The sequence below is a fragment of the Monodelphis domestica genome, chromosome 4, assembly GCF_027887165.1.
Source record: "Monodelphis domestica isolate mMonDom1 chromosome 4, mMonDom1.pri, whole genome shotgun sequence".
NCBI classification, from domain to species: Eukaryota; Metazoa; Chordata; class Mammalia; order Didelphimorphia; family Didelphidae; genus Monodelphis; species Monodelphis domestica.
Genome location: NC_077230.1, coordinates 161,235,529 through 161,307,617, shown reverse-complemented (window position 1 = coordinate 161,307,617; position 72,089 = coordinate 161,235,529). Strand labels below are relative to the sequence as shown.

At 38.4% G+C, this 72,089-nt stretch overlaps 1 protein-coding gene across 5 annotated transcripts; it reads left to right on the top strand.

The window, feature by feature from the left end:
• Positions 1-12,609: 12,609 nt before the first annotated feature.
• On the top strand, positions 12,610-21,784 carry NR4A2 (nuclear receptor subfamily 4 group A member 2). 5 transcript variants are annotated; one of them, XR_001629942.2, is made up of 8 exons: positions 12,610-13,409; positions 15,234-15,356; positions 15,879-16,744; positions 17,554-17,683; positions 18,113-18,276; positions 19,304-19,506; positions 20,017-20,074; positions 20,227-20,298. XR_001629942.2 is itself a non-coding variant. In XM_016433639.2 (8 exons), exons 3-8 carry the CDS (start codon positions 15,881-15,883, stop codon positions 20,481-20,483), a joined length of 1,722 nt encoding a protein of 573 aa, XP_016289125.1. In that variant the 5' UTR covers positions 12,629-13,409; positions 15,234-15,356; positions 15,879-15,880; the 3' UTR covers positions 20,484-21,784. The 5 variants fall into 5 exon arrangements, 4 of the variants coding, with proteins under 4 accessions (XP_016289125.1, XP_007494246.1, XP_007494247.1 ...); XM_016433639.2 differs by having other exon boundaries at positions 12,629-13,409; positions 18,113-18,201; positions 19,896-20,074; positions 20,227-21,784; XM_007494184.3 differs by having other exon boundaries at positions 12,629-13,409; positions 15,760-16,744; positions 19,896-20,074; positions 20,227-21,784.
• The last annotated feature ends 50,305 nt before the right edge of the window (positions 21,785-72,089 follow it).

Here is a 72,089-nt window from a genome sequence, read left to right as displayed (position 1 = left end):
CATTTTAAAATGCCTATTATGTGTCAGGCACTACTAGAGATACAAAGAAAGGTAAAAAACAAAACAATACAAAACAAAAAAAAAACATTCCCTGATCTCAAGGACATCACAATGTAATGAGGGAGACAACATGCAGACAACCATGTACAGACAAGAGAGACAAAGAGAGAACCAGGTTGAGAGTATATAAGCTAGAGAGAAGAGAGAATCAAAGAGAAGAGGGTGCCTGTAATATCAAATCACTCCATCAACATTTATTAAAATCCCAGTTGTGTGATCCTGGGCAAATCACTTAATGCCCATTGCCAGCCCTTACCACTCTTCTTCTTTGGAACCAATACACAGTATTGATTCTTAGATGGAAGGTAAGGGCTTAAAAAGAATAACAACCAAAGAAAAATTTATTAAATGCCTACTATGTGCCAACCATTGAGGCTGCAGAGAGGTCAAGAAGGATAAGCTAATGAGTAAAAACCATTAGATTGGGCAGTTATGAGGTTAAGAAGCCATTATTTTTCTTAGAAATTCAGCCCCATGATATTGAGCAAGTCTAAGACTCAGAAAAAAACAAAAGAAAACAAAATGGGACATGAAAAATAGTAGTTGCATGTAACAATAGTGTGGCCTTCAGGAAAAAAATATACTTGAAAGTTATCAGTAGATTTCTAATAAGGTTTGTTGAATTGAATATTGAATTGAAATGAAACATGCTTGGGGGTTTAGGGAAGTAAAAGGCAATGATGAAAAAGCAAGTATATTCATTAGCTTTTTGAGTTTTTATGAATGTCTAAGGTAAAGGCTTTTCGGTTCCAAATTCTTTCTATATTATGTCGTCACATCTCTGGAGACAGTGTCAGAATCAGACAAGAATTAGCATTGGCTCATCATTGTGAGACAATCAGAAGTCTCTAATGAAAATGACTTGGAGTAACTTGTTTATTGCTAGACAATTAAGTGTCTGTTATTTGGAAAACTCATACTGGAAACAGGTTGAAAACAATAGAAGAAATAGTTTTAAAACATAACAAAATACAACCATGTATAACTTTTAAAAATACTTGTAGAAATGTTTATTATCTATGGTCCTATAGATGGACCTTAAAACGTCAGTTATTTCTCTCATTTGATAGTTGTAAATTGTCTCATTGAATTAATTCCTTTCTGGAGAATCTGTGGAGCAAAATGAATTCTTAGGGGGTTTAAGATCTCTAAATTCAATGTATCTCTTTTACCTATTTGATATTTGAGTCTACATCAATTTGCTGAAAATTACTATATTCTTTTCAAAGGGATTGAGGCATAAGGAATATCTCTTTAACCCATTTAACCCACCATATTATTTCTTTTTTTTAATCCTTACTTTCTGTCTTAGAATCAATACTGTATATTGGTTCCAAGGCAGAAGAGTGGTAAGGGCTAGGCAATGGGGGTCAAGTGACTTCCCAGGGTCACACAGCTGGGAAGTGTCTGAGGCCAAATGTGAACCCAGGACTGCCCCTCTCTAGGCCTGGTTCTCAATCCACTGAGCCACCCAGCTGCCCCCCATATTCTTCTATATGCCTCTCAGACACTTCTTTCTAATCTCTGAAATTTTATCAGTATTTGAAAATATTTCTAGAACTACTTGTCAGGGATGTTTTAAAATAAACTCTTGTTCAGGTATTTATTGCACTAGATAACCTCTGATGTCCCTTTTCAATTCTGTTTTTTTTTTTTTTGAGGGGAGCCAAAAAGGAGCAGGACGGAAGGCATGTTCTTTGGCTTATATAGGTAAATGGTGAAGCAAAGGTAAAATCTCATGGGTGTCATGATGAGAACGCCTTGTGTTTTTGGAAAGGTGACACAGAATTTCCACAGGAGCCAGTGTCAGGCAATTTTCTTATTCAGGTTTTTGTGGACATTAGGAGTGAGGAGCTCAGAAAAGTCCTTCAAAGAACATGAAGAGAGAAGGCCATGTTTGAGAAGTGTCTATAAGATACAGAACCACATATTTAAAGCTGCAGGGGCTCTCAGGGGACAACTAGTCCAAACCATTTCTTTTATAGGTGAAGAAACTGAGGCCCACAAAAGTTGTAACTTGTCCAATGTCACATTGTCAGTATATGATAGATCTGGAATTTGAACCCAAATCCACTGACTCCAAGTAAAGTAGTTTTTTCACTCTCCTCAGAAGGATTCTTCTTTTTTTTGTTATTTTTGTTTTTCTTTTCTTTCTTTTTTTTTTTTAAAGATAAACCTAAATTGTCATGTAGCAGAATTATCAAACATACTGAGCTGAAACTGAGATTTAGGAGGCTATAACCTTTTTGCATGTGAGGCGGATCCCTTTGTCAGGTAGGGGAAGCCTAAGGATTGGATCTCAGAATAACCTTTAAAAAAATGAATGGAAGAAAAGGTCAAATTTCAGTTGGAAGTTAGCAAAATTAAAGACATATAGCACCTAAAATCTATTCAGAGACCAAGATTAAGAACACTGGGTTTAGTAATCCTTGGTTTTCCGTGGGACCTTTCCCTATCCACTTCTCACACTATCCAAAGTAATGTCCTTTTGGTATCTCCTCCAACTTCCAAGTTTGGGTGCCCCTACTGCATTCCCACTACATTTCCAAAACTTTGAAATATGCTAAATGGAAAAAAAAATCAAGATTTTATGTGTGCGTGTTTTAAACTGAAATGTAATAAACAATCTTCCTCCCTCTCCCCTCCCCTCCCAAATCTGATATGGGTTTGATTTTTGGCAGAAACATCCGAAGCTTTGCAAAAATAAACTATTTGGGATGGGAACCCACGGAAGGCTCTCAAGCCTCGCCCCCGCCTCCTGGCCCCTCCAGGTCAGGCCCCTGTTAGCTCCAGCATGGAGGGCGGGGTTCCCTGTATTTGCCGAGCCCCGGAATGGAATGAAGTCGGGGTAGTTTGTTCCTTTAGTGGTGTGGGGAGGGGGAACACCGGGGGCGGAGGGGGGAGGAAGGGTTGGAGCAGGGTAGCAAGTTTATTGTTTCCGTTCACCCTCCCTGCCCCTCCTCCTCCTCCTCTTCAACTCTAAGCGTCAATGGAAAAAAAAAAACGGCGCGCGCCGGGCCCGGACTATTTATAACCACCACCGCCGCCGCGGCGCGCACGTCACGGAGCCTCGCGCCGCTGACGGGGCCGCTGACGCTCTTGGCTGGTGAGGCCGGAGCTGCTGCGGGGCTGCGCGCTGGGCGGCGGCGGCGGCGGCGGCGGCGGCTACAATGGGGCTTCTGTGTGTGTGTGTGCAGCTGCAGCCGCCGCTGCCTCCCGCGGGGACCCAGGGAGGGAAAGTAGGAGGAACAGCGCCCCCCCCCCCAATTCCCTTCCCTAAGCCTGCCAAGACCCTCCCCACCTCCTTCTCCAAAAGTAACGGGCGGGGAAGCGAGCGGCCGCACGCCTCCTGCCCGTCCTACCCTGGCCTTTTTTTTCTTTTTCGTCTTTGTTTCCTTCCGGTTTGTTTTAAAATAAGCCCCCTCTTCTCCCCTAGAACTCCATCCCATCCCACCTCTCATTGTTATCTTCACTTTTCCCTCACTTTCCGCTCGCCTTGCTCCGCTCACTCCCATTACAGAGAAGAGAGAAGGGGAATCCCGGCCTACTTTCATTTCCGGATGGGGGCGACCTCTTTGTGCGAACCAGGGAGCGTGACCCGCACATCTGGTGCACATCTGGGGATGCGGCTGCGAGAGGGAACGCGGCGGCGGGGGCAACATCGGCGGAGAAGACTACAGAGCATCAGGGCGGGTGGGAGGCCCTGGCAGGTAATGTATCTGAGGGGGTGGGATGGGGGTGGTGGGAAGAGTATCTGGGTATCGTAGACGGTGGGGGCAGCCTCCATTTCCCACCTTCCCATCCCAGCTCTTCCCCCCTACCCCTTGGAAACCGCCATTCACCACTATGTGAAGAAAGAAACTTCTCTTACACGACTGAATCGAGTTCACCTCCTGAGAGGAAAAGATTAATGCATATCCTCCTCCTGCTGCTCTCCTACCCCCCTCCCCCGTCCACTCCTTCCCCTCCTCCACCTTGTCGTTCCCCTCCCCCCCAAGCATGTGGAAGATGCAGCCACTTTCTATCCCTTGTTAAGGTTGTCTGAGCCCCCCTGCAGGAGGAGGGGCTTGAGAGGACTTTAGGGACTCTCCTGAAGCGGAGACCAGCTCTGAACAATCCTGTTGAGCCGGCAGGAGGGGGAGCTTTTTTGGTGTCTGCACACATGGCAGGCAGGCAGGGGACTTGCTGTGCCTTCTAGGAAATTGCAATCGATTTGTAAAGCAGTTTCGCTAATTGGGAGTTCAAAATTAAACTTTAATAAAGCGTTTGTCTCGTCTTCTCTAATTGTGAAAGCTTCCATTCGTCCTGGTAGGCAGACTATATGTCTGGAGTTAATGGCGTTAAGCAAGGTTCTCTCTCTTCTCTCCCTCCCACCCCCAGTACAATTCCGTCAGTAGTCTTCTGCACAGCTGGATTTCCGTTGGGTGCAGATGTTGCTAATGGCAGCTTAAGCACGGATGGGCAGATAACATACGGAATGCAACATGTTGCCATATGGTCCCTTTAGCCTTTCACCTCCAAGAGTATCAATCAAATATATTCCAGGAGAAATGTAATGATTCTCTGAGCGGCAAGATGAATTGCTTGGTACGATTTATATCCCTTGACCCGATACTTTATAACAACAGAACTATAGGATCTCAGTTTTTGTAGTGTAAATCTACTAAAAATATTGTAACATCTATTTAAATCTGAAGATCCTGACAGATGTCAGATCTTTCTGATTGTGAAATATGTCCTGGGGACCCCTCTTCCAGCATCACACAACACCTGGGGATGATGCAGACTTCACAAAAACTGTTACCTTAGAAACTTCCAGTGAAACCGCCAAATACCATACAGAGGTGCACTGAGAAACATGAACACAGATTCTAGCAATTCTTACAGTAGCACAGAGTAAGATACTTAACATTGTGAGGACTAGAGGGAAAGTAAAAACCAGGAATACTTAAGAACAACATAATTCTGATTATAAAGTTAAAGCCATACCAATAGAAGTGTTATTTCAGAGTACTTTAAAATCATTCCCTAGTTATGTAATATAGCTTTTTCTGGTAGTTTAGATTTTTATGACTGTTGTGGCATGGTAATATCTTTTTTGTTTTCAGAAATTAAAATTGTTGAAAAGTAACAACCCCTACAGAAATATGTACACATAGTACATTCAGATTATACAAGTACTTTAAAATGTGCCTTCATGTAATATACCTGTAAATTACTAACTTCAAACCATGTCATATACTAGTGGTTTGCTTTACCCTAGGATCTGTGAAGCTTGTTGAGTCCATTTTTCAATCCCTCATGGAAGGATTACTTTGCAGACTTATTTGTAAATATTCCAATGACCTAGTATAATCACCATGAACTTCAAAATATGTATTAAAAGTGAAGGCAGACCTTAGCTGAAGGAAATAGTAAAGTATTTAAAAAAACCCCAAACTACATGCAATTTATACATTTTGATGTATCAAGTTTTATTTGTTGTTTCTGCTAGGAAAAAAGTTCACTGGTCAGTGCAATTTTATTTTATTTTTAAATTTCTGTCTTACAATAACACTAAACTTTTTAAGTTGATGTGGACTATTGGAATTTTGCATTCTCTATGGAGTGTTTCAGAAAATCTGAATACATATACTTTCAAAGTTTATAATGATATGAAAAGCTATTTTTATCTTTTTTCCTATAGCCCAGTAATCTAATATGCTACAACTCAAATTAATTTTTCAAACTTTGAATATAAGGACCTTTTGTGGAATCATGTGAAAGTAAAATTTAAATGAATAAAAATAGAAAAAAATCACAAATGATGCAATTTTTAAAAAAAGAGAAATTAAAGGGCTAATATCCCCTTCTAATATTGCATTGTATTAAGATGGTGGCAGTAAAAAGATTTTTTAAAACTTTTTGTTACAGTAAACATAGACAAATAATCTTTTTTTAATGACATGCCAAAAAACCCCTTCATATTTGATTTCTGAATAGTAGCAAGTGTTAGAGTTATTTTATTTTAATCAATTATATAGAACTCTTCAAAAGCTGTTATTGCCATAAAAATATATTGAAATCTATTGTTAAGCCCAGTATTTATTAATGTACAATTCTATTCAAAATGTAGGCAGAGGATTCCTTCCTGTTGTGTGCTTCACTTCAAAATGTAGGTCTATCAGTAAATAACAACTCAAACCTAACTGCAAACCTGGTTGCTTTTTTTTCTAGTTACGTACAACATTGCATAAATATCATGAGTAATTTCAGGTCTTGGGTAGAAGGTGTGAAGCTTTCTACAGAGATAAACCAACAGTTATATGTGTGACATGTTACCATATACATACAATACCCAGAGCTAATCATATGTAGGCAACAACTTCCTTGTTTTTAGTTTTTAAAATAAAGATCATAATTTCTATTCATTTTAAATAAAGTATTTGTCTTTTTGACCCCAACAGAGGAAAAGAACGGTAGTTATTCTCTGTCATCTCATCTGGGAGGAAATCACATTCCATCTCTTAATAGCTTTTACTCTACATCTTTCTGTACAGCAACTCCCCTCATATTGGTTTCTGAGAATCAGTTTGGATATAGGGGCATTTTGAACACTGATTTATGACAGTCAATAAGTTTGTTACCTATATTTGTGTGTTGCCCATTTCTATTACCTTGCAGGTTTTTTTTTAAGATCTGGGAGGTTTACTTCATCTGGAAGGCAGGAAGATCTGAAAAAATTTTAGCACAATTTGGATTTCTCACTCTATAATTCATTATTTTAATTACAGTGCAGCCATAGCTATTTGCTTCTTTTGTCTCATCCTAATATGTATTATGTATTTATCATATATTCTATCTATATACACATACACATATTCTATAGTATAAATCTGATTTATGTTTTCTCTTACGATCTAATAATAGGTAGCAAGCTATTGACATAGACATAGGCCTCTATTGAAACTATTTTAATTTTCATGGGAATGGAGAAAGTGTCCCTGGGACTGGTAATAGAATGATAGTTGTACTGATCTTTTTTTTTTTTTGTTTCTGAACCTGAAATATCTTGTCATTGTGTGAATTAGCTAAAAAGCTATTCTCATTGTTTTTACAGCATTTGATTTTATTCTTCAAGAATAAGAACCACTGTTAATAATATTTCACCTGTTTCACCTGTCAAGCAGCAAGCTGCTCTATTTGCAATTTTCTGTTTATCTTGTTAGTGTGATTACCATATAAAATCACATAAAAATTCTACCTTGCTTTTAAATACTTTAACTTAAGATTGACAGTGACTTGTTTAATTAAACATGTGCTTTATTTCGATGTTCCTGTATTTAGAAATTGAAATATAGTATTTCACTACCTTATGAGATTGTGTTTGCATTTATTTAATTTAGAGTTCTTTTTAAAAGCATGTAGCCTTGAATGTTTGTTCTACATTTTTTTTCCACATCATTACTCTGGTACTGCTTGATGTAACTTGATTAGCTCCCTCCCCAGTCATGATTGGTAATTAAAATAGGCATTAAAATTAGTCACTTAGCAATTTTGCTGTTCAATTGGCAATTAAATTACTTAATTGCAATTAAAGTCCTAATTTTAATTGGCAAAATGATAGATGTAGATTTAAGATAATATGTATAAATACTTTAATAAGTGTCTATATAAGGATTACTTAATTACTCAACTTCAAGTTTATGCTGTTAACTTTAGAACTTTTAAGTGAGCAATGAAATTTATATTACATCTATTCAAAGGATATGGTAATTAGATTTATTACTTATCACTATAAGGGTCTTTGCTATATAAGTTACTTTTGTAGCGTGAAAATTGTAGGCTTCCTAATCACAGAATTATGATGAGGAAAAGCATATATACATACCCTTCGTCATAGTAACATCATTTTATCACATTTTTATATTAAATTGCAGGATTTTCCTCCTAAATAGGCCATAGAAGGAGACTCAAAAAGTGATTATTATATCGTGTTAGATTGGATTAGAAATTAAACATGAATTTAACATGCAAACACTGTTGCAAAATGTATTTATTTCACCTTTCTAGAGGAATGCTCTATAGTACAGACAGAATTTTAAACATCATTAGTTACTTCCAGAATTTCAGGTCATTCTGAAATATTTTTGGCATATAGGGGCTCATTTGTGAGAGCATTATATAGCCTTAAAAAACAACAACCCTTTCCCTGTAATGAGGCAATTGTTCACTGAATATTAACAAAGAAATCTGAAAGCAAGGTCACTATTTTGGGGTTAAAAGAATTCTTAAATTTAAAACTGTTGAAACTCTTAAATTTTACTTTGTGCTTGCTGTGTGTGCTTATGTGTATTTGTATCATCCAAATGATGTAATTTTCTGACAAAGTATTTTTAAATGAGATGAAAAGATTTTTCATTGCATTTTCAATTTTATAATCATAGTCTTAAAAATAGGTCTAGAAGATAATTTTTTTTTCACCACAGTCTCTTTCTCTATAGAGATATCTGGGTTGCAAATCAAAATAAAACTTTTTTTTTTAATTTTAAAGGAAAATTTTTAAGTAGAAGTGGGCTGGAAAGTATTTTAGACTTTAAAAAATATAAAAGTCATCAAAGCAGCTGCATTGTTCTGAATAGGAAAGGAATAGAATATACAACTGGATTGTGTGCTCTCTTCAGATGAAATGGCAGAGAAGCAGTCTTAAAAGGGTAAATGTCTCCCTCCTCATCCCTACAAAGCCTGTTCAGAGTCTGAAAGTCCATTTTGTCCTATTCCCAATATAAAGCTCATAACATTGGTACCTAATTGTCAATATTCACTTTAAAGTACACATCATATTTGAAATTGACAACTGGGAAAGATGCTTTACAGTTCATTTTTTCTTGTGACATAACAGTTTCATTTTCCAGTAACAGTCCCCACTTACCACCCCCAGGTCTGTTCTGTTAAGATGTTTTATATACTAGTGTACATATGTTGTATTTGGGAATCATATAGAAATCCCAAAGGACTCCTTTAGCATGCATTGAAAAAAAAGTCTTTTGGAATTTAGTTCAGGTTTGCTTTCTGGGTTAAAGAAAGGCCTGTATTTTATCAAATTCAATGTTTAAACTCCATAAAATAAATTTAAAATGCATAAAATAAAAATACATTTTATCTGCAATTAAGTGTATATATGATTTATACTCTCCTTAAAATAAAAATTTCTTGTTTATATTTTATGCCATATTGAATATTGAAGATAATATATTCATATATTTTTATTTTCTGAAAAGTATTCTTTGAAAAGGTAGTAGTAATTTTGTCATGTTTTTCTAATCAATTTCTAAAGAAATCTAGTTCACTTAAAAAAGAATTCATTTTCATTTATTTTAATCTGAATTCTTTGACATAGCTATATTTAAGTACACAGATTTTGAGTGACTAGATGAATCTCTTATTTTTATTTGGCAATTTAAAGGTAAGTTTGATACTGCATTCAGAAAATCTCAACATTGTCATTTTTAATTGAGTCATATAATACTTTGTGATGTTTATGTTCAACAATCCTGAAGGGTTGCAGTAATTTAAATGCAGAAGTTCAGTTCCATTTAGCCTAAAGCATCGTTTTAACATTTTCTAAAAGGTTGTTCAATCCTGCATTTTGACTCCATTATATATGTGTAATTAAACCTCTACACACAAAAGCATTCTTATGTACCAGCAAATACACCCACAGGAATCCTCTTCTAAACTGTAATTTATTTAAACATGTAATCATAGGATTTTAAAACATGCTTTCATTTTTCCAAACTGTATGCCAATTTGAACTGCTTGATGATAAAATGAGTTTATTACCAGCTAGCATTTACCAAATACACAGTGAGTTAGCATGAGCATGATGGGGAAATTCACTGTAAATCCAATTCCATGTGTAGCAGACCCTACACCTCCAAAATAAAGAGGGGGACTGATATATAGGTGTTTATAAATTTCAGTTTTTGAGCAGCACAGAAATGATGTATATCAGTGCCTGGTATAAACCCTTAAAACAGTTAGCTTCTAATGCTTTAATTAAAAAAAAAAAACACCAACACACACACACATACACATTTGTGGAGTCGGGCCCCCTACCGACAGGATCAACCAATTACAGAGTTTGTCGATTCTGATCGGACTTTTCCTTATCAATTCAGTACTCGTATGTATCTGCTGGGGAACAGATTTAAGTTTGTTACAGACTTTCAGCGCCAGCACTGATTGTAGTTTGAATGGGCTTAGTGTGTTGGAACCCGTCCTTCGAGAGCAATATGGAGCCCCAGCAAAGTACTGCTAGGCCAACCAGCCAGATTAATTGTGTGTGTGTGTGTGTGTGTGTGTTTAAATAAACTTTTGTTTAACTTTACTGCAGCTTTCTTAAATTGTGTTCTTAATAAGTGCCTACTGGAAAATACAGAGATTTGAAGACGGTAACCAAAAGTTAAGAATAGAAGAAAACTGCACCCAATCTTTTAAAAAATCATCATCATAAAAGATGCTCTGCAAATACACTTTACTCGGCCAAAGGCTCAGTCATCAGGAAGTCAGAAACAACAGGATGAAGTTTAATAATTTTGGATCCAGTTGTTTAAATTTCTTGGACAATGACATAATGGACTCCGTGCAGCTTTGGGGCTATCTATAAAATTCAGTTCCCTAACCGAAGACTTTCACTCCTTTGGAGTGGAGGGGGCAATCTCGGGTTCTAAACTCATCCCGGAGTGTTTCGTAATGGTGATGGAGGAAAGCAAAGCCTATTCATTTGGAAATGCGAGTGAGTGGTCAGTGTGTCTGCAACCTTAAAATACTCCCAGTCTTCGTTTTCCTAAGGCTAGATTAAAAAAAAAAATAATTTGCCACAAAGTCTCCGACGTGGCCGCGCTAGAGTTTCCGACGGCCTTAAAATAGCTGGTGCTAGCCCTGCCCACAGCCGGGATCAATGAGAGTTCCCCTCCTCACCCCGCCCTGCCCCCTTGCACCAGGGGAAAGGGAGTTGGGGAGCACTCCGCTGGCTCTGCCGCTGCTGCTATTTTTGGCCGCGCCCGATTCGGTGCGTCAATGACTGCGCCCCTGCGTCACGGCCACCCCTCCCCCCTCCTATCTCCCTCCCTCCCAAACTCTCACTTTTTCCCTTTCGTTCGCATTGAGTCTCTCCAGCCCACGAGGTGGCTGACGCTACTAAGCTCATGCTAATGAGCTATTCTTCCCCATTTTACCCCTATACCCCTCCTCCTCACTACAGCCGCCACCGCTCCCCCTCACTCCCCCTCCCCGCCTTATTTTTTCTCGCGCCAGCTAGGGCACAGCGGTGCAGCGGCCGCCGCCGCAGCAGCAGCCACAGCATCTGGGGAAGCTTAAGGTGGTCACGTAGGTTTCCCCTGGGCCGAGGGGTAGCAGTGCCAGAGGCTTTCCCAGGGCTGCACACAGTGCACGGGACGGAAACTCACAGCCCCGGAGAGAGTGGGGAGGGGGAGGGAAGGGTGAAAAAGTAAAGCTTGGTGTGTAGTTCAGGGCTCTGTAGAGGAAACCCAGGCTAAATCCTGAAAGAGTTTTCTTCTAATAAGGAAGATACTAATAACACCTAGCGATGGGGGAGGGTACAAATGGGTGCAAACCCGAACCTTGCTGCTCGAGAAAGGAATGGGAGCTGAAAGCGGTTGTTTCGAGGGAAGAGTGGATAGAGACACTAGATAGTATTAAAATTTACTCGCAGAACCCGCGCTAAATGATTTAGGCCAGGGTATCCCATTCCAGTTTGGGACAAGCGAACCTCCACACGTAAAGCTCAGTGGGCTTTGGGAAGCGAATCGCTATGCTTCTCTTCTCTTGGAAACGCCAGCGTTTCCTTTACTAGAAAGCATTTTGCGTGCTTCCCTCCCTAGAGTAAGGTGCTGCCTCTATCCTCAGCCCCAGTCCTACGGATTAGCATGCAAAGCAGAGCTAGGGCTGTGACAGCTTTCTGGTGTTGCTCTAGGAGCAGTAACTCGCTGAACCCCATACACATCGACATGCATACTCTCAGGAGGAACTCATATTGATTATACCTAGGCTTTCTAAGGAAGATTGTGTGCAGGTTACTTTTTTAAATTTAACTTATTTTGAGGAGGGTGTCATTTTTCACGCCACCCAGTTCAGGAGCAATGCAAGATTTTCTTGAGGGTTCTGTGTATCTAGAGAAATGTAGTTTTAAAAAATTACTTGGAGAGAGTGCAGCTATGAAGTTGGAAAGAACTGATCCGAAATGGAAACAAAATCACCTTTCTTTAGAGAATGCACACCTGTTGCGTGAAACAACTGTATTGTCAGGAGGGGGGGAGCGATATTTTTCATATAGATTTTGGTTTTAAAATAAGAGAAGATTTAGTCCAGTGCCCAACTTGTATCCCTTTCCCATACCACGTCTTCCCTCCTAAACGTGGATATGAGAGAAGGCATCACAAAAAAATACGGACTTTTTTTCTTTTTCAAGTGGAAAGTATTGGGGGGGGGGGAGGGAAGCACCAAGAAAGGGAAACCCCGATTTAGCAGTCTAGTGCAATAAGCTTCTGTGCATGGTTCAGCGCCTGGGGATGAGAACAGAGGTGTGGAGGATGTGGGAGTGGTATGGGGGGAGGGGGAGTTAGAACAATGAACGTACATATCACCCAACATCGAGCGCCTACAGGTGCGGGTTCTCTGGCACACGCAACTCCTCTCAGCCATCCTTTTTAATCTCCCACTTCCACTCCCATCCCAAATTAGATTTTGTTGGTACTCACACATCTGGGCTGCCAAAACTATCTGTGAATTGGGGAGTTTTGGAGAAGGTGGGGCGACACCGGCTTTAGGGGCAAGGGTGGGTAGGTTACACCTATTTCGGAAAAAAAAAAGAAAAGGAAGAAATGAAAAGAAAAAAAGCCCAACTCGGCTAACAAGGTGAACCCAGAACGGTTCCCACCTTAAAATCTGCCCTGCTTGTGACGTCAGGTCGGAAATTTACCAAAGCGAGAGCTGGCCAACTGTATGGGGAGAAACAGCCCCAAGGAGCTGGGATTGGGCCGCCTGCACTGACGTGTGCTGACGCTTGGAGACTTTAGGTGCATGTTGGCTGTGGAATACGGAGCCCACATAAACAAAGGCACATTGGAGGGAAGGGCCAGTCTGTCCGGCTGCTCTCACTCTGCTACATTGAGTACCGCACTTCCCCAGCAGCGCTTGTAACTAGCAACTTCTCTGGACCGATTGTTTTTTTCCCCTTTCACCGATCTAACCCACCCCCTCCCCTATCCCCCCGCCACCCCACCTCCCAAAGGAAACTGCACTTCAACACAGTTGAATGAATGAAAAGAGACGTGGAGAACCATTAAGTAAGTCAGTCTCTCTCTCTCTCTCTCTCTCTCTCTCTCTCTCTCTCTCTCTCTCTCTCTCTCTCTCTCTCTCACTCGCTCTCGCTCTCTCGCTCTGTCTCGCTCTCTCTTTTGGGTATGTGTATGGGGTCTGAATTGTGCGTTCTGGAAAAAAGGAGTGAAGGGAAAGGAGTTCCGGAAGGTGGTGAAAGGGAAGTTTTGTGAATTGCTCCAGAAGGCGTTTTTCCTAACTATACGTCTGCTGCTAGAGACAGTACATTCTGGGTAGCGGCTTGTAGTCTGCTAATTGGGAAACGCGGAAGGAATACTTTTTACAATCTTGGGAGCTTCTGTCTTCTCAACTTCGACTTTGAAATTTCTACTCAGTCTTCCTCCGTGGCGTTTTTCCTTAGAGCAGATGTGATTTGGTCGTTTGGACACTGAATCTCAAAGGTCGTGTGTGTAGCAAGGCTTGAATGCTCCGGGATAAGTGACAGGAGGAAAACTTACAGTTTATGTGTTGCTTGGGAACTGTATCACCATGGTTAGCAGACATGCTGGTGTTTAGAAGGCTGCTGTTTCAGTGTGGGAGCTGTTGTTACAGTGTCCTCTTACTTAGTTTCCCCGGATTTCTGCATTCTGACATATGTCGTTCATGAATGAGAGAGAGAGAAGGAAAGAGAGGAGAGGATAGAAAGAAGGGAGAGCAAGAGAAGAAGGGGGAGGAGAGGGAGAGAGATTAAGATCATCTCCCAGAGTGAATGTGCAAATCTGGTGTTAACAAAGATAACTGGCATTACCTTTTGATTGGGGTGTGTGTGGGGGCAATTGCCAGTCCCCTACCCAAATCTAGTCTCTTGGCCTTCTAGTTGTGAAATATGAAGTTAGAATCAAGATAGCTAAAACTGAACAGGAGTAGATATTTAGCTTTATTTTTTCATTGACATACTTGTACTTTCAGATGCCTTCAAAATGGGGGCATGTGAAAGTTAACAGAAATGTTATGTCTTATTTTATTAAAGAGGGAAACAATTCAAGCTGGTAGTAGTAAAGGGGGTCATCTTGCCATATGTTTAAGTGCATCCAAATGAGTTAAGGTCTGTCTTTAGCGTGTTGCTCTTTGCTTGAGTTATTTTTATAAGAATAAGCTTTCCTCACTTAAATGTACATTTGAAAATATGCACAAGAAGTTTCTTAGAAATGTGAGAAAGAAATAATCTGTGTCTTCTAAAGAGAAGATTAGTCATTTTCATAGAGAGAGGTTGGCCCCTATCTAATTGCATTCCCATAATGTAGGCCTGTAGCCTACTTTGTAACTTTGAAGATGAGGTGGAGACTAGGAGGCCAGAATGGTTTTTCATATTTTTGTTCTTTTTTTTGTTAACTTATTATTATATTTAAGTTTCCCCACTGACAAACTCTCACTTGAAGGTTCCAAAGTGACTTTTTACCAAACTGTGGTCTTCCTTTTATCCAGTGTCTGAATAAAGTTGAGAGACAACCCATTCTCTTTTACCTACAGCAAGGAGAGGTTGTGTGTGTGTGTGTGTGTGTAGTGTGGTGGTGTCAATTCTTGACATTAGAGGTATTAAATGACAACTTTCCAGAAGTTTCTTTTTCTTTAATAAAAGAAAACAAAAACCTTTGTGAACATATGCCAGATTGTTATAGGGGAAAACATTCTCATTGATTTTAATCATCTCTCTTTTCTACATTCATATGTCAAGTGTTTTATTTATTTAAAGGCCTCACAATGTATTCCAGTGAAATATGCAGACTGGGATAGTTCCTGTATCCAATAACCCCCCCTCACAAGATAACCTGAACATCTCATGTCTATTTCAGGGAGCAAGCTGCACAGACTGGACTACTCACTTTCCCCCTAACTTCTTGGGAACTTTGTCCTCCATTGAATTAGGACACTGTCCACCTCTAATTTCCTGGAAAACGCCTGTAACCCGGCTGAAGGTTAGTGAATTTAATTGCTTTTCAGTTTTCCCATTCATGTCTCTCTTAACTCCCCTTCAAGACCCCCCCTCCCCTCCAAAAGCAAAGCCACCCCCAGTCCTATTATCCTATGCGGCTTTCAGAATAAACTTGTCACCTGGCAGTTCCCAACTTGCCCAGGTTGCTCCAGAACAAGCGACCTGAACACGTATTAAGTTCGAGGCTTTGGAGTGGGGGGTGGATGGGTGGGGGTGAAAAGGAGATACAATGGAAAGATGGGCATTTCATGATCCTTTACATCCTACCTGTATGTGTTTCTTCTTTTAGATCTCCTTTTCTCCCCTCCCTTTTTTGAAGGTCAGCGCCTGCAACACCGATTTTCTTTCCCCCCCTTTTTGCCCCCTCTTCCTCTCCTAAATTGCAGTGCTGTGTACAGCTTGCTCAGTACGGACCCGCCGTGTGGTTGATCCAGGTGCGCCAAAAGCAGGGGAGAAAGTGTTCACTTGACCAGGCTGAGTGTATATCACCCTGTTTCATTTCCAGCCATGCCCTGTGTTCAGGCTCAGTATGGGTCATCGCCTCAAGGAGCCAGCCCAGCTTCCCAGAGCTACAGTTACCACTCTTCGGGAGAATACAGCTCCGATTTCTTAACTCCAGAGTTTGTCAAGTTTAGCATGGACCTCACCAACACTGAAATCACTGCCACCACTTCTCTCCCCAGCTTCAGTACCTTTATGGACAACTACAGCACAGGCTACGACGTCAAGCCACCTTGCTTGTATCAAATGCCCCTCTCCGGACAGCAGTCCTCTATTAAAGTGGAAGACATTCAGATGCACAGCTACCAGCAACACAACCACCTGCCCCCACAGTCCGAGGAGATGATGCCGCACTCGGGCTCGGTTTACTACAAGCCCTCGTCGCCCCCGACGCCCTCTACTCCCGGCTTCCAGGTGCAGCACAGCCCAATGTGGGATGACCCAGGCTCCCTCCATAACTTCCACCAGAACTACGTGGCCACCACCCACATGATCGAGCAGAGGAAAACGCCCGTGTCTCGCCTCTCTCTCTTCTCCTTTAAGCAATCGCCCCCGGGTACCCCTGTGTCCAGCTGCCAGATGCGCTTCGACGGGCCCCTCCACGTGCCCATGAACCCGGAGCCGGCGGGGACCCACCACGTGGTGGACGGGCAGACCTTCGCGGTGCCCAACCCCATCCGCAAACAAGCAGCCATGGGCTTCCCGGGGCTGCAGATCGGCCACGCCTCGCAGCTGCTGGACACACAGGTGCCCTCACCTCCTTCCCGGGGATCCCCCTCCAATGAAGGGCTGTGCGCCGTGTGTGGGGACAACGCAGCTTGCCAGCACTACGGCGTCCGCACCTGCGAGGGTTGCAAAGGTTTCTTTAAGGTGAGTTGGGCTGCATAGGCCACTCCAGGGAGTTGGTTTAAACTAAAGTCTTTAGCATGTGCAGGGGGTAAGAGGAGCGGGAAAGCACCCGGACCCCCCTAGACCCCCCAAATGTCGGTGAGGCAGGAAACTGCACCCATAACTCCCGCAGGAATATCCTTGGGGTGTGAGGAGAATGGAAACCTGTCTTTCAGGAGCTGACACGAGCAGGGTCACTATTCAGGGAAAGGGAGCTAGAGAAGCTTGCGAGACTAGGCCCGGCCCTGGAATGACTTTCAGGTCCTTGGGCAGAAGTTGCCAGAGCCTGAGTTGGAAGAGGGATATTTGCATGTGCTAGGAGCTACCTTCCCCCTTCAGATTGAAATTGGTTAGGACAGAGAACCGTGTCTAAGCTAACCAAGTGGAACAGAATTCCCTGTGGTAAAATTAAGTGATCTCTTTATTTCACCATCCTGATTGAATAATCTTATCATTTTAAATAGAGAAGGTCTCCAAGGAATGTAAATAATATGAATGCCCACGGATTTGTATTTACTGAGCGTCTCCTTCTCCTTCTCTTGGCATATAAAACACAGCAAAGAGCTGCAAGGTTAGCTCAAATGTTAACGCTATCAATTTTCTTCTGTTAAATGCCCTGGAAAAAAAAAAGAAAGAAAGACAAAAGAAGAAAAAGGGGGGGGGGGGACTAGGGAGGGAGAAGGTCCCAGCAATTCAGAGATGCTTTTTGAGATTCTTTGGACTGCTGGATTTTTAAATGAAATTAATTCTCGGCCTATATATAATATGCTTCTCTCTCTTTCTCTTTGCAGCGCACAGTCCAAAAAAATGCGAAATACGTTTGTTTAGCAAACAAAAACTGCCCGGTTGACAAGCGGCGCCGAAATCGCTGTCAGTATTGCCGATTTCAGAAGTGCCTTGCTGTTGGGATGGTTAAAGAAGGTAGGACTCGGGAAGTGTCTTCCAGTCTATACCCCCATTTCCTTCCACCTCTCCTTCCGCCTCTCCTCTTTCCTCAGGCCCTTCCCTCCCATCCAGCACCCACTTCCCCAGGTGCCCTATGGCTCCCCAAAAAGCCTTTGTATCCTGGAGGCGTTCATGATTTCCCTCACAGACCCGTTAGAATTTCCTTGATTTAATAACTATGGTAACCCATTTGAAGGAAGAAATAAGATGAACCCATTTTTTTAAATGTTTCTCGACTGTAAATACTTTCCAAGTTCTGGGCGTCTCCACATACGAATGGACTCCCTCCTGGAGCTTGGCTTTTCTGGGGGCGGGGTGATGAAGGGCAGTTGTGTGTCCCGGAAGGGGACTGGGGATCGTGGGGAGGGGGAGGTGAGAGAATTTGAAGGTCCTTTTCCCTTTCAGTGGTTCGTACAGACAGTTTAAAAGGTCGGAGAGGTCGATTACCGTCGAAACCGAAGAGCCCCCAGGAGCCCTCTCCCCCCTCTCCCCCGGTGAGTCTGATCAGTGCCCTGGTGAGAGCCCATGTCGACTCCAACCCGGCTATGACCAGCCTGGACTATTCCAGGGTAAGCTGGAGACAATATTAATGTACAGACGGGTAGGGCTGCCCTCATATACCCTAACCCTTTACACCAGCCCACAGAGAAGGGAGATAGCTGCAAACACATGGGAAAGGAGTTGGAAAAACAGCAGCATGTCGTTACAGGCCAGTTAAAGTCGATGTAGAGACAGGAAGAAAACTAGGAGAGACAGAAAGGTAGAGAGAAGGATTCCCAGAGAAGAAACAATATTTTCGGAGCCTTTTCATTCCCTACTCCCCCTGGTAGGACGGACACATAGACAGACACACACACACACATACCCTACTTGAATTTGCAGGGCTGAACTGACACACTCTTAAAAAAAGTTTTAAAAAAGCCTCAATTGTGTAAAATGTCCTCTCCCACCCCCGACACACTTTCCCCAATACATGTCCTAGCAAAGTTATATTAAACATGCATCTGGTTCGACCCCCATCCCCACTGCGGATGACCATAAAAAACAATCCCAACATCGGTTGTGAAATATTAGAAGGATCATGAAGGGCATTTGGTTGGAGGGAGGAGGGAAGGGAAAAAGAGGAATGGGGGATGGGGGTGGGAAGAAGTAGGCAGAATCGTCTATTTTATTCCAGCTGTGAGAAATATATGTGCTTTAATTAGTGGAAGTATATGGTGAAGCATATGAGCTTCTGGATTTTTTTTTTTAAATGAAAAGATTTGCAAACGGTAGCTTTTCATGAGACTAACTCCCCGACTGGCATGAATACTAACGTGTCAATTGTTTTGTGGAGATAAGAGTCAACATTTCCCCATGCTGGATGGCACTGTATTTAGTCTGTATAGAAATGGCAATTTACATATTTAAAGCAGCGACCTCATAGCACCATCCCTAATTGAATTAATTGCCCTGGAACATCTAATTTCCTTACTGGTCAGAGAGAGGTTTAATTGTTATAAAAACCTGGCTCCCCTACTAGAAACGGGGTTAGCAATTTCACGGGTTATATATTTTAGAGAACCTCATTAAGTGCTTTTTAAAATGAAATTCCAGTTCCAGGCTAACCCTGACTATCAGATGAGTGGAGATGACACTCAGCATATTCAGCAGTTCTATGATCTCTTGACCGGCTCCATGGAGATCATCAGAGGATGGGCAGAAAAGATCCCAGGCTTCACTGATCTTCCCAAACCAGACCAAGACCTACTTTTTGAATCTGCTTTCCTGGAACTGTTTGTCCTTCGATTAGCATACAGGTAAATGAGGAAGGAAGGGAAGCTAGATTAGACAGAACCGGGATGAAGAAAAACAGAAGGAAAAGAATAGGGAAGAAGAAGGAAAGAAGGAAACAGAAGGACCAGAAAGGGAATTTAGTGTAGGAAAGAACTAGGGAGAAGCAAAAGTAAGAAAGATTTAAGTAAAGATAAAGAAAAGAAGGAAGAGTGGGATGGAGATGGGGTAGGGGGCGTTCTTGATTGTTATGAAATCAAACCCTTTCAAGGTCCACTGATCTACATTTTATTAACTCCTCAGTAATTAGGTGCCTTTTAAATCCCCCATTTATTGCTCTTCAAGTAATTAGTTGTTTAGCTTTTCTTTTCTTTCTTTTTTTTCCCCTTCTCTCTCTCTTCGGTATTAATTGCAGGTCCAACCCAGTGGAGGGTAAACTCATCTTTTGCAATGGGGTGGTCTTGCACAGGTTGCAATGCGTTCGTGGCTTTGGGGAATGGATTGATTCCATTGTTGAATTCTCCTCCAACTTGCAGAATATGAACATTGACATTTCTGCCTTCTCCTGCATTGCTGCCCTGGCCATGGTTACAGGTCAGTCCTCTTAGCACTTTTCCATCATCAGCCCTGCTTTTGGGTGCTCTTGCTGAATTTCCCTGTACGGGGTGGGGGTGTGTTCCTAATCTCTCCAAATTGCTAATTGCCTTTTTTGCATTCTTGTTACCCCATTCCTCCCCTCCCTCCAGAGAGACATGGACTCAAGGAACCCAAAAGAGTGGAAGAACTGCAGAACAAGATTGTAAATTGCCTCAAAGACCATGTGACTTTCAATAATGGGGGTTTGAACCGCCCCAACTATTTGTCCAAACTGTTGGGGAAGCTCCCAGAACTCCGCACCCTGTGTACACAGGGGTTACAGCGCATTTTCTACCTGAAACTGGAAGACTTGGTACCACCTCCAGCAATAATCGACAAACTTTTTCTGGACACATTACCTTTTTAAGACTTTCTCCAGCTTACTTCAAATGAACTCGAAAGGAACGTGAACTGTCTGAGGGTGGGAATTCCCACGTGCACAAAAGCACCTCTGGGTGCCTCTGCTCCATCTCCTTCCCCTTCCCAACTTCCTAACCTATCCCTCAACTTCCTGGCCCCACAACCCACCCCTTACCCCCAACAAAACAAAACTGTTGCTATTTCCTAACCTGCAGGCAGAACATGAAAGGGCATTTTGGCTCTGGGGCATCCTGGATTTAGAATATGGACTACATACAATACAGTGGTATAAACTTTTTATTATCGGCTAAAAAAAAAAGGAATTTATTGTTCAGAAGAAGGACTCCTATTGTAAGATGAAAAAAATGTCTGGTTACGCCGGTCGCTGAAGCTAAGACAGATTGAACACACACACAAAAGTATTAAGGTGACCCACAAAGTATCGCCCTTTTAAAGACAAAGTTTTCTGCTGTAAAAGAAAGCTGTAATATATAGTAAAACTTAATGTTGCGTGGGTGGCATGAATTAAAGAAGGCAAAGGCTTGTAAATTTATCCAATGCAGTTTGGCTTTTTAAATTATTTTGTGCCTATTTATGGATAAATATTAAAAAATTCTAAAAGGTAAATGTGTTTGCAAAAAAGGAATAAATAACTACACAAAAAGGGACAGCATGTTGATTCTAGGTCGAAAATGTTATAGGCACTTGCTATTTCAGTAATGTCTATATTATATAAATAGTATTTCAGACACTATGTAGTCTGTTAGATTTTATAAAGATTGGTAGTTATCTGAGCTTAAACATTTTCTCAATTGTAAAATAGGTGGGCACAAGTATTACAAAACTGAAAATCCTGACAAAGGGACACATAGTGTTTGTAACACCGTCCAACATTCCTTGTTTGTAAGTGTTGTATGTACTGTTGATGTTGATAAAAGAAAGTTTATATCTTGATTATTTTGTTGTCTAAAGCTAAACAAAACTTGCATGCAGCAGCTTTTGACTGTTTCCAGAGTGCTTATAATATACATAACTCCCTGGAAATTACTGAGCACTTTGAATTTTTTTTGTTTTTTTATGTCTAAAATTGTCAGTTAATATATTATTTTATGTTTGAGTAAGATTTTTAATATTGCCATATTCTGTAGTATTTTTCTTTGTATATTTCCAGTATGGCACATGATACAAGTCACTGCCTTTTTTTCTATGGTGTATGACAGTTAGAGACGCTGAATTTTTTTTCTTGGATAAATTCTTTCTTTGAGAAAGACAATTTTAATGTTTACAACAATAAACCATGTAAACGAATATAATTTTGTCTTCTTTTTGTGTCAGGAGTAATACTAGAACACCGACATGCAATAATAGGCAGAATGGGGAACAATAGAGGAAGGGAGACTGATTTGGAATTCATAATTTAGGCAACTGGGGTCCTACACGTTTCAAACTCAGAACCTGGATGTATCCTCAGGCTAAGTAAGTAGGCCTCTGAGCTTATTACATGGAACATCAGGAAAAGATTTTTTTAAAATTCTCAAAATCCAGAATCATCCCTACTAGAGATCTACAATGATCAAAATCACTGGAGAGTTTCTCAATTTCTCCTGAATAGGAACAGAAGGGGTCCTGGAAAAGCAGTTGGATTTTTACAGTGATCATCTCAATCAGAGTTTAAGAAACTGTTATGGCATTAGAGACATCACCACAGATTTACAGCATGCTATATTACCTTTCAAAAGCTAACAACTTTGCCTTTTCACAAACCCAAACTGATTTGCTATTGAAAAAGTGCTTTTCAAGGAACTGAAAAACATTACAAATAGTTTTACTTCCTGGTCAGTTCTTGTGTGTGTGTGTGTGCATGCACATACATACATACATACATGTATATCTATATAATATTTGGATTCTTTTTTAAGATTTCCTCCTCTTCTTCCCCATTATTTCCCCTCACCCCACTTCCCCCACCGAAGAAGAGGGTATGGAAGGATAATGAGTGGCTTAGCCTTAGAATAATATTTCCACCTCAGAAGTTTCTGAGATAAATAATAAAAGACCTATTTGCCATGGTCTGACTGGGGCATAAATAAGTTATGATGGTCTGGTAGAGTCTACCCAGCAGTAACTTTCACCAAATAAAGCTAGAGATACAGAAGCCAGTGTAACTACTCAGAACATCTTCTACATTTCCTGTCTTTCCAAGTGAATGGATGAGATACAATTCTGTGCCACAGCTATGAAGCCAAAGGGTGTAAGTTAGTGATAACCACAGGCAAATTTAAAATGACCACCGATTTACTGGAACACGAAGAACGCAGATAGGACATTATTATTTCAGAGATTCTGAGTAGGAAAAAATAAATTGCCAGTTTAGCTCTCAGGTTATTATTTCCTGGCTTTGCTTTTTTTTCCCTTTAAAAACAAAACAAAACAAAAAGCCACGTTGGAAGACGAAAATAAAAATGAATAAAGAATGCGGGTCTTGGAGGTAGTGTAAGAAGGAGATTTCTTCTTTGATGTTTCTTTGCACACATATTAATAAGAATGAGAGGAAAGCTGGATAATTAAACTAGGTAAAAAAAAAAGCTGAAATGTCCCATTTCCCGGATTTCTTGAAAAGGTAAGTCTAGCTATTTCTTTCTATTTTCAAAGCATTAGGGCAAGCAGAACCAGAAACTAATAGGGAGAGGTCAGAGCATCTGTGCTGAATTGCCACTGCTAGGCAAAAAAGGGTGTATAAAAGGAAGGTATTTTGCGAATGTGCAGGCGTTCTTTTCTCAACCTAATCTTGTCTCCCAGGTGCAAGCCGCCCCTTGCCAGTTGAATTCAAGCTTAAATTCTTGTCTTGATTTCCCTGAGACCCAGACTAAGAAACGAACTCAATTGCTCTCCTCCCTAAGGAGGGACAGCGAACCAACCAAGGCTAACGGGATCTCAGGTCTTTGAATCTCTGGGGAATTTGGGGGTGAAAGATGGGAGGCGGGAGCTTCCCCAACGGCTGAGGGCAGATTGAACAGGCTCAGCATACAAATTTAACTGAACCTTTAGGAGGAAACTAGTTAGAGCTCTTTGTCCTTTTTCAACTCCAGCTTCTGTCTCTTCCAAACTCTGAGCTCTCCTTTAGATGCTTAATGGAATGTCAGACTGTGCAGAGAAAGCTCACCGCTCTTTTCCCTTGGCTACTTCCCCAGGTTCGCGCATCCAGGATCTTTTCCTGTTACCTCACATTTTTTTTTTGACCAAAGCACAGGAAAGTAACCCACACACAAAACAGAAAGGGCTGCGCGCTGAGAAAGTCCGATAGTATTAATTCAAACTCCCTTACAAGCATGCAAAAACTTTGTTCCGGAGAGTTTTCTCTCTTCTCTCTTTCATTTCCCCTCTCTCATACACCTTGTCACCCAGATCTCCTTCAATTCTAAATTGCAGTTGGTCAGGACATCCTCTAGCAAACCGATTAGGGGACGCGAGTTTCCAGAAACGGTTCTTTTTCTCTATAGAGGTAACCGATGTCCATTTTCCAGGTAACTTTTCTAGAAAGCACTGAATTAATGAAGCACCCGATTTAAGAAGAAGAAGAAAAAACATTGGTGAACCTATCCTTTGCCCAACCCTTGCCTTTTCCTGTCTTTCTGCCTAACTCTGGGGGCATTCATCCATTCCCCTTGGTGTTACAAGCCCGAATGGTATGACCTTCGCTTTTATTGAGATTGTGTTTAAAAAGTCCTTTTTCTAACTGGAGAAATTCAGCCCGGGCAACTGATAGCATCGTTCTGGTGACAATTGCACCTTGAGATCCAATCCTGAATAGTTTTAGATGATTGGCTTTTTTTTCCTGAAGAGTTTGGGATTCTTCCTTTCATTTCTTAAACAGGTCTTCAAAGGCTTTCAAGCTTTACCTGACTAGGCAATTCCTGTGTCATCCAAACCAGGCGTGGAACACTTGGTACTGAGTATTATCCGGTGGAAATGCATGTAAAATTTAAGTATACCACTTGAATGTAAAACTTAAGTATGGCACTTGACCCCATGGATCTCTCTGCAGGCATACATTTTCTATGTGAATATATAATTATGTATGCATACTTTAAAAAAGGTAGGTTCTCACTAGCGCAACACTTCGAAGAGGCAAGTGTATTAGGAGGAAGATGCATTTGAACCTTTTTCTGATCATAGACACATTTTAGAAAGAGGGATGCTACTTCAGGGATGGTGTAGCCCCAGAGCTATTCTCTGAGGCACCCTCCTTTTTAAATGTTCCTTTTTTTTATCTCTGCATTCCCTCCCTTAATTATGATCACTTTCTCCATTCTTATTCCTTAATCCAGAGCTCATCTTCTTTTCTGTTATGTGAAATATGCGGAATAGGAAGATGCCTGGGGGCTGGAGGTTGCTTACATACTCTATTCTGCCTAGAAGAGACTACCTTTCAGGATTTGGGTGCCAATGATTTTCCAGAGATTTAAAGTTTCTGAGCCCCTGGGCCAACAAAGCCAGAAAGAGAGAAAAGTTTTATTCTTCCCTACAACTATTATGTGTGTGTGTGTGTGTGTGTGTGTGTGTGTGTGTGTGTGTGTGTGTGTGTGTGTGTGTAATATATATATGAGATGGGGTGGTGGGGTAAAGGTGGAGGTGGTGCTTGCATATTAGATACGCTTCTTAAAATACGACGAAAATGAACAGTTTTGTTGATTTTTGAAGTAGAACATGTGCTCCCAGGAACTTCTCCCAGGTCCAAGGCTTCCGGTTTGGCCAGAACTTTGATTTTATACGTCTGTGACTGGAAGGGTTTTGTTAGTGAGGCAGAGATGCAGAGTTCATACGAACCGCCCTTCTGGGGCTAAAGGAAGCTCACCCAGATGGACATGAAGTGGAATGTCCTGCTCTCCTCATAAAATTACTGCCTATTACAAAGCCTATATTTCTTAAACAAGGAGGACTTGAACTTATTGATTAAGCTAGACACAATATGGCATCATTATCTGCTAACTCTAAAACAATAGTTGAATTCCAATTATGGTATCCGTTTTAAGTCCCGAAGTTCACAAAAATATACACAAAAAGGACATTAACAAGCGAAAGGCTCTTTATTTGTTGGGGGTGGTGCAAGAAGCCTCCAATTGGGGAATTACATTTATAGCTCATTTTTTTATTTAGTCATCTCTCTTTTCTTTAAAAATTTACAGTACGTCTTTTTGGCTCACTCAGATCACTGGGCAATATGATCTCCTTGATTTTGTCATTCCTTCTTGAAAATCACTTTTTTGGTCCATCCTGTCCCTTTACTGGCACTGCTATTTTCCCAAACAATCCGTAATGAGGTGGATTTTTCAGCCTCTTCTCCACCTGCTGACGCCAGAGGCCGCCCTAGTTGCCTACCCCCAGGGTCCCAAAAGCTTCCCATCCCCTGAGCTTTAGTGGTGAGCAGGTCCTTTACTTAGACTTTACTTCTCTGGATGAATAACGCTAGAGGTTTAAGACAGATCATTGCCATTCGCTTCTTCCATCCCTCTAACTTGGAAGATTGAGAAGGCTTGATTTGATTCACTCGATTGGGGACAGTGTTTTGGTCAGTCCTCGGAAAGGACCCTTGCCTTCTCCCTTTTCCCATTTGGCCTTCTTAAGCCAAAACGTAATTTAGACGTGGCTCGAAAAGCCTCCATTAACTTTAGTTATCTTTCCCTCAATCTTTCCTCAATTTCAGTCGCGTCTCTGGTCTCCAATTTAGGCTCGGTGATCTCCAGGAATTTAAGAGTCTTTTGACCTCTGCTGATGGTCAAGTCGGCTTGATCACTTCGGTTACGTCAGTTCAGTCTGTCAAAGTAGACAGAAGAACCAGAGCCTTGGTGTTGCTGAGGTCCAACCCCGCACTTAGTGTAGGGAATGTGAAGAGTTCTCTGGAGTCTTTCAAATAGACCCTCCACTAGAACCTTACCCTCTAAAGCGAAAAGGGAACCCAAGGAAAAGTGAGGAGCAGCTCGCCTGGGGAGTTCCCATTAAATGGTTTGGGGAGGTAGGAGAGTGATGAAGGTTCGGGGTGGGTGATAGTGTTTTTTTGCAACTAGGGACCTGAGTGTTCTGGAGAGCTCGTTTACAACACACGAGCGCGCACGCACGCGCGCACACACACACACACACACACACACACACAGACACACACGGCGTGAAAGATTACGGTCAGTCTCGGTCTTACTATCAATTATTTCCCCAACACATTTAATGAACCCTCTCTGCCCGCACGGAAGTCTCGTCAAGTCTCCAATGAAGTGTCGCATAAGGAGTGGCTAGAGGAGGGGGCCCAGGAGTCATTAAAAATCATCTTCTCCTCCTCCTCCTCCCTCTCCTGCTCCTCCCTGGCCCGCCCCCTACCCTCCTCGCCACTTAGCCCCAGCTCAGCCTGGGGCGTTGGGTGCGGGTATTCCTTGCACGGTGTTTAGCAGGCACTTGGTAGCCGTGGCCAATTTCAGCCTTTCGCCTTTTCCGCCTTTGCTTCTGAAAATGCTTAGGGAAACGAGAGGGCACAGACAGGGTACCACCCATCCTTTGAACAACACCGCTTAGTTCTTCATGGGAAGACAGGTGGTGGAAGATGTAGAGGTTTCCTTGAGCGGAGAGCGATACTGGGCATTTGACAACATTTGCTTGTTCTCAACCCCTATCCCCATTCCAAGTGTGTGAAGGACGTGTGTGTGGCATGTGGAGTACCCTGGCATAGCTTGGTCAGAAGGAATGGCTAGGGGTATTCTCCTGCGTGTATTGAATCAAGTGACACTTTTGGGAGAGAAAAAAATCAACTTGAGATTTTAAGTCGGACTGAAAAATGGGGCTGCTATTTTCGGCCCTGGAGAGAATGCCCCCCTTGAACCTCCGGTTAGTGATTTGATTGGGACTGAATAGTGGCAAACACTCCCGGGCTCTGGCAGTGCTTGTCAGGGGACTTAGAGATTGGCTGGATCTTCACCCAGTTCTATGGTATACAAACATGTTTGTCTGCCTCCTCCCCTCCCCCTTTCCTTCACTTGGTCCTTCTCATTGAACAAAATCTCATCAGTTTGGGGAGAGCCTATCACTTCCTCTGAGCCCAGCTGGCCAGCAGCTGGGCTTCGAGGGGGCAACACTCAGGGGACCTGCACACATGTCTTTCTAGTGTCTTTCTGTAACCTCAATCTAGCTCTTTCTGAGGCTGTGGAAGCCTGTCAGTGGGTTAAGAGGAGATGAAGGGAAAAAAGTAAAACCCTAAAAACTGGGTAAAGGAAAAAGAAAAAGAAAGAAAATGGAAAAAACTATAAAGGGAAATCAGAATAAAGAGGGGGAACTAAAAAAGGAAAGGACGAAAAGAAGAAAATTAGTTGTTGATTGAGTTAGATAAAGAAAAGAAAGGCAGGTGAATCTATAGGGTAGCATGGATGTTAATTAGTAAACATAAACTAACATAGTAGGCAGTGTTGAAAGAAAAGGAAAAACAGACTTTGGAAAGAGTGAAGAGTTGAAAATGCCAGGAAATACTGAGGAAAGGTTTAAAAGAAGAGATGAAACAATCGAAGGGGAACAAGAAACCACAAGGATACTTTAGATAGGAAAATATGGGAGTTAGAGGTAGCAAATGAGGAGATCCTTGAAGCTAGGTATGAGGAAAAAGAGTATAGCACACTCTTAGGGAATAGAGGGAGGGGAAGGCTTGGAAGTTCTTGAGAAAGTGGTGAAAAGCAGACCTATTTTCCACCTGGTGATATTCCAGATAGGTAATTATGATGGGCAATTTCCTTTTAGGCATATGGAAGAAAGAGGACAAAACCAAACCAAGGGTACAACTCCTCTATCAGAAGTAATTTATATGTTTCCTCTCATCAGAATCTTAGAGTCGAATCTTTGCAGTCATCTCATTTAAAAAAGGCACCCCCCTTTTGCTTAGATGCCTCCAATTATGAAGAATTTATAATTTATTGAGAAACTCCATTCCACTTTAGTCCAGGATCATTATTAAGACATTTTCTCTTATTTTGAGCCAATATCTACATTCCTATGATTTCCACCCTTTGCTCATATTTCTGCCCTCTTAGGTCAAGGAACCCTTGAATACTAAAAGAGAATGAACCTATTTCTCAGGTCTCCCACTTCCTTAAGTTCTCGCTAATGCTCCACCCCCTACCCCCAATCCAAACTTTCTTCAAGAAAGCCTTACTTGACTTAATTTTTAGCCTCTTCACTGTAGGAGGGGTTGCTATTCTCTGATGTTTGTAATTTTTTTTTTTTTGGATTAGACCTTTGTGATATCACTTAAGGAACTCCAGATCCCAGAGGAACAATACTAAGTTATCCCTTCTCTACAATTTATATTTTAAGTTGCCGGGGGCACTGAAAAATTCTGACTTCTTCAGGCTCACATAACCAATATATGTCAAAGGCAAGACTTGAACTTATGTCTTCCTGATTCTGAAAATTAGTTTTCTATCCACTATCCTACCCTGCTCAAATAGTCCTTCCAAAACATGGTGCATAAAAAACAAAATTACATATGTAGATTCTGGAATAACAGGTTCTTTGGTCTTTTTCTTGTAGAAATTTTGGAGAATGTTCAGAGTTCTGGGGAGTTCATAATTTTTGGTATGTGAAGAAGATGAAGATAGACTCTATAGCAGACGTTCTTACCCTGGAATCAGTGAACTCATTTTTTTAATAAAATATTTTGATGACTATATTTAAACATAAGCCAGTCCTTTTGAAATCTGCATGTGTTTTTCTTCAATGCGTTGTAAATTTTGCTTGTCTGTTTTTAGTTGCATCTAATTCATAATTACTGACTTAGGAGCTCTCACACTTTGTATTTTAAAACATTCTTCTGTGAAGGGATCCTTAGGCTTTACCAGACTCCCAAAGGGGACCAGAACACAAAAAGGGTGAAGAACTTCTACTTTGAAAAGACAGAGACTGAACCAGTGATTTCACTGATATTAGAAACTCCCTCTACAAATGCAGGCCAGTTTTCTGCATCTTAAAGAATTTCCCAGAGCACTGAAAGATTAGGTGATTTGCTCTTGGTCACACAGTGGACCAGAACCCATTTCTTCCAGACTTCAAGGGTAGCTCTCTATTTACTAGACCACATGGAATCTCAGACCTGGGACAAGACTCTTAAAAAGAAATCTTATTCTAATAGGAGGAGGTGAGAATGGCAGAACGGTGGCAACTACCTAATGGCAAGGCAGTTCTTTGAGGGATGTCAAGGACTCGGCTACTGAAAAATCCATCGGTCACTGTGGCCTACTATGTTCCAGGCACTGAGGATAACACAAAAATAGACACTATTTAGTTTATTTTACTTTGCTGGCTCAAGGGGGAAAAAGGGAATGATTGCCCTAGATATTTATGCCACTGAAAAAACCTAATTTAAAATATGAAGCAGAGGAGGAGATTTTTTTTTCTTCAGAAAAGGTATTTCAGTTTCTCTAAATTGACTGTTTCCTTTTCAGCCAGTTTCAATGGTTCATATCCTATATGCCCATTTGCCCTTGACAGTGATAATATTGATTATATTAGTTGTAATCCCTCCACATACCAAACCAAATCACACTTTGCAAAACCTAGCTGATAGGAAGAAACTATAGCTTCACTTGAACATTTTGCTCATTATTTCCCTTATTTTCCTATTATAAACTGTCCATAGCATTCATTTAAAAATTAATATTTTCTTAACAACTATATCCTTATATTCTAACAAAAATGGAGTTTGGGGCCTAGGGTAGGGGAAGATGGTAAATAGGTTGCTATTTTTCTTCATAGTCTTTAAGACTATTGAACATTCATCTGTGTCTAACGTGGGAGGGTCATAAGGTTGGCAACATTCTCTTATTATTTTACAAAATTTATTAGGATTTACACACTCAACAAACAAAATGTAGTGGATTTAGGTCAGGTGTTTGCTTATACAGTAGACTGTGTTCATCTTTGACATTTAATTTAAGCTTCATTTTTCTGAGGGCTCGAATAGTATAAGACTGCTCTGCATGTGTTTTGCCTTTCTGTGTTGTAAAACTGTACTTGTCTGCAGTTATTTGCAGATAATTCATAATCAGTGACTTAGGGACTGGAAGTCTTTGTCTCATGCTCTGCAAATGCCTTTCTGAAATGAAGTGCTGAAAAGTTGAGTTATTGTAGGCATAAGGCACTTATGGGAGTTTTTATTAGTTGAAGAATGTGGATAGCTGCATTTACTTTCTTGGTCCTTTGCTTAATTATCTTCATTGAATGCTGAATTGATACCTTTAAAAATAAGCTACTAGACATCCATAATTAACATATGGGAAGGCAGGGAAGTCTGCGTTCTGTGTAATTTTCATCCTCTCAGCAAAGCTTGAGTAGGAAATCCTGGCCACATAACGTGGAAACGATATCAAAAAACATTTGACACTCCAGTGACTTATTTTTAATATATCTGAGAAAAATAAAGACTGCTGCTGTAAAATCTGCACTTGCAGATGTGTTAGCCCTAAATAACCTTTAAAATTGGTCGTGGTGTGGTGGGAGATGTTGGTATTCATGAATGTTTTGACATGTTTGACATTTTATGTATGGTGTGCTGCTCTGTGTGTCTTGATCTCCCCCCCCCCCCCCCCGCCATATTGCATATTTTCTTAGTAAAATGTAGCTTTCAGTGTTCATCGTAAGGGTCTGTAAGTCTGCTTATTGGACTGATGCTTTGTAGTTATGTATCAGAATACTGATTTAATTAAATAATGGGATGATTTCCCCTTTACATGTTATGATCAAAACAGAGCATTTTTGGAGGGGGGAGAGGATCCTATTCATACCTGCATTCCTCAAGAAAGCCACACATGACAAAGAATCCAAATGCAAATCACGTATCTCAAACTTAGCACAGCGCTGGAGTATCAAGTAAATAGTTGCTATGTGTCTCTGTGTTGATTATGCTCATAAAAACCAAGGTATGCCAGCATAAGAATCTGAGGGAGTGGTGGTTTTCAAACTGAGAAGCATTCAAAGTCTGACTTGATCCACTACTTTTGAAAGGGATAAGAGGGATGGGACTGGGTTGCAAGTTATACTGAAAAAATGTGGGTGGACTTTACAGTGAGTATATTTTAAGATAATACTAAAGTAATGGAGAGTTCAAGAGTTACATAGGATGCTCAGAGTCATAGGTAAGTATGATGCCTTCTTGTTGTTCTATTGTGACACAATATATAGCAAACATTGTTATTTCTGTAGGCAGGTGGCAATTTTATATATATTAGAAATAATCAGAGAGATGTTTTAACTGAAGTTCACTGGAAGATTTTTCAAATTTAGGAATACAATACCACTGGATGAATTGGGATTTGGTTCTTGAATTTCAGAACACACAACAAAAATTGATTACAATGTGTTTAGAATTACTTTTTTTTTTGCTCACATGATCAATAGATCTTTTGTTGTGTATTTAGATTTTTCTGATAGACATAGCAGGAAGTTCTGTAGATAATTCCCAACTAATGTATTGCTAATTACTCGCCATCCATCTTAATGCTATTGTTGGCAATACTGTAGTATTCTTTTAAATTTTGTTCTTTTCATAATTGTTCCTGACTGTAAGTAAAGCTTGGCATTTTTTGTCCTAGATATTTCTCTTTTGTGTATTTGTTTTTCTTTTTAAATCTCTTCTCATTTGCTATTAGATTCTAGGACAGTCTTTTACCTCAAGGTAGGAGGACTGATGAGCAGCTTTGTGATGTCAGAGCTACTTTACTTCAGTAGGGGAAGACTTAAGTGGCCTCTCCTTGGAGTCTTTTTATATCATTACCATGAAACACACAGGTCTTCTGGCCTGGGTTGGTAGAGCATTAGAAGTATACTTTTGGTAAACAGAGGAATTTAATTAAATGTGTACTTGCAATACCACTGTTACTGGAACATCGATTTGTAAAGGATATCTTACAGATGCTATCTTCACGATTTCTTATAGCTTTATTTAAAATACTTTAAAGGTAGCATATATAGCATACTTCTATAAAAATATTCCAAAAAGTAAAGAGTTCTCTTAAAATGAGTATTTTAAAATTATGTACATAATACCTTGGTTGTAAAAGGAGATTGCTTTTTTAATAATGTTATGAGTTTATAAAATGTATTTCACCAAATTTAAGGTATTTTGCATATTCTGAATTTTTTTGCACACACTTACTTATTAGTGCATTTTATTATTTATTTATATATAAATTATATTTATTTATTTATATTTATTATATTTATTTATTTGTTCATCATTCAATAAGAAATGAACTCAAATCCTTGTCTTTCATTGAACTTATAATATGAATTGAAAAGTAGGTTTGAAAGTGGAATAGCAAAATTAATTCATGAAATTTGATAATTATAGGACAATGGGGGTGGCAAGTATATTACTTATTCATTATGCCTGCAAGTAGCAATTGTGTTATGGAAAGGCAAAGAGCCTGTGGATTTAAAAAAATTAGTAAGTGGGATAATATAAATACTTCCACTGTGCAGACACTAATTTTGGAGATAGTGAAATATATCATGAATATGGAGACCGGGATTAATATCATCACACTTACATGAGTTCAAAGTGAAACTTATTTTTTTTGAAAAAGTCTGTGTTACTTTGCATTACAGTGAGAGAAAGAAATCTTCCAGTACTATGAATGCTATAATCTTTTTTTCCCCCAGCTAACAACTGTAACTTCAAAATCTGAAAAATAAGCCATAGCAGTCAAACTTAACAACCCTTTGATCAAATTACAAAATGAGCGACTGAAGGCAAAGTAAAGCCTATGATACACTCTCAAAGAATCTCATTTGAAATCTTATTCAGATTGACTTGGGCACTGTGATGTGGGCTGAAAATTGGTGAAGATCATAAATAATGGCAAATATTATACTGTAATATGCTGACTCGTATGGAGGAATCTAAAGGGGATGCTACCCAGATCAGAATTAGGTGTGTTTTTCATTTAACCTCTTTATTAGTAAACCCTATAAAGAGCAATGGTCATATTAATTACATTCACAAATGATGCTGAATTGGAAGGTTGCTGCATAATTTAGTGAGACTAGAGAAATTCAGCAATACAAAGAGATCTAGGGAGGTCAGACACACATGAAGAAAATAAAACAATACTGGGAAAATAAGAGCAAATACAGACAGTGCTTGTTCCAGCAAAACAAAACAGAAATTCGGACAATGAATCTGAGAGGGGATATGTGGGAAATACTCATGCCAGAAGAGGCCTAGAATGAATATTGAATTACAGACTGGATTTGAATTTGCAGGGAAAAATCATGGATAAAAAGCTAATGTGACTTTTAAGCTACATGCACAGAGGCATCACATTGTGGACAGGGGAGGTGCTAATCCTTTTTCATATGAAGCAATGATGAGACTGCACTTGGAATACTGCATGCAATACTGGGCTGCGCAGTACCAGAGAGATGTTGACAAATTGGACAGAATTCAGAGAACAGCAACAAAAATGATTAAGGGGCTGGAGAAATTGACTTATGAGGAAAGATTAAAAGAACCAATTATGTATTGCTTACCCAAACAAGATGAGTAGCAGAGGGGGAGGAAGGACAAGAAAATCATGTATGATTATTTGAAGAGTGTAAATACCAAGGAAGGAGATGAATTGTTTAGATTTGTCCAAGGTGGCAATATATTGGGAGTAAGGAAAAGAAAATGAGCACAAAGAAATTTGTCTATCAAGAAAATAATTTCCAATGATAGAATCAGCACGATTATGGAATAACTTCAAAGGGAATTGTTGGAAGCACCATTGCTTTATTATTTAAAATTGAAATTAAAATTGGAAGCAGTGGGGTAGAGATGGAGATAGTTTTGGCTTCGTAGCCAGAGGACTTGGGCTCAAATTCTTCTTAGTCACCACTTTATATGATTTTAAGCAAGTCTTTTTGTTTCTCTGGGCCTCAGTTTCCTCATTTGGAAAATAAGGGATTTGTACTAGATGATTTCTAAAGAAGGGGCTCATAAGTTTTCTCTTTATCAGGGACCCCTTAACAGTTCAGCAAAGTCTTTGAACCCTTTTTTCAGGATGATGTTTTTAAAAGCATAAAATAAAATATATATGACCACAAAAGAAAAATAATTATACTGAAATATAGCTATCCAAAATCCATTAAAAAGCAAGTTTACATATCCAAGTTAAGAATCTCAGCAGTTTAGAACCCCTCACACCCTCTTCCAGCTCTAAAGTTTAAAATTCTATGACTATGCCAGTAATATTCATGGAACTCAGAAGTGACATTGAATGAAAAGGAGGACAATAAAGGAAACTTCTATTTGGAATGCAAAGAATTTATCACAGCACATCTTCAAGGAAGGATCTCTGAAGAAAGGAAAAATGAAGAGTTTGCTTAGAATTTACACTATTCCCTTTAAAGAGGTCAAAGAAAGAAAAGAAGGAATTATATATGTGAAAATGTTTATGGCAGCTTTTTTGAGTAGTAGTAGCAAATAACTGGAAACTGAGAAGAATGCCCACCAATCAGAGAATAGCTAAACAAGATAAATTGTACCAATGTAGTGAAATACTGTGCCACAAGAATGATAAAAGAAACAATTTCAGAGAAACCTGGAAAGACATATGAACTGATGGATAGTGGAGCAGAACCAAAAGACCAGTTTATGCAATAACCAACATTATAAAGACAAACAACTTTGAAAGTTTTAGGAACATTGATCAATAGAATAGCTAACCATGGTTTCAGGGGACTGATGATGAACTATGTCACCCCACTTCCTGATAGGAAGGTTAAGGATTCAAGATGCAGAATGAGACAAGTATTTTGGATGTGACCAATGAAGGAATTTATTTTGCTTGACAATGCATATTTTGCTTAAAGGTTTTCTTTTTCTTCTTGATTTAAAGAGATGGTGGGATGGAGAGAAAATTATGATTATTTTTTGCTAATTAAAAACAATAGCAACAACAAACCTTTTTACTACTCTTGTTTCCACAGGAGAGGGACCATGTTGAACCATAAGACTTCAAAAAGACTGTCTCATCAAAGGTTATACAGACAACTGCTGATCTCCTTAGTGGGCAGGCTTACTTGGCCAAAATATGGGAACATATTTCTTTGGTTAAGATGTACATCAAGTTGCCTAGTCTATAATGCATAAAATTATATGAAAAGTACACGATTGCTCTAGGCAATGGACAGTGTGATCTAGTGAGTAGCATCAACAAATCAAATCAACAAGAATTTATTAAACATTATAGCAAATGGTTGGGACACTGGTATAAACATAAGGAAAGTCAAACCTTGCCCCAAAGAGCTTCCATTCTGATGGGGGAAGAAAATACATAAAAAAGGAGCCAAAAAGGTCGGGGGAACGGTACCCCTCAAGGTGGGAACATGATAGCAAAGTCTCCAGAGTCAGGGATGATTGATCTTGGCCCTTCCTCAAAATGGAGGTTCTGGTTGGAGCTCAACAATGGGAGAGAGGGATTATAGAGGAACAAGGAGAAGGCTGCTAAGGACTGATAGCAAAGAAGGCTAGATTTAGAGTCAGGAAGACCATTGACACTTGTTAGCTATGACTTTGAACAAATGACATCACCTATCTTTGTCTCCATTGACTTATTTGCCAGATAGGGATAATAAAAACTACACTACCTAACCCATAGTATTATTGGCAATACTGAGTCCAGTGGAAAAATGTATATGAAGTACTTTATAAATATTAGTTATTATTATGTCTCTCATTTTAAAAATCTTTTCTGATGAATCTCCAACAGAAATAGTCCCAGGTAGAACGATGCTATTAGTCTTTCAGATTTAATGTTCTTCAGATTTTATCCAGGTGATTAAAGTCATATTTGTCATTGTTATCATCATCATCATCATCATCATCATCATCATCATCATCATCATCATCATCATAGTTTCCTCTAATAATTTCAGGAGCAATAAAACCTAACTTAACCTTTTGTTGGTATCTCTCTGTCTTGCCATGCTCAAACTTGGCTCAGCTGTGAAGAGAAGGACCCAAAGGGACTTGATGGTTACCTAAAATAGCAATTAACCACCCCAGAATGATGAAAAGGAGATCACAAGTCACTCTAAAGCCAGGCAAAGGGAAAGGCCCCCTCCAATGACCACACTGAAGATTAGTGGATTTTAAAATATTAATGATAAAATAAAATATGTAAACAGACTTGAGGCCCACTGGTGTCTCCCACACCACCAATATTAAGACCGCAGTAACTTTCATAGGCTGTGCATCAAGTTTCAGCAGGAGGCCAAGGACTGGGCTCTCCATTAGAAGTTTCAGTATGGGAGTTCATGGGGGTGCTGGAGCAGAATCTCATTAGCATGAGCTCTCCACTCCCTGTGCACTTTGAAACTGCCTGCTGTCAGACTGCTGAGAAGCCAACATATGCAGCTTTTCAGGGCTTGTGTGCCGCAGAAGGCTGTGTATAATTATTTCTGGTTGGGCCCCTATGATTCAATGATAATACTGAATTATATTTCTGTCTTTATTTGAGCTGAAATTTCCTGCACATATTATTTAAGCTTCCAACAGTGAGGTGTCATATTGGGGGAACAAACAGATATTTTCTCTTAATTTATGATTCTGCAAGTTGATCTCCTAACTCCGAATGATTTACTGTCCTGACTGGAAGACAGGAAAACCCTGCATTTTAAACTTTTTGGTGGTGCTGTTGTTGTTTACAGTGAGAACTCAAAAAGAGAGAGTTTGGCTCAATCTGCTCTATATTTAAAATAAAACGGTCTTATTTCTGATAGATAGAACTTGTATGGAAATAAATAATTTTCATTGTAAGTGGAATTAGCAATTGTTTATTGCTATCTTTTCTTCATCTGCCATGTAATAATGCTTTTCTTTGTTTCAGGGGTCCAACACAACAATCAGTTTTAAAAAGATGCATTGATAATGAAAAGAATTTACTGTAATCACAGTTCATAAAAGCCATTTGTTATACATTTTTATTCTACATCGAGAGGAAAATATAAGTAGCATATAACCTTTGTATTTAGAAGTGATGTTTAGAAATAATAGTGGTTTTAAAAAGGACTTACTTATATATGTATGAGGTTTAATCTTTAAATATTCAATGAAGACATTAGTTAAACAGGCCATATACAAGCTTTTGGTATTTAATAAATTACATTAACTCCATTGTTTTAATTTTGGTTTCTATTTTTGTAATTTATGATAAAATGACCTTATTTTTCTTAAACAAGAAAATTTAATTAAGGTAAATGAAGCTTCTATTCCTAATGTTTACTCTTATAATAAATAACAAACTTTTCTAACAGTAACATTCTTCTTTCAGGGAACACTAGTTTCTGAATTTAGCCATCGGTAAATTAAAAAAAAATCACTTTCAAGAGAAGATGAGTTTTATTTTCAGCCCTGTGATTAATTTAATATGTAGTTAATTCTTTTGCATCATTGACTTCAGAGTTGGGCTTTTTTAATACTACCTTGTTTACAAGTAGATTCTTATAGAGCTTAATAGGTAGGTCTGTATTATTTCAATTTTAGTCAATAGATAGGAAAGTCACTCTGTAAATCAGATTGTTGTGGTTTAAAAAAACAAAGGTCTTTTCTTTAGCTTTGTCATGACCAGCATGGGGTTCTAGTTCTCTTAAAATGTAATGCAAAGTCTTTTATCCACCCTAAAGATTAAGATTATTTTCAGATACTTTTTAGGGTTAAAACCACAACATTTCCTGAATAGATCACACAAGTTCTCTGCCCCCCCTCCTTTTTTGGTGCTCTCTGTAGTTTTATTTCTATCCTGTTGGAAGCATTGACCAAACCTGATCAGAAATGAGTAATTAAAGTAGAGAGGCAGGAAGTTATGCAAAATAACCATGTTAATTCTCTAGCTAGTTCCTTAAAAATGACCAGGCAGCAAAATAATCCCTGAATGACAATTTGGGCAATTTGGCAAGAGTAACCTTTCTATACTTTTATTACTTACTTTGGTGTAATTTGAAAAATATTTAGAACAATAATTATCTTGTGAATAAATAGGTTGATTTTGATATATCTTAAAATTTTTCTACCTTGTGTAGCCTGGAGGAGTTCAGAATCACTATGTTATCTCTAGAGTCAAGTGATGCACTGGATAGAGAGCTGGGTCTGGAGTTAGGAAGACCAGAGTTTAAATATGACCTTAGAAAATAACTAACATTCACTTAGACTTGTGCCTCCTTGGGCAAATCACTTAATTTCTCTTAGCCTCAGTTTCCTCAATGTAGGATGGAGCAATAATATCTACCTCATAGTATTGTTGTAAGAATCAAATGAGATATTTAAAAAGCACTTAGCACAGTAACCTAAACAAAATAGGCATTGAATAAATGTTAGCTATGCTGATTAAAGCTTAAAGAATGCCTTGAATATGTTTTTAATTAATGATTTGGATTAAAACATTGATGGCACAATTACCAAATATAATAATCCCCAAAAGCTGGAAGGGATGGATGATATAGTGGATAACAGAGTTAGAATCCTAAAGGATCCTGACAGGCAAGGATTTTAAGAAAAATCTCATAAGATAAAATTCAATAGGAAAAAATATTGAATCTTACACTTGGGTATAAGATGTCATATTCATAAATACAAAACGGAGGAGGCATGCATATATTGTAGTTGCTCTGAAAAATATCTGGGAATCAGTGGACTTCAAACTCAATATGAGATAGCCATGTGATATGGCAGCCAACAAAACTACTGCTTTCTTGAGCTGTATTAGAAAAGGCAGAGCAGTCAGGAATAGAGAGGTGATTATTGGGATCTGCTCTTAAAAAGGCCTTATCTGGAGTTATTGTCTTCAGTTTTGGGCACCAAGGTTTAAGGAAGACATTGATAATGTGGAGAGTGTCCAGAGGAAGGAAACCAAAATGGTGACACATGAGGATAAGTTGAAGTAACTGGGGAACTTTAGGATAGAGAAGTCAATAGACTGGGGGGGGGGGATTATTTTAATTGCTTTCAAGTATTTGAAAGGCTGAGATATGAAGAAGAGATTAACCTTGTTATTTCTGGCCCCAGAAAGCAGAATCAGTAGAAATGAGTGGAAGTTGCAAAGAAGCAAATTTAGGCACAATGCCAGGAAAAGCTTCCTAAGAATTAGAACTACTTACTTCTTATCGGGTATAGTATGGGTAAATATCAAAGTTCCTCTTATTCACCCCCATCCCAAACATGGGTTAGGTTAGTTTTTCCTTAAGAGATGACAAACCTGTCCTTGAAACTTTATTAGCTCAGGGACCAAGTACTAAGCTACATTGGTAGCCTCTGGCTATGCTGACCTGTTTGTCAGCCAAGAACAAAAAAATGACACAGCCATGTGGAGCTGGGGGTTGTTAACATGGTTGCACAAGTCATGATTCTCTGCCATGATGCCCAGATGAGTTTCTGCAGGGAGATGAGGTTGGCATGTCTAGCCAGGCTAAGAGCTTCAGTATCTTTGTTGAAAAATTTTATTTTGCCAAGTAAATCTTATTTTCTCAATTACTGAATCACTGGTAGATGTCTGATTTTGTTCCGAAACCAAATGTAAACTACCAGATGACTGGTTTGAGTCAGGTCTACTTCTAACATTTGATATAATTAGTAATTGGAATTAGGTGGCATGGTGGTTCAACTCATGATTGAAGTGGGGGCAAGGTGATTTAAATGTAGAGAATGAGGTGATTGGATGACCAGATATGGCACTGTGGTAAGAACTTTTCTGGTAGTTTATGGATCAAGTCTCTGTTGGCAGATATCAATTAGCTCAATGGGTTCTAGAGGAGGCTTCTGGAGTGGTAAAGAAAGTGGTAGGTCCAGAAACCTCTGGTTGTGGGTTGACTGTCCTACAGAAATTGGACTTGCAGCATAATATGATGGAAAGTAAATTGATCCAGCACATTCAGCAACTACAGGAAGAGCCCTTGGCTTTTAAGTATCAGGCCATGAAAGCTAAGATGCAATTAATAGAGCTTGCAATAGCACAAGTTAAAGGAGTTCTGCTGATGATAGTAGAGGTCTACCGGCTATACAGATGGGAATAATGGGTGCAGTTTCACCCAGATGTTTATTGCTACATCAGAAATTAGAGCCAGAAGAGTACAGACTGGGAACATGAGTAAAGAGGAGAATTGGAGGCCTGTAGTAAGAAACATTGAGCTTATTCTATGACTTCTCTGTAAAGGGCAATTTCTTCCATTAAGGGAGCAGGGAGTAGGGGGCAGGAGGACTTTTAGTACCAAGGAACTAAAGAGATTGAAGGGACTTTCAAATAGCAACCCAATGAGTCAGTGGAGTGGTGGCTGCTGAGGGCATGGTCCAATGGAATAAGTGCAGAGCAACTCTCATAACAGCATTCCATAGATATGGAGAGCTCTATTTCAGAGTTAGTTAAATTACTTGTATGGTCTCCATGGAGACTGCCCTTTGTCCTTTTTTAAGTGCTAAGAGGGAGAGTTAAACATATGAGGCACCCAAAAGATGAATTCCCATTGCAGCCCTCTCCCCAATGGAGTCTAAAAAGGAGAGGAAGTTCCAAAAAGTAATGAATTAGATTGGATTTATATAGAGGCAATAGGTAATGACTTCTGGGCAGAGTCCCACTGGAGAGGCTTTAGATTTTAGTGATTGGTCTCCCCTATCCACAACTATACAGGCATGGGCTATTCAACTAGTAGAATTTGGGCAGGAGATTGGGACAGCTGCAGCCTGGGAAAACATTTCTGTCAAAATGTAAATGAATGCTCTGGATACAGAGGGAAGAGGCATAGAGACACTGTGACCTCTCAGTCACATTTTGAGGAATACCATGAATAGGGACAATCCAGAGGATTCAGGGCATAGTTCAGAATTAGTTAATGATATTCACTTCCCCATAATATAAGAAGAAGGTCCAGAGGTTTATTGGACTGTTCATGTTTTGGAGAATCAACATTTCCTACCTGGGGCTTTTCTGGGTGGGAGGAAGGTGATGATATTCTTTTCTGGAGGAAATTTTGGCTGTGGGTTCTGAAACATGAGGTTGATAGGAAACCAATTGAAGTCTAGCCTATTGGGGAGTGTTGCTAGTAAAACTATACTGTGAAATCCAGCACCAGAACAGTAGGGACCTTTCAATTCCATTCCAACCTAAGCGATATCCTAAAGCCCTTTTCTTATTTGGATTATCCATGGAGGAGTAGAGAGGGCAGAACATGCATGGAAGGAGGATCAGGAACCCTTAGGAGGCAGTATCTGTAGGATCCTTTTGGCAACCTCTATGCAAATTATGGTGGGTATGGCCAAGTGGAAACCATTGGAGTTGTCCAAATCAATCTGTGTAGTTAATAACAAACAATTTGGGATCTATAGGCAGGAGTGGAGGAAAAGTTTTGAAAGTAATGGAGATGTGGAGATGAAAGAAGCTGGAATACTTTCTTATGCCAGTTCCTTTTACAAAATCCCTTGTGGCCACAAGAAAGAAGGATTGCACTTGGCAATTTGTGGTGAAAATATGGCCATAGATATTTATTTGCTGTATGGCTCTAGATAAGTCACTTAATCTCTTTTGCTGCAGTTTCCTTAAGGTAAAATGGGGATAATAATGGCATCTACATCCTAGGGTTGTTGAGATAATACTTGTAGCATAGTGTCTGGTACATGGGGGTAGCTTGTTTCCTTTCCTACAGGGAGCTGAACAAATCCATCACGCTTAAGACTCTGGCTGTTTCTAATTTATCTCATCAATGTTGTGAACCAGATAGCTCATGCCCAGGGGTATGGGATTATTAACCTCACACCACTGCTTCCCCCCACCCACCCATTCCTGTGGCTTAAACTAATCTGAAACAATTTAATTCTTCCTTCCCTTGTTACATTATGTGTGAAGAGACCTGGAAGAAGTTTCTCTTCCAGGGGGGACTGATATCATAATGTTGACTGGGCTGGATGAGGTGATGTTGGCAGGATCCTAAGATTAGATGGTAGCTTATATTGGAGACAAGAGTTGACAAATCAGCCCTAACAAAATGTAGACTGCCCTGACCTCTCAGTCACATTTTGAGGAATACCGTGAATAGGGACAATCCAGAGGATTCAGGGCATAGTTCAGAATTAGTTAATGATATTCACTTCCCCATAATATAAGAAGAAGGTCCAGAGGTTTATTGGACTGTTCATGTTTTGGAGAATCAACATTTCCTACCTGGGTATCCAAATGGCTTTCATTTCCTTAGTTGATCAGAAATTCTCTCTTTTGAGGAGGGCCTAGAATAGATTATAGCTCTGGAAGATTAAAGCAGACCATCCAGAAATCTTTCCCCTTGGGCTCTTATGACTCGGAGAGGCTCATAATTCTAGAGGGCTCTGTCTATAGAGACCAGTCTGAGTAGAATCTTTGGTAGGTACTAAGGGGGTGGTTGGAAAAGTTAGGCTTTTGGACCTATAAATTCCCCAAAGTGACCATTTCCTATGTTATGTTTGAAAAGCATTTTTTCACTTGTTACTGGGCCCTAGTTTTTACTGAAGAGATAAACTTTTCTTTTGGAGTTACCTATTATGAAATAGTTGATTTAGGTGGCCCTTCTAACAAGGGGCCAGGCAACCTCTATTGTTAAATAGAAATGACACATCCAGAATTGCTCAGATCCATCAGGCATTAGTACTCTTCATAAACAAGTTTCATCTGGGCCAGAATTGAGGTCTCTAGTCTGGGTCCTGGAAACCCCGACTCTTCCACTAGCCTAATGGGTTTCCCACCTATTTCTTGATAAACATTTTACCTCATTTATCTGCCACTCCATTCATAATGAAAGGGGCATATACAACTGGATGTCAGCAGCCACTAATAATGTGATAAAGTCTGCCCTAAAGAGTGGGGATCCCAACAAGTCCTCACACTGAGCACCATGACTGGAATCTGAGAGAGTCTTGAAGGATTTAATTGAGAAAAACTTCATCTACATTGGCTCGCTGTGTAGTGGTCCTGGGCTGGCTGAGTGGTCTGAAGCTGGGAAAGAACAGTACAGGACTAAAAAATCGAATACTATTCCCTTCACTGCCACCCCTCTCTCCCGACAGAACCCTCTCTTGTAGTGGTAGCGTTTAGCAAAACGAATTGATGCTGTGGAGGTCTGATAACACAGACCTTATTCCTCACATAAATTTCTGCACATATTATTCACGAGATATGTGATTAAGAAAGGAAGTGGGCTAGCCAAATGACTGAGTGAAGGAATACGAAGTGCACTGGCACTCTTAAAATGTTCAGAAGCCTATAGGAAGGCTCTAGCACATCAAAGGGTTTATGAGAAAGTTTATGAGAAGACAAGGATGAGAATTATACAGGATTAGAAGGTATGGATGAATTGTGACCTGTGCCATCAGAGGGAATACTCACATGGATGACACAAATGACTCACTGTAATGCTGAAGTATAATGAAGCACTTTAAGAAAGCAAATATTTTATTTCCATAGTGTATTAACGTTGAAATGCAAGAGGAATGTCCCAGGAATGATTTTCTTGGACACATTCGAGGGGAAGCAAACTCTTCTCATGATTATTGTATTATGAGAGAACATTGCAGAATTCAGTGGATATTTTGTTTTTTTGCTTTTGTCCAATCTTTATTTTAATTTTCTTTTCTTCAATAAAAATTGTTATGCTCTTTCTAAAAGTCATTGCACTTTCCAATATCTTCCTCATACATCTGTCTCTTATAATGAAACGGCATAGTTACTCAAGACAAATCCATATATTGACTCTATCTGACAAGGTTCACCCTTTCACATACCTTCTAATCCACCTTTCTTCTGAGATGGGGAAGACATGCTTCACTGGCTACCCTCTGAAGTCATGAATTGTGACTGCATTGACCAGAGCTCTTAACATTTTCCAGTCTTGTTTTATTTTACATCATCTTGGTCATTGTTTGAATTGTTTTTCTGGTTCTGCTTACTTTGCTCTGCATCATTTCACTTAAGTATTTCCAAATTTCCCTGAACTCTTCATATTCCTTGTTTCTGATGGTGAAATACTATTTCATTTCATTCATATACCACAATTTATTCAGCCACTGCCCCATTAAGGGTCACCACTTTGTTTCCAGTTCTTTGCTACCATGAAAGTACTGTTATGAATATTTTTGAATATGTGAGATCTTTTCCTTTTCCTTGACCTCCTTGTAACATATGCTATCATGAGGTCAAAGGGTATGAAGTGTATTATAAAATGGTTGTACTAATTTACAACTCTCCAAACAGTTATGGAATTACTGTGCTTATCTTCAATTTTTGCCATTTAAATTTTTTATCTTTGTCAAATTGAAAAGCATGAGATAAATCAAAAGATCCAAAATTTTGGAACAAGAACTTACTATCTGACAAATACTTGTTGGGAAAATTGTAAAATTATATGACAGAGACTGAGGATAGACCAGTATCTTACTCGGTAGACCAAGACAAAGTCAACATGGGTATATCCAACTATTCTGGAGAGTAATTTGTAACTATTTTATTTTTTTGAAGACATTTATCCTTTCTTTAGTTAAGAATTTTCTCTCTACCCATAGTTGTGGAAGGGTTACCACCTTCTATTCTCCTCTAATTTTTTAAAACGCTGTGACTTTTTGTATCAAGGCTATAGGTAAATTTGGAGCTTACTTCAAAATGAATTAATGAATGAATTGGTTTGTATGTAAGCTACTTGAGGGCAGGGATTATTTTTCCTTTTGTCTTTGTATACCCAGTTTTTAGCACATCACTTTACACATAGTATGTGCTTAATGTACGGTTATTGGATTGAAGTCTTTTAAGAAGGTGTTATGAAAATAGTTTTGAGATAAGTGTTTTGCTCTTAATTATTTGCTGACTGTTAAATGATTTTAATTCTTTATAAAGTGAAACAAGTCAAAAACATTGACAACTCAAAGTTATATACTTTAATGACCATATTAAAATGGATTTTGTATATATTATGGTATATTAATGTAACATTATGACACTATAAAGACAATAATTATGAAGCAGAGAAGGAAACATAGAAAGTTCTACATGTGATACAGAGAAAATAAACAGAAAAAGAACTATATATATTGACTATAATAACTATATTCAGGTGTCTTTTGAAAAGTTCTTAACAAGGAGTACCCCAACTATACTGGAGGCCAGTTTAACTTTCTTTTGTTATCACAAGTATGCCAGTGGAACACATGTGCTCTCTACCAGCAATCCCTTGTTCTCACTAGTCCATCTTCTTTTTCTCTCATATATTTTTGACATGATCTTTTACATTGATTCTTGGTTCCTGGTGTATAAAACTCATTAATTAAAAAGAAAAGAAAAAATGGAAGGAAAATATAGCTAATAAACTTATGGTAGGTGGTCTGGAAGTGAACATTAACCAAAAGTATTTTATTTTCTTTACTTGTTTGTTTTTGCTAATCCATTTGGTCCTGCCTCATTAAAAGCTAAGTTTGGGGGAAGATTTTTGCAAACCCTTCTTTATACATTTATCTTGTTGTTTCTGATAATGATTTTTAACTTAGAAAAAAATAGCAGTAAAGACTATTTTGAAACCATTTCAAATTAACCATTTTTGTCAAAACTATTGAAATTTTTACTCTTAACAACTGTAAAAATGAGCAGACAATCTTACATTTTATAAATAGGTTGAAGTACTTACCAGTGTCATTCTTTTCAGCTTGTGAGGTCTATGAATCAAATGACCTCCTTTGGTTAGTCTGTAGTAGACAGTACTGTTAAAGGGAGTTTCTTTTCTTTTTTTTTTCCCTGTGTCTTGCATAGATAACACAGTAAATATGGAAATCTGATTTCCCCTTCTTGTAGTGACTGCCTTTTTTCCCACTCTTTAAATAAGCCTTATTTGAAAGATTAAGCATGCAATTTTGTGCTACAGAACCAGCATCATTTTCCAAAGTTAGCTATGTTATAGGGCAAATCGAATGGCTTAGATACAATATCCATTGAGAATATATAAAGGATTTGGACTGAAACTTACTAATAGATAATTTTCATCACAACAAGAAAATAACAAGGATGATTCAATACAATATAAAGGCTTCATGAAGAAGCACCTATGTTATGGAAGGTGCTATGTTAGGCTTCAGGGGAATATTATAATAAAGAGAAAAATATTTCTTGTCTATAAGGAGTTTACATTCTATTTAGGAGAAGAATAATGAGGTATAATAGGAAAATATTTTCTCTTTGGTATACAAAATCTTTCCTGAGATTAATTTGAACAATTTTATTTGGATTGCAACACCCTTATAAAATGAGAATTACTATGGGTTGATGGTCAGAGCTCTGAAAGTTTCTTCCCACTGTAGGTTCTGATCCTAGCATGGTTGAATCAACCCTTCATCTTTTAAATGTGAGGTAATCAGCAAAGGCTATTAAATGAAAGTCTTTCAAATTAGACCTTACGTTTTGAGCTCTTATAGGCTGTTATAAGATTCTTTGGCATGATTCACAAGTATAAGAGATCTTTTGAAGCTTTAATGTTTGGGAAAAAATGATTCTCCCTCTTTGCTATGCCTATGTCTACATGTTGCCAAAAGAGTCCATCGATTCAACCATTCATTCACTGAAAAAGTCAATAATGCTGCTTGTTTGTATCATTTGACCAGATAATTCAGGGAAAAATCCCTGATTTGGATTGAGGGTTATGTTATCAGTCTTCCCCCTTTCCAGTAAGGGTTTAAAAATAAAAACATAGCAAATATAAAATCCCACCCAAATGGCTCCATTCTCTCTGACCACCCCTCCCCATTTCCTGTATGCAGGAATTGTGTTGTGAATTGATTGCACTGGAAGAATCTCACTATAAGACTGTCCTGCTAGAGGAGAATTCAGTATTGCTTGGGGCCCATCTTGGACACCATCCAAAGAGTGGGGAGTAGAGGCAAAGTTACTGAAATGCAAAAAGGATCTTTTTATGACCATGTCCCAGGAAGGACCCTGGGGACATTATTATGAAGCTCCAATATATTGAGAGAAGGCAGAACCTACTCCGGCAAAGTGAGGTGGAGAATTGGGAGTATCAGAACTAGACCAAAGAATCAGTTGTGGGGGAAAAGTGGCTTCCGTGCCTCACAATGAGTTCACATATATCTACTCAATAAAGACAGTGAATTAAATCAGTCTCTGGGTGCAGTCCATGAGGATATTCAATATAAAGCCACCCTGTTGCTGATGATTGAGTGGATAAATCCTAGGGATATCTTGAGGTAAAGAGAGCTTATATTCCTTGCCAGTTATCACACAAAAAATATCAAAGACAGGAGCCAAGTCTGTCCGACTTCAGATCTATTCATTTATTTACTGCTTTCTTCTGTCCATTAAACTATATCACTATCCAGATTACTACTAACAAAATTCTCTGTTTATATAAAAGATATATCTTTTATCCCAAGTTCATATGGTTTTGTTAACATAAAATGATCTTCTACACCATGTATATGAGGAAAGGAGTTGAACGTTGTCATCCTAATTATATGGACAGCAAAAGTGGGTCACAAAGTGGTCAAATGACCAGGCCACATTCACAGTTTATTTATAGTAGAAAGTGACTATTTACTTACTGACTTCTTTTTTTTTCCCTTGAGTCACAGAATCAGAGAATTTCAAAATTGTAAAGGATAGCAGGGGCCATAGAATCTAAGATATAACAGAAACAGAATGTCCTTTGAAACATAACTGACGAGTGATCATTTGGCTTTGCTTGACAACATCCAATGGGGAACAATTGGTTATCTTCTAGGGCAGCCTATTCCACCTTAGGATTGTTCTAATTGCAAGGAAATTTGTCCTTCCATCAAGACTCCATTTGATTTTTAACGTGTTATGATTATGCCTTGTCCTGCTGTCTGGGAGTCAAACAGAGCAACTTCAATCTTTCATTCATGAGAGAACCGCTTGAGTACTTGGAGACAAACATCATGTTTCCTGGAGTCTCCTCTTATTCAGACTAAATATCCTTATTTCCTTTAGCTGATTCTCATGGAATGCACTTGACACACCTCAATGTCCTGGTTGCCTTTCTCTGGATGCTTTTTCACCTATCATTGTTTTTCCTAAAATGTGGTGCCCAGAACTTGGAAAAAATACTACAGCTGTTCTCTGATCATTGTAAAGTATAGGAGGACTGCTTACCTCCCCATTTCTGGGAGCTAAATATTGCTTACTGAAGCCCAAGATTACATTCATTTTCTTGAATTTCATGTCATAAAGTTAATTCACATTTAGTTCTATATTTACAAAATCCTCAGGTTTTTTTTTCAGATAAATTGCTATCCCAAAAGGACTTAGTTCCATATCTTGTAATTGTGAAGTTGATTTCCAAGACAAAAACAAGACTTTACATTTAATCTGATTAAATGTTGTTTCACTTAATTCATCACAATTCTCTAGTCCTTCAAGGTCTTTTTGGATTCTGGTTTTGAATCCAATGTGGTGGGCTTTTCCTTCCAGTTTTGTGCTATTTGCAAATTTGAAAAACAGACCACCTATCTCTTTATTCAAGTCATTGATAAAATGTTTGAGAGAATGTGATTAAACACAGATTCTGACTTACTCCATTGGCCACTTTCTTCCAAGGTGACATTGAATTTTTAATGATTACTCTTGAGTTTTTCCATTTAACCAGTTCTATTGTTTCTGTTCAGTTGTTTCAGTCAAGTCCAACTTGTTATGACCCTATCTGGGGTTTTCTTGGCAAAGATATTGGAGTGTTTTTTCCATTTCCTTTTCCCACTCATTCTATAGTTGAGGAACCTGAGGCAAACAGAATTAAATGCTCAGGGTCACACAGCTAGGAAGTGTTGGTTAGATTTGAACTCAGGTCTTGTGACTCCAGGCCCAAGATCATATCCACTGTACCACCTAGCTGCTCTCAACCAGGTCTGCATCCATCTAATCATTCTATTATTTAACTAATTTCTTTTCCATAAAAAATAGTAGAAGGCAACTTCATTGCTTTTCTAAAGTCTAGGTAAAGTCTGTAGCATTCCTTTTATCTGGCAGTTCAATAATTCAGTAATTACTGAATATTCAGTATAAATACTCAAGTATAATTATATATAGTAAATAAATGTTCATAATAAATATTGAATAATTCAGTAATTAAAAAGGGATGATAGTCTGACATAGCTTAATATTCAAGATAAAGCCATGCTAATTCTTTGTGATCTTTCCTTCTTTAGTTGATTGCCAGCTATCACCATCATAAGATGTCTTAGGATTTTCCCATGGATTGGTCTATAGTTTGCTCAGTATTGTATCTTTAATGCTTTGAAATTTTTACATTTTTCCTTATTCAGTTCTGTGGTCCCTCTCCTGTTTTCCATAATCTTTCAAATCACTGACAGTGGTTTGGTAATCACATTTACCAGTTCTTTTAGCAAATGAGGATGTGATTCATCTGGGCTAGGTGACTTGAACTTATCCAACACTGCTAAATGATCTCTATCTATTTATTTATCCAGGGTATCAATTTCCAATGAACTATTTTGTTGTTGCATTTTTTCCAGTCTGTGAGTCGATTTCTTTGGCAAAGTAAGTAGAAGTAAAATAGGAACTAGTTCTGTTGTCATTTACTGTTACCTTATCTACCCCAAGCAGTGGTCCAATTTCTTCACCTCTGACATTGCTAACCATCCTTCTTTTTCTTGTCCTTAGCTTTTCTGTCCAGCTTTAACTCATATTGAATTGTATTTCCCCTGACACTAGTATAATATTGTGCTATACTTTTGAATTCATCTTCCCTTCACCTTCTCTTGCTTCACTTCTTTTTTGTACAAAGCTTTTAAGAATCTAATTTGGTTAGTGAATTTTCTGTACATTAACACTTTCCCAGGTAATTCCCATTTTTTATCTCCATTGGAATTGATTTCCTTTGTGTATTTAGAATTTAATATTTGAGAGTTTCATCTTAAGAACTCCCATCACTACTATATAATATTTCTGTACTATGTTCTGATCTGTTTTCTGAGCTCACTTATTTGTTCTTTCTTGGTGTTTCACAGGATACTGCAATGATAAAAATCATATTGGTTTGTATCTTCATTGGTTTTCACTCAAGTGCTTTCCACTATGCTTCACCGTACTGGTTTCTATATAGGAAGTATACCTATTCTCTCCTTTCCTCTCTCCCTTCCCACCTTCCCTAGCACTCAATGAGTATATTTAATTAGAGCCAGCCATTGATATTATCCTATCCAATTTCAGAGATCCTTGTGACATTAAATTTGTCCTCTTATGTTGTGGCCTTTAGTACATCTCTTTTATTTCCTAAATTTTGTGAATTGGCATATAAACATTTGAAGACAAAATTTTTACTACTGATTTTTTTTGTGGATTTTCTTTTCTGTGATCTTCAGGGTGTCTCAAAAGCTATTATTTCCATGTTATAGTTTCTCTATATTGTATCTACCTTGGTGAATATATGTATATACATAAATATAAGATGGTCTGAGAAAGGAGATAGCATTAGCAATGGTGGGGTGGGGTGTATCAGAGCTTTATGAAAATGATACTGAGCCTTGAAAGAAGATAAGTATTCTGAAAAGTGGGGAGGAGGAATATGTCAGGATGGGGAGGAGAATTGCCTGTTCTGATGTGGAGGTGGGAGATGGAATGCTAGAGAAACACTTAATTCAACAAAGGGGAGTAATGTGAAATAAGGCTGGAAATAGAGATTGGCTCAATATCAGAGGGTCTTAAATGCTACATTGAAGATTTTCTAATTTATCTTATCACAATAGGGAGTCATTGCAAGCTCTTAAGCAGGAGAGTGATAGGGTTATACATATGCCTTATGAAGATTATTTTAGTGGCTGTATAGAATATAGATTAGAGATAGAGGGAGACTGGAGATTGAGATCAGTTAGGAGGTCTCAGCCTCAGTTACTTCATTCATAAAATGAGAATAATAATGGCACACATCTCATAGGGCTACAGAGATCAAAAGATATAACTCCTATAAAGTACTTTGCAAATCTTTAAGTGATTTCTAAATGTTAGCAATTAATATTATTACAGGCAAGAAGTGATGAGATATGAACTTGGGTGATGGCAGGATGAACGAAGAGAAGATAGATGCAACAGAAATGTTGATAGATTCAACAAACCTAAGCAATTGAATCCACAAAGAATCAAGGAGAGAGGAGTTAAAGATATAGAGACTCTGATTACTTGGAGGAATTTCAGTTTCCTTACTAGAAATAGTAAAGTTTGGATGAGAGGTAAGTTTGGGGAAGGAGAGATGATGAGTTTCATTTTGGACACATGGAGCTGAGGATGCTGGTAGGACATCTAGGCATACATGTCCAAATAATAGTTAGTACTGAAGAACTGGAAAGAAATTAAGGCTGGCTATGGATATTTGGAAGGTATTTTCATAAAGTTGATATTAAAACTACTGAGGTTACCAAGGGACATAGCATAAATAGAGAAGGGAAATGTGTTCAGTAGAAAATATTAAGATATAAGCAATATTAGAGAATATAAGACAGATAATAGACCTGATAAAGGGGTCAGAAAAGAATTAAAAGTAGGAGGAAAACCAAGACAAGGCAGTATCCAAGGGAAACCCAGGGAAGAAAGAGGAAACAGGAAGAAGAGGTAGCCATCAGTGCCAACATTTGCAGAGAAGTCAAGTAGAATAAGGACTGAGAAAAAGCCTTTGTAACGAACACTAGAAGCACAGTTCCAATGCTCAAGGAAAGCACTTTTGAGATGTGGAGCACAAATACACACACAGGGAAAACAATACAAGACTGAATAACCCATTTATCAAGCAATGTAACAAAAATTATTAGTAACTTTGGGGATTAGCAGTTTAGGGTGAGTGACCGAGTTCAAAGTCAGATTGGAAGGGGCTGAGAAATGGGTAGGTGTTACAGAAATGGAGAGAGTGAGCTTAGACTCCAGGAGTTTGATGGTAAGAAGAATCAGAGAGAGCTTTAGGACAATGACTCAAGAGGACAACAGGCTCAAATGAGGGTTTCTTAAGTCTAGTGGAGAATTACGCATGAAAGAGATAAAATATAATAGTTAAAAAAAATGCAATTCAATAGAGTCCTGGATGGACATTTACATTTTTTCTTTAGTAGGCATATGTGAAATCATCCCAACACAGCAACAATGTCAATCACACTTCACTTTTTGAAACTTCCTCATCTTGTCTGTCGTTGCCTGTCTCTAAAGAAAAGCCTCATTCAGTTTCCCTGGTGTCACCCATCAGTCTTCAGAGGCTGTGAATTAATACTTATGTTTGTCATATATCTTGGAGCTGGCAAAGCCTTCTGCAATAACTAGCACCCAGAGCAGAGAGTGATGATGAACTGTATTTTAATAAGACAGCTTCATATGTCCAGGTCACATTTTAGAGCACCAGGCTACTTGTACATGGTTCATCAGTGGAACTCTGGTACCCTATAGAACAGATGTATTTGTGCTATCTCTTCTTTCTTGAGTTTTATATCTTATGGCAATACCAGTGAAGGTAAGCAAAGATGTGGAGTGAGGGAGAAGGAGAAAAGAAAGAAAAGGAAGAATCATTCTCATTTCCAAAGCTTTTTATATAGACTTTATAAGTTTCTTCCTTTTAAATTGTAGAATTGCAAATTATCAGTCTTTTTGAAATGAAGAATGCTTTGGAGAAAAAAGCCTGTGCATGATGTGTGTGTGCATGCATGTACTGACATACATATAAATTCATTATGATCCTTTTATGTAGGGGGGAGAAATAGACAAATACAACATGTAACTGAATATACATATAGCTCCTTTGAAATAAGCATTTACTTTAAAATATTAGAAAAAAGTAGATCTTATTTTAAGAATATTCTAAGCATGAATAACCATTTTGGGGGACTTTATGATGCTTCATAGCTCTAGAAAGAAGGGGAAATACTTGTAGAAAAATCAGGTAGTTTGTATTTATAAAGTTTTATAGTGAAAACAAATGTTTTGCCCTCTATAAAAATTTATGTATTTGGGCAGCTGCTCAATTTACTCTTTCAAGGTTATAAATATTTACTAAAGAAGAATCAATCTCTAATCAAAATAAATTATAATTCAAGTACAAGATAATATCATGTTTAGAAATTAACAATCAAAAATCAGACTGAAAGGAGTTGCTATGGAAGACCTTGTTAAAGTAACCTGCATTCTCTCATTATTATCAAAGGACAAAAAATTTTATTACCTAGAAACTTTTTTTGAGTAGTTATAAACACCATGTGAGCTATATGATTTTGCTAGTTAGAATTTCAAGGTCCTTTTCACTTTCAAAGCATCTGGTTAGCCAGTCAGCAAAGCAAATTTATTGAGGATTTTGTGTTCTGAGCAACATAGGGAAACATTGAAAACATAGTTTTTGTATTCATGAAATGTATCTTAGAGGAGAGCTGAAACACAAACATATACACTCAAAACATTAAAAAAAAACCCTTACCTATGGTACAATTACATTTTAACCCTATTATCCCCATGAGTTGTTCACTTTGTATAGAATCTGCAGCCTGTTTTCCCTTCCAATTATGCATGATATTACTTGGCTATTTCTCTGACAATTGATATGTCATCAACTACATCAGAAGATACAAATCAATTTTAAGATTGTTCTCTATAAAAAGTAACTAGGAAGGTAAATAAATCTGATTACAAATTCAAATAATCATAAGATAGATTCCAAAGCCACTTTGTGTGTGTGTATGTGTGTGTGTAAATCTGTTGTCTTGGATGGTTCATGCCACTATTCCTATCTTTGTCTAGAAAATTGAAAAGTAGACTGCTTGTTGTTTAGTATTGATGATGACGTCAGGATTTAGTGAGTAGGCCAGATTTAGGCTGGTCTTCTATTAGTTTAGTTTTGGTATTAGAATGAAATGAAACCCTCATAGGATATTCCACAATTAATAAAAGCAGGTTTACCTGTTTGTAGTACAGAATGGATATTCAACAAAGGTACTTTAGTTCTTAGTTTGAACAGTTGTCCTCCCTTCTCTTCCTTTCCCCTACCTTCTTGTCAACATAGGTCTGACCAGCAGGGCAGAATGTGAAGATTTACTGGGATTTAGGATTTTCTTTCCTAATTTTGAAGGGTCCCAACTACACATGAGTTGGAATTTTTATGCCTTTTGATGACAAAGAAGCCCTGACAATATGATCAGAGATCAACAAGAAACTGTGTCAAGTCTTGGGCTTGACTCATCCTTTGAGAATAATCAAATCTTGAGGATAGTTTCCTTGTCTTTAAACAAACAAACAAAAACCTAATCTAATTTATATGGGGATGGGGCAAGGAATTCTGGTTGACAGATCTTATTACTAATGGGGAGTGATTTATTTTTCTGTTAATGGCTCTGGAGTCAGGAAATCATAACAAATATCACCTCAAACACTTACTATCTTTGTAACCCATGACAGAACACTTAACTCTGTTTGCCTTGGTTTCTTCAACTATAATATGGTGATAATAATATCTCTAGCTCACAAAGGTTGCTGTAAAGATGAAATGAGATAATATTTGTAAAACATTCAGCATGGTGTCTGGCACATAGTAAGTGCTAAATAGAGGCATATTCTCTTCCTTTCCCCCATTTTTGGGAATGCCTGAAGAACAAATTAACATATTACCAAGTCATATCTCCTAGTAGAATTGATTTGGAGGGAGAGAACAAGTTGGGTTGCATTTGGGAAATTATGCATTTCTTTCTGAGATACCAAGTTCCTTCTTCAAACTAAACCCCACGTTTATCAGCAATATTTTTTCAGAGAAGCAAAGTGGCAATGAATAGTGAATTCCTCTAATCTCTGGAGAACTGAAATTGGGGATCACTCAAAGACCAATGAAGAGATGTATGCAGGTGTAAATAGGCTATAGCACATTTAACAGTAATGAGAGGTGTGCAAGAATTCACTTCAAAAATGTTATTGGGATATATTTAATTAGAAAAGAAGATGCACTGGTCCTATTGCTAGAGAAGAGCATAAGATGTAGTCAGCCTGCCTACTGCCCTGCTACTGTTGTCTTGTTGTGAGAACAAAGGAAAGCTTTTGGTATGTTGGTTGGAGCCCAATGGAGTTCATTTGGGTGGATGTGGACAAGGATCTCACAGAGTTTCACATTTTATGGAATGAGTGGTGCTTTCTGTTTGCATGGTGGAGTGCTGAAGTTAATTTTTTCCCACTGATCCTCCAACATTTGTCATTTCTCTTTTCTGTTATATTAGACAATCTGATAGATATAAGGTAGTATAAATTTAAATTTTTAAAAAGGCATTAAAGATGTAAGTAGGCTTTATTTATATATTTACGAGTTGGAGACATCACCTGAATAAAGGCGATAATAGATCTATTAAGTATTTATTTGATTCCACATTTCATTAATTGATCAGGGTCAAGAACTAAGAGAATCTGGATCAATGAGTTTTCCCAATACCTGAAGCTTAACACTTTAAATGATTAAATGATTATTCTATTGATTGTTGAGAAAAAAATCTTCCTAAAATGTATTATGTACTTCCCTGACAGTAAAAATACCTTGTGAACACAATTACCCTTCATGATAACTCAGGTCATCATTTTATTTATTATTGTATTATGTTATGATATAGCATTGTCTTCAGAGGAAATTGTTACTGAAGTGTATTGAACTCTTTTCCTCTACACTAAATGACCACAGACTAATGTGATTTTGTTGACAACCCTCTTACATCCCCCATCCCACTATCCATAGTTAACTCTAAATGTGTTGGCTTTAGTAATCAGATTTATTTTGGTAGAGATAGGCAGTAAAGCACTGGGAATTAAATAGCAATCACTGATGGCTAATGAAGATTATTTTAGCAACAGGTTATGTAGAAGCAACATAGTATAGCAAATTGAGGGCTAATTTTAGAGTAAGCAGGTTGGGTTCAAGTTCTAATTTTTTTCCCAATCATTCTCTATCTTTATTTATTTTTACAGTAGTTAAACTTTTTTTGAGGAAGTATACATTTTTATTTTTAACATATAATATATGACATAATAATACATATGTTTAAATATATAATAAATTATAATAAATATCATTATCCAAGAAAAACAAATTCTCACATTAGTTATGTCCAAAAATCTTTGTCTTATTTTTTTTTTTGCCTTTCTCTTCCACCCTATTTTCTTTTCCAAGAAATATTAGGTAGGTAATATGATATTGATAGTATATATATATATATATTATCATATAACACATTTCCCTCTTCATCATGTTGTGAAACAAGACACATATTGCTTACATTAGGAAAAAATTAATGGAGGAAATTCAGTAAAGAATGATGTGTTTCAATCCAGCATTCGGATTTTGTCTGTATCTTCTATGGTGGTGGATATTCTTTTTCTTCATGAGTCCCTCAGAGTTGTTCTGGATCCTTGCCTTGTTGCAAATAGTTTCATCATTCACAGCTTATTATGGCTTTCTGACATTTTGTGATCCATGTTCTCCTTCCTTCCCACCCCTCCCTGCTTTCCAAGATGGCAGGTGTTATGATATAACTTATACATGGATTATCATGCAACATATATTTCCATGTTCATCATGTTGGGAAAGGAGACACGTATCACTTACACTAGAGAAAAATTAATGGAGGAAATAATAGCATGCTTCAATCTGCATTCAGTTTCTGTCAGTTCCTTCTATGGAAAAGAAAAGGCTTTTTCATCTTGAGTCCTTTGAGGTTGTCCTGGATCCTTGCATTGTGGATAATAGTTAAGTCATTCAAAGTCGATCATCATACATTATCACTGTTGCTGTGTACAATGTTTCCTTGGTTCTGCTCACTTCACTTTGTATCACTTCATATACTTTTTTGCAGGTTTAAATTAGATTTCTGATACATTATAACTACCTGACCATGGATGAATGACGGTTCCCTAGCATCATTGGATGATGGATCTAAAGCTGAAAGAGACCTTAAAGGCCGATGAATCCACTCCCCCTTTTTTACAGGCAAGGACATTGGCATGCAAAGAGGTTAAATGAATTGTAAGTCTGCCACTGGCAGAAACAGGGGAAGCAGGAACAATAACTGGCTTGGAGGTGGGAGAGTTTTACAGAACTATGTTCCAAGTAGAAAAGATCAAATAGCCAGCTAGAGCTCCCATTGAGACATTATGGGACATTGGTGATTGCATACACTATGACTTGAGATGAGATTTTTTAGGCAATAAAAAAGGGAAGAGGGCTTTGTTTCAGTCAAAGTGCCACATAGGTAAGCCTTTATGAATTATATGACATTTATAAGTTCTTCAGAATTGATCATTTCATCTCCTTCTTAGAGCAGCTCTGCAAGGGAAGTGATATTATGAGCATTCCCATTTTATGGATGAGGAAATCAAAGTCGAAAGTGCTTAAGCGGTTTGTCCATGGACATAGCTATATTTCTGAGGTGGTATTAGAACTTTGGTCTTCTTCATGACAAGCCCAGAGATTTGTTTGCTACATTGTGCTGACTCTCACTTGCCTTCAAATTGTGTGACTTCAGAGGCAGGAGATTCCAGATGGAAGACAAAGCAGACTGAAAATGAATGCTTGGGCCCAAAAGATGATGGGGTTTCAAATGAAGAAAATGGATCACAGTGGTATATTAGTCTTTTTCTCCCATTAGTCTGTTGCTCCTGCCTCTGGTTTTGCACGCGGTAGCAATAGAGCATAGCAGAGCAAGAGAGATGAGAATGGATAGGTATCATGTAATGGCTTTCCTAGCTGATGCAGTCACAGATTTCTTATTCACTTGGAAGTTGATGAAACATGGATGGACTCACCTTCTTTTGGGTGGCAAGTGGTTCTGATTCTTGATATCAGCATCTTTTAGAACTATGAAATAATTTAGTCAGAGAAGTACAATTATACAGAGGAATTTAGCTGCATTGAAAGGGATCACATTTTCTCTTTAGCAAGAATACTTATGCAGTTTCTACAATGCCCTTTACCTGCCAAACCATATTTGATCTAAGTTTTTTTTATCCTTAGGGTCTATAATAAGCTTTAAAACAATATATGAAATAGAGCCTAGGGACCCCAAAACACTGAAGCCAGCATTCATAAAGCATTTATAAGGAAAAACTGATGCCTCTCTTGGGTCCATCTCTGTTAACTTGCTGGTTGCTATATATGTCTGAGAAGCATATTAATATGCCTATTAGTAATAGAAATCTGTTTCATTTTTAAGTCAAACAGCCAAAAGAATATTTCCTTCTTTCCTTCCTTCCTTCCTTTTTTTTTCCTGATCATTCTACCTGGGCAGTAACTAAGGGAACATTTACAACTCTGAATGATATAATGCAATTAAGACTCTCTATAACATTCTAATTTGCATATCTCATTATATAGAGTGACACCATTAGAAGACATGTGTTGAAGCTTTCAAAATTATTATAATATGTGAAGGTATTAAGGACATGAATATGCTTTGCTGAACCACTACTGAGTGGAATTCTCATGTGCATTTAGGCTCTAAGGTGCTCCCGAGAGAGGTGATTCTTGAGAACTAATGTCAATTAAACACTTGCTTTGCTGTCCTTTTCTATGAATACGACCAGTGAGGTAGCATTTTATTCCCAAATCTACCACTGATACCATGTCAACAAAGTTTTAGGAGACGGTAATCATTCAATGGTGCCAAATCAAGAGATGACACAACATTCTGAGAAAATGGAATTGTGTATTTCTTCAATAGAACATATTTATGTGCAAGTATATATTACCATGATACATGCATGTCAACAAATATATGCATAGAAACATGTATTAAAGAGTAGGGACCAAATTTTTCACTCCTATCAGCATAGGGATTTATTCAAAGAAAATAATAAGTAATTCACAAAGATGGAAAAAAGGAAAGACTAAAAAAAAATATCTAAAAATGTCAAAATGAACAAATAAGAAAAAAATATATTCTCTAGGAAAAAAGCCACATAATTTCAGAAAACAACAGCTGGAGATGACAAGAAAATGCCTGGAAAACAATTAAATGTGCTCAGAAGAACTCAAACCAATATAGTAAAAGAAATAAGAGGGAAGAAATGAATGACACATCCTTTGGCCTGGCATAACCCAGCTATTGAATTTCTTGTCATCTTATCATATGACAGAGGTTTTGTTAGTTAGCCACAGAGCTACACAAGATTATGGTCTTGCAGAATTACCAATAATTTGTAAGTTATTTTAGCTACCAACATATGGATAATTTTTGTGTTTGCAAATAAACATTTTTGTAGAGAGTCTCCAATCATCAGCCACATAGTAAGAGCTAAAAACAACTACCTTCTTATGTTAGGAGCAAGAGGCCTGTCTTGAGGCTGTTGTGAGGACAGGTAAAGTATCTTTTATTGTAGGTGGTAACATCTTCCACCGTTTTTGAGTTCTTTTTGAATGGCGCATAAGGTTCTTCATTTTGTCACTGTGTTCAATGCTGGATTCCTTCTTTTGAGGGTCAGTGTGATTTCAGGGGCTTCATTCCTGAATTATTTCCCCTTCAAGACCAGTCTTTAATCCCCCAAAGGCTGTTGGGGTGGATTTAGATCCATATGTGATTATATTTACATTATTTGTGGAAACATATTTGTTGCATGCCTAGCCTAGGTATTGATAACATTTGGGTTTCCCATTGGGTTTTAAAGATATTTTTAAATATACTATATACAAATAGAACTCAAAGAATTGAAAGTGACTTTGTAGTTTAGTCACACAATTAGAATTGTCTGAGGGGGCAGCTGGGTGGCTCAGTGGATTGAGAGCCAGGCCTAGAAATGGGAGGTCCTGGCCTCAGATACTTCCTAGCTGTGTGACCCCGAGTAATTCACTTAACCCCCATTGCTTAGCCCTTATGGCTCTTCTGCCTTAGAATTAACATATAGTATATATTGGAACTTTTCAAACTTTAAAGATTATGTAAATACAATTATGATTATCATTATCCTATTGGAAACACACACACACACACATACACACACACATATATATATGTATATATATATGAATCAATAAAAAATAAATTCAAAGCCAATATGAAGTATTTTTGAGGCAGCAGGGAGAGTCCAGCCCTTGGTTTCTTTAAGAATAGTGAGATGAAGGAGATACAAAATTAATAAGTAACTAATTTCTCAGGTTTCCTTCCATCCTATTTCCCCTTCTACCCCAACCAAAACTCTCTAGAAGTTTATGGAACTTTAAAATAGGGACCTCATTCCTTCCTACTCCAAGGTTCTCGCTAGGAATTGAGATAATTCAATCAATCAAACCTCAAGACACCAAATCCATTATTGGGTTGATATATCCTTATTTTCTCCCCAGTCCAGGATGGGCTAGTGTCTTAGCTTGAGTGAATAGTACCAGTCCAGAGGGGCACTGGGGAATACAGGGAAAGCATCCTCCTCTTTAATAGCTAACTAAGTTGAGAGAAGTATATCACCAGAAAGTTAGCCAGTGGGTGAGGATTTTCTTTTTGGCCTCAGCAACTCATGGAGACTACCAAACAAAGATTTAAGGAATTATCTGTGTTGGTGAAAGGTAAAATTTTAGATTTTTAAAATCTTGATCCATGTAATTCAGATGATAAATAATGATATGGAATTTAGTTGAATTGTCTAGTCCAGTTTGATATGACCTAATTTGTTTTCTTTAGATTAGGCCCGACATATTCCATATCTATACATCAAATACATAAAGTTCATTTGCCAGTCCAAGCCATATCCCATTCAAGCAGGTTAGATAATGTGACTTGGGAAACAGATTGCTTCTTAGCACACTGGTTGATCAATCAAATAAACTTTAATTCAGTTCTGTTTAGCTTATTCTTCCCCAGAGTATGATGGGACTTTCTCCCAACTTGTTTAAGAAAAGAAAAACTTGAATATGATAATTCTAAATGCAACTCATAGACACTTACCCAAGACTTCTCAGCCTTTCTCAGGCTGTTCTTTAAGGTGGCTGATATGGTCATTTCCAACTTGACTGCCTTACCTTGTCAAGTATCTGTTTGTCACTTTTCCACAGATGTTATTTCTGGGAAGCTAGAGTTGGCAGGTTAACCCAGAATCAGTTATGAATGATATGGACACTCCAAGCAATTTGAAAACCCCAGTCTTCAGCGTATCATCAGTTAGAATTCTCTTGTTACTTGGCTTTCCCTAACATGAGTGTTTTGGGCCAGGTCTGTTTTAGGCCAGCCTGATGGTTCAGATTCAGGACTAGAAGAAAATGAAACACTTAGATATAGAAGCTAATAACAGGAAGTTCACTCATCAATAGCATTAACAGGATATTTGGAAGGATACAACATGGACTGAGTTGTATCAGTTTCCCTGCATTTAACACGGTAGCAGGCAGCAGTACCAAGGGAGGAGCTTCTTATTCTTTGTAGGCTGACTTTTGCACTTAAGTCACCAGGAAACTATTCAATGGCTTGAACTTTAGTTCTTTGAGTCAATTAAACCTTGAAGAGCATTTCAATGCCTTTTAAAGAGAAATTAGACTAGCCTGCCATGCGCCTTTAAGACCTTAGGAAAACCTGTAGGGATCCTTATAGATAATTATGAGCCTAATATACTCTTGAATATATCATAGTGTCTAGGAGGAGGAAATAGAGTGTGCAATAATTTTGGAGAGAACAAGATGTTCATAGTAATAAGGACTAATATTTTTATAGTGCTTTGAGGTTTATAAATTTCTTTCTTCACAACAGCCTTATGAAGTAGTTATATTTTTTTAGTACCATGACTACTTTAAAAACAACAATATTCTTATTCTATATTTGGTTTACTATGATCTTGGCTTCCCCCTTTTTTTTGGATAAGTATCATTAAGATAATTCTCTTCTACCTCTATAGCAGGGGTCCCCAAATTTTTTACAGAGGGGGCCTTTTCACTGTCCCTCAGACCGTTGGAGGGCCAGACTATAAAAAACAAAACAAAACTATGAACAAATCCCTATGCACACTGCACACATCTTATTTTAAAGTAAAAAACAAAACAAAATGGAAACAAACATGATATTTAAAATAAAGAACAAGCAAATTTAAATCAATAGACCAGTATTTCAATGGGAACTATGGGCCTGCTTTTGGCTAATGAGATGGTTAATGTCTGGTTCCATATTTGTCATTGCTAACCATAACAAGTGATGCAAGTGTGCATCAGTTAGTCTAAATTTGATTGGAGATTTCAGATGTTTCGTTCTGGAAAAAGTCTGTTCACAGACATAAGTGCTGCCAAAGATGGTTGCCATTTTGAGTGCATAGTTCCTAGAGATTAGGATATGTCTCAGAGGGGAGAGATGCATAGAAATTATGCAAGTTTCTTGACTTGAATATGTCTTTCAGAGGGTCACCATTCTGTAGTTTAGCCAGTTCCATTTGGTAAATTGTATCCATATTTTCAATGTTGATAGAAAATGGGTTACGGAAAAGCTGTATGTCCTGTTCGTGGAGATGAAGCTCTTTAAATCTGAATTAGAACTCCTTTTGCAATTTTTCCAGTGAATCTACACATGTTTCTTTTGGGAATGCAATCAAGGGTTTTTCTGCTAACAGATTTTGAGTTAAGGGGAGATGGCAGAAATTTTCCTACTTCTCTTGTTTGATAAGGAGGTCTAATTTTACTTCAAATGCTTTCACATGTGATCGCATATTACATATGAGCTTCCCTTTTCCTTGAAGTTACACATTGAAACTGTTGAGTAGCTCTTTTGCATCTGCCAGAAAAGAGAGGTGCCATTTCCATTCTGCATCATTGAGCTCTGGTACTTCTTTGTATTTTGAAAGCATAAAAGCTGTAATCTCTGGAAATAAGTCGTAGAAATGTCTCAAAACTCTCCCTCAACTCAGCCAATGGACTTCTGTGTGGTACAGAACATCTTCATAGGCAACATTTAGCTCAGACAGAAATTCCTGAAATTGTCTGTGGTTTAGTGCATTAGCTCTAATGAAGTTAACACAAGATACCACAATTTTCCTAACAGAGTCCCACTTCAGTGATTTACTACATAGCAGTGCTTGTTGGTGCTCCAAAAACAATATACCAACAATAATTTTGCCCACACAGAGACATACATATTGCACTGCCCATCAATGCAGTCTGATCTGCGTCCATCAATGCAGCCTTCCAAGTCCACATCATATCAGCCTCACCAGTGGCCATATTGGTGGAACTCCACTTTTACCTCAGGTTCACACTGGTGCGGTGTGGGAATCAGCATGATTACAGAGCTGGTTCCTCCACCACCTTTCCAGTTCACACTACCCTGTGTGAACTGCATTGCGATCTGTGAACTCACACAGGAATCTTATCTCATGGGTAAGATCCATGGGATCAGATTCCATAGTAGGAAAAAAAAGAAGGCATGACACTAGTGTGTGTCCTCTTGCGGTCTGTATTTATGGATATGTAATTATAGACCATAATATGAAAAACACATGCCTTACTTCCCCCACATAATACAATGGCAACTATACTCCCCCAGATACACAACATAATGGCTCCTAGGGGCCATGTTTTCCTGAAAATAAGACACTATCTTATATTAATTTGACCCCCCAAAACAGGGGGTGTCTTATAAAACACCCAGTGGCAGTGGTGTGCTTCTCATAGTAGAGGCCCACCGCTGATGTCATAGGCCAGATCATCGCTATCTGATGCCTATATACAGTACTGGAAGTGGTGCTGGACCTGTGACACTGTATAGCACTGTCTGGGATAGTGGAGGATGCAGAGCTGGCTATGATGGGTCTGTCACACCTTGCACAGGCCCATCACTGCCACCATTATACCAGGCAGCAGTATATACACTGCAGAATCCCCACCCCCAGATTGCTGCTCACCATGCTGACATCTTCCATTGTGCAGCCACATAATCCTTTGCGTGGCACCTTGTTCTCATTCAGTTACTCTCAGAATAAGGTGCCACACAAAGGATTATGTCACTGGAAGTAGTCCTGTATGTGAGCGATGCTACGCTTTGCAGAGCCACCACACACAGTGCTCCTCTCACTGACCATGAAAGAGGTGCCCCTTCCGGAAGTGCAGTGGGGGCTGGATAAATGGCCTCAGGGGGCTGCATGTGGCCCGTAGGCCGTAGTTTGGGGACCCCTGATCTAGAGGTTTGAATTTTTTTTTCTTCCCTAATGTGGAAGAGAGAAATAATTACAAGGCATGCAAATCTCTCTTCCATACTACTCATTTTAACTCAATTCAATAAGAATTCATTGAGTGCCTGTTGTGTGCTGAGGATTGTGCTGGGCTTGGGAGAGACAAAAATGTTTAGCTAGCACATCATCCCTCTCCTTAGGATCTAGTAATTATGGCTTAGACTACATAAGCACTTTCCATCTTTATATATGGTATATATATTACATATAATCAACAATAAATCAACAGGTATTCATTAAGCATTTATGATGTGCCAGGCATTCTGCTAAGTGTTACGTATACAAAGAAAAAGAAAAAATGATTTCTGACCTCAAAGAGCTTATATTCTAATGGGACGAGACAATACGCATATAAATCATAACCCCCAGGACCAATACAGAGTTGGTGGAAAGTCACCTGAAAGAGGATGACCCTGGTAGCTGGGGGAGGAGGGAATCTGAATCTGGAAAGGTCTTCTGGAGGAGGTGATGTTTGAGCTAAATCCTAGAAGCCAAAGATGCTCAGAGTCAGAGTTTAGAAGAGAAAGCTTTCTAGGTAGGAGGAACAACCAATACAAAGACATGGAGATGGGATATGTAGTATCCTGGGTAGAGAACCAAAAGAATACCAAGGCAAAAAAGAGAAGATTGTAAAGGGATAAATGGATGAGCATATGATGAATTGTAAATGACAAATAAAGGACTTTATATTTGATTCTTTTTTTAAATTTAAATTTTATTTTAAAAACAATTTTCCCATGGTTACATGATTCTTGTTGTCTTTCTCTCCTCTTCCCTCCTCTCTCCTGGAGCTGACAAGCAATTCCACTGGGTGGAATAAGATACAAGTCATCACTCAAAACCCATTTTCATATTATTCATTTTTATAAAAGAGTAATCTTTAAAACCCAAACCCCTAATCATATACCTATTTATATTTGATTCTTGAAGTAATAGAGAACAACTGGAGCTTATTAAATCATTGGGGGTGACCTGGTCAGCCTACTCTTTAGGACTATTACTTTGGCCACTGCACAGAGGATATATTGGGGTGGGAAGGAAATTGAAAACTTAAGGCCAGAGAGAAGGCGATAGTAAGAATATAGACTAAAATAAATGACAAGGACTTGCCTTAATATAATGGCTGTGTATGTGGAAAGATGGTATGTGTTAAAGATGTAGCAGGGAAACAAATACAGGATTTGGGAATGAATTAGACAGAAGGCACAGTGGGTAGAACACTAGACCTAGAGTCAGGAAGACTTGAGTTTCAATTGGGGCTCATATAGTCTTTTTTTTTAACTTTACCTTCTGTCTTAGAATTAATAATAAGTATTAGCTCCAAGACAGAAGAGAGATCAGGGCTAGGCAATGGGATGAAGTGACTTGCCCAGGGTCACATAGCTAGGATGTGGCCGGGGTCACATTTGAACCCAGGATCTCTCATCTCCAGATCTGGCTCACTGAGTCACCCAGCTGCCCTGGCCTCATATACTTTCATGATAGTAGGCAGATTGCCTAGCTTCTTTGCTATAATTCCCTGTTTTATAAAATGGGGCTGGTTAGACCACCTACCTCTCAGGGTTGTTGTGAGGATCAAAAGAGATACTCTGAATGAAGCACTTTGCAGAATTTGAAGCACCATCGACATGCTAGCTATTATTATTATAAATTATTATTATTAAGCTCCATAAAAGAAGGGATTATGCCTTATATGTTACATACAGACACATATGCATGGGTTCTATATACACATATACATATAGACACTCATGTGTTTGCAGGTCTGTGTATGTTTTTTTTTTTAAATTTTCTGATATTTCTTTTTTTACCTGCAAACATGTCTATGTATATTTGTGTGTGTATGTTTCTTTGTTCTAGAGATGGTTCTTTACTAAATAGTAATTCCTCAGCTCTTGTATAGTGTCCACAGCTCTAGGGAGGTTTCCACTCATCATTATATCTCTGAGTTTTTCCTATTAAAAGTAATAACAGGGGGCAGTTGGGTGGCTCAGTGCACTGAGAGTCAGACCTAGAGATGGGAGGTCCTGGGTTCAGATCCGGAGCCCCACCCTTGAGCTATTTGTATTTTAAAAGAAGAGACCATGCCTAGTCCAAAGAAATGAAATGTAAATGATAATAGTAGCAATAATAAAGTATTTACATATTGCTTTAAAGTTTGTAAAACACTCTACAATATTTCATTTAATTCTCATAGGTGCTATTATTCTCATTTTACAGATAAGGAAACTGAGGCAGAAATAATTTGAGTAACTTGCCTCGTGTTACACAACAAGTAAATGCCAGATTTATAATTGGATTTTCTTGTGTTTTATCTCTTATGCCACCTAGCTGGCAAGATTTTAGGTCTAGTGGCATTTAAGGATGGGGGAGGTATGGAGGGAACTTTCTTTCATCATATCACATAGGCAACCTTCTCTTCTGCCTATATTTAAGGCCCTTGACCCTGTTATGACCGTACCTGAAGTTTTTGAGGTTACAATAGCTGCTAAAATCCTTTAGGTGAAAGTTTGGGTGGGTTTCCCTTATTTCTACTTAAAGGGAAGGGAAATATTCTTGTTTTAAAGCTCCTTTTCAGGGATTTGGCCTGTGCCCCTAAGCAGCCTTCAGTTTTTCCCCAGTCGTAAATACTGCAAGCTTTTCTGACAACTTCCTCAACGACATCTGACCTATTCATTGACAGATGACAGCTGTCAGTCTCACAGGGCTGGCCAGTCATTCAGAAGTCATACACAAAGGCAGGGGCCAGGCAGACTCCTTAGTGGCAGTCTGGCTAACTTCATTACACACCAGTCAACCATTATAACTGTGTGTCCCCTTTCTGTGATCAGAACTAATTCTTCAGACTATTTCAATGACACATCTTGCTGGTCCAGATGCAAAGAAGTTAAAATTTGCCTCCAACTGTACAGATCGATTCCTCTCTCAAATGGAATCTTATCCTTGAGCACAGATAAATATAAGAATCCTTCAAAAAGAGAACTAGCCAGAAAAATTTTCATTAAAAAGGGATATACTTAAATAGCTTTTAAAAAGAGGAAATTTTTCTCTCAGTAAAAGGAGGGGTTGGACTAGATGGATTCCAAGGTCCTTTCTAACTCTAAATCTCAGCCCCCGTAGTCCTATTATTTCCAACAGCAAAATTGAACAAATAAGCCTCATGTACCCAAAATATACCAATGTATCATTAATATTTGATCACAGAATTATTGCAGAGAAAATCTCCAATTTTCACATGCAAAAACCTTTTCAGGATATATGTTCAATCTTTTCTTCCTTTCAGTGGAAGGCAGTAATTCACTCCCAGAAAGAGCTTTGCCAGTTGATAACTAACTTTCCTAATTATACTGAAAGTCATTCTTTGAAGTCACACCACTTTTATGCATCAATTAACCTGATTCCCCCATGCAAATATTTAACAAACATTCAGGAAACAAATATTCAGACATTGATTGAATTAAACAAATATTCAGGCATTGATTGAATTTAACTGAACCCATAATCCAGATTCCACATCATGTTTATTCTGTCCCTATCTGGAGTGGATGGGAGGGTGTTGGCCTGACTTTTCTTACACTCCAGGGGTTTTTAGCATCATTTTATGTAATTGATTTCTGTACAGACTGACAATTGAATGGAGATAGAGCATTACTACTTAATGCTTAGTCAGAGAAATGGGCCACAACCTTGGAGCACTAGGTCTGATCTTTCTTGACTTGAACTCTATTTTATTCTGCTATGTTTAACCCTCAGAAAATGATGGACAGACCATGATAAGTTTCAGTGAGACTAAAAGTTGTGGTGTAGTACATTGCATGTATTTATGTACATATGAGCACAAATATTTAAATGCTTCTATAGTGTTACAAAATTATATTAAAATGTTAATTTCCAGAACTACAAAATTATAATAAATTTGAGCCAATGGTGAGTTTGAGAAGGTTTACCAAGTCTATGACAAGGAGGAGGTGTTGGAAGAAACACAATTTCCAGGAAACATTAAATTTATCACAATTGTGTTTTATTATATTCTTGAAATATTTTAACTTGTACCAACTTTTTGGGGTGTAAAGGGCAATAGACAAATGTCTATTGTATGTTTGCCTTTTTCATAGCTTTATTACTCTTCTGGAGAAACAACATCGGCTTGGGAATAGAGTGTTGATGAAGATAGAAGTAGGGAGAAGGGTTCAAATGCGCCTCCCTCCATTTGATACTTACTAGCTGCATGACTATGGATGGGCAGGTCAGGATGTACCCTAAGAATATAATATATAAGAATATAATATATAATATATAAGAATATAACACCAATGAAATCCCAGGTCAGTTGAAATGAGAATTTACTAAAATAAAGTTTAAAGGAAAAAACCCCTCTATATCTTTTTTTTTACCAAATTGGACTATATAGAATTAAAAAAAATTAATGAGAAAGGTATAACTTTTTGCCAACCAAAAATAACATTTACACATTAAAAATACTTTAAAATGGATTTGCAGCTATTTAACTCACTTGCCAATATTTAAGGACAGTCAATCAATTTAAGTCAAGTCAACAAGCATTTGTAAAGTGCCTATTATGTACCAGTCACTATGCTTAAAGCTAAAGAAATAAATGTAATAAAGAATAAGCTGACTGGAACTGTTATTTGTCAAAATGGAGAAGGTCAATTCATATCTCTATTACATATAGAAAAGCAAAAATATAGTTCCTGCACTCAAGGAGTTTCTAGTTCCCTACATGGAAACAACTATATAAATAGAAGCAAGACCTAATAAGTCAATAAACACCTATTAAGCATGTACTATAAGCCAGATATTGTGCTAAACTTTGGGGCTAGGAATAAAAAAACGAGTCCTGAACTCAAGGAGCTTACAATCTAATGAGGGAGAGGGAGTTAAGACAACACACAAAAGGAAGCTGAAATGAGTGGGAGAAGATGAGAGGGTACTTGACTAGGGGTGTGGCAGAGAAGTACCAAGGAAGTGTAGCCAGGTAAGAAATGATATAAAGAGAATAAATTAAAGAAACTTTTATGAGGTGGGATTTTAGCCAGATCATGAAGGAAGTCAGGAAAACAAAGAGATAGATATGAGGAGGGGTGAGACTTTCAGGCAGAAGGAACAGCAGTGAAACTCTAAGTGACAGGAAGATGGAATATACTAAATGAGGAAAAACAGGGAGGCCAGTGACACTACATCACTGGATCTGAGAATATGTGTAGAGGAGTAAAGTACAAAGAAATTGGAAAAGAAGGAAAGGGACAGACTATGAAAAGTTTTAAAAGGCAAACAGAGAGTATTGTATTTGATTCTGTAGTAATAGGAAGCTATGGAGGTTTATTGAAAGGGGTGGAGTAACATGGCAAGATATATGCTTTAGAATGATCAATTTGACAGCTGAATGGAGGATAGACTGGAATGGTGAGAGTCTCGAGACAAGGAGATGAACCAACAGGCTAAGTAAAAGCCTATACCAGGATTATTAGAAATAAGGGGACATTGATAAGAGATATTACAAAGACAAAGTCAAGACTTTGCAACTAATTGGGTATAGAGAAAGTAACTAGTTAAGAATGATACCTAGGTTGTAAGCCTGAGTGACTGAGAGAATGTTGGACCTTTGACAATAATGGAGAAACAGAGAGGGTGGTTTTGGGGAAAGATAATCAATTATCTTTTGGATATGTTGAATTAATATTAATTCTTAATAATTCTTAATTCTTAATTCTGGTGATGTCATATAAGAAGTCAGAGTTGGAAAAATAGATCTGAGAATCATTTGTGAAGTGATGTCATTCAGTGTCTGGGAACTGATGAGATCACCAATTGAAATAATTTAGAGGGAGAATAGAAGAATACTTAGTGTAAAGTTTTAGGGGACATTTAGGGTTAGTGGAAATAATCTGGGTAAATATCCAGGAATAGTCACTGAGGGGAAGTCAGACATGTAGGAGAACAAGGAGAGAGCAGTGTCCCCAAAATTAGAGAATATCAGTAAGAAGAGAGTGATTACATGCATTGAAAGCTTTAGAGAGGTCAAGAAGAAGGAGGTTTGAGAAAAGGTCACTAGATTAATCATTTAAGAGATTATTGGTAATTTTGGAGAGAAGAGATTTAGATGGATGATATGGTTGTTAGCTTGATTACAGAAAGTTAAACTTTCATAGCCCCTTAATAACCTCCAGGATCAAGGGAGGGAATATAAAATAGACATAGTGAAGTGTCCTAGTAGGAGGGCAAGAGTTGAAGAGGAGAGGAAGATTCTGGGCCAAGTACTGAACTTGTTGAAGAAGGAAAGAAAACATCCTGGTGTTCAGTAGATAACAGTTACAAGAGTCTTGATTGGGTGGTAAAGATAGATTGAATGAGCCTCAAAGGAGGAGAGGTTACCAAGTGATGATGGTAGAGGGAAAGCTTGGAAATAGCAACCGGGAGCAAGGAATATTCTAACTCTGTCGCTATCACCATGGAGAGGAGGGAGTGAGAAGTACAATTAGTGCTGGAAAAAGTAACTAGGTAATCAGAGAGATGCAAATCAAAACAACTCTGAGGTATTACCTCACACCTAGCAGATTGTTCAACATGACAGCAAAGGAAAGTAAAGAATGCTGGAGGGGATGTGGCAAAGTTGGGACTTTAATGCACTGCTGGTGGAGTTGAATTCACAACACAACACAACAAGTGAATTCACAATTCACATCAATTCAGATCCAATCATTCTGGAGGGCAATTTGGAACTATGCCCAAAGGGCGATAAAAGACTGCCTGCCCTTTGATCCAGCCATAGCACTGCTAGGCTTGTACCCCAAAGAGATAATAAGGAAAAAGACTTGTACAAGAAAATTCATAGCTGAGCTCTTTGTGGTGGCAAAAAATTGGAAAATGAGGGGATGCCCTTCAATTGGGGAATGGCTGAACAAATTGTGGTATATGTTGGTGATGGAATATTATTGTGCTCAAAGGAATAATAAAGTGGAGGAATTCCATGGAGACTGGAACAACCTCCAGGAAGTGATGCAGAGTGAGAAGAGCAGAACCAGGAAAACATTGTACACAGAGACTGAGGCACTGTGGTACAATCGGATGTGATGGACTTCTTCATTATGGGCAGTGCAGTGATCCTGAACAACTCTGAGGGATCTATGAGAAAGATCACTATCCACATTCAGAGGAAACACTGTGAGAGTAGAAACATAGAAGAAAAACAACTGCTTGAATACATGGGTGGAGGGGGATATGATTGGGGATATAGACTCTAAATGATCATCCTTGTGCAAACATCAACAGCATGGAAATAGATTCTGATTAAGGACACATGTAATACCCAATGAAATTGTGTGTAGGCTATGTGAAGGGTGGGGGGAGGGGAGGGAGAGAAAAAATATGATTCTTGT

Excerpts from the sequence above, each read along its gene's own strand:
- NR4A2 (XM_007494184.3), top strand. The coding sequence starts at position 15,881 with ATGCCCTGTGTTCAGGCTCAGTATGGGTCATCGCCTCAAGGAGCCAGC. Across the intron at positions 17,684-18,112 it reads TGTTGGGATGGTTAAAGAAG|TGGTTCGTACAGACAGTTTA; the intron begins GTAGGACTCGGG and ends TTTCCCTTTCAG. Across the intron at positions 19,507-19,895 it reads GTCCTTCGATTAGCATACAG|GTCCAACCCAGTGGAGGGTA; the intron begins GTAAATGAGGAA and ends TATTAATTGCAG.